At 36.9% G+C, this 72,089-nt stretch overlaps 6 protein-coding genes across 6 annotated transcripts in view; 5 read left to right on the forward strand and 1 right to left on the reverse strand.

The window, feature by feature from the left end:
- The window catches only part of LOC133783702 (putative UPF0481 protein At3g02645), a 5,281-nt gene extending 1,556 nt beyond the window's left edge, over positions 1–3,725 (forward strand). The window contains exon 2 of the mRNA XM_062223349.1: positions 1,808–3,725. Within this exon, the coding sequence (XP_062079333.1) occupies positions 1,818–3,491 (1,674 nt within the window). The 5' untranslated portion in view covers positions 1,808–1,817 and the 3' untranslated portion in view covers positions 3,492–3,725. The remainder of the gene's footprint in view (positions 1–1,807) is intronic.
- A 14,408-nt stretch (positions 3,726–18,133) lies between these two features.
- LOC133783703 (uncharacterized) lies at positions 18,134–18,576 on the forward strand. The gene is made up of 2 exons (XM_062223350.1): positions 18,134–18,233; positions 18,328–18,576. The coding sequence occupies exons 1-2, from the start codon at positions 18,138–18,140 to the stop codon at positions 18,574–18,576; spliced, it is 345 nt and encodes a 114-aa protein (XP_062079334.1). The 5' UTR covers positions 18,134–18,137.
- Positions 18,577–29,657: 11,081 nt separating this feature from the next.
- On the forward strand, positions 29,658–32,583 carry LOC133781452 (ankyrin repeat-containing protein At5g02620-like). Its single transcript, XM_062220435.1, has 4 exons — positions 29,658–29,716; positions 30,104–30,698; positions 30,999–31,579; positions 31,680–32,583. The coding sequence occupies exons 2-4, from the start codon at positions 30,125–30,127 to the stop codon at positions 32,400–32,402; spliced, it is 1,878 nt and encodes a 625-aa protein (XP_062076419.1). The 5' UTR covers positions 29,658–29,716; positions 30,104–30,124; the 3' UTR covers positions 32,403–32,583.
- Positions 32,584–36,678: 4,095 nt separating this feature from the next.
- Positions 36,679–40,298, forward strand: LOC133783662 (protein SIEVE ELEMENT OCCLUSION B-like). The gene is made up of 8 exons (XM_062223310.1): positions 36,679–36,989; positions 37,123–37,221; positions 37,439–37,702; positions 37,744–37,889; positions 37,997–38,094; positions 38,484–38,626; positions 38,863–39,303; positions 39,419–40,298. Exons 1-8 carry the CDS (start codon positions 36,732–36,734, stop codon positions 40,025–40,027), a joined length of 2,058 nt encoding a protein of 685 aa, XP_062079294.1. The 5' UTR covers positions 36,679–36,731; the 3' UTR covers positions 40,028–40,298.
- Positions 40,299–43,476: 3,178 nt separating this feature from the next.
- LOC133783704 (ferredoxin--NADP reductase, embryo isozyme, chloroplastic-like) lies at positions 43,477–44,375 on the reverse strand. The gene is made up of 2 exons (XM_062223351.1): positions 44,240–44,375; positions 43,477–44,161 (listed from the first exon to the last, which is right to left on the reverse strand). The coding sequence occupies exons 1-2, from the start codon at positions 44,246–44,248 to the stop codon at positions 43,496–43,498; spliced, it is 675 nt and encodes a 224-aa protein (XP_062079335.1). The 5' UTR covers positions 44,249–44,375; the 3' UTR covers positions 43,477–43,495.
- A 10,998-nt stretch (positions 44,376–55,373) lies between these two features.
- Positions 55,374–56,877, forward strand: LOC133783663 (ferredoxin--NADP reductase, root isozyme 2, chloroplastic-like). Its single transcript, XM_062223312.1, has 5 exons — positions 55,374–55,394; positions 55,506–55,571; positions 55,665–56,000; positions 56,090–56,267; positions 56,378–56,877. Exons 1-5 carry the CDS (start codon positions 55,374–55,376, stop codon positions 56,875–56,877), a joined length of 1,101 nt encoding a protein of 366 aa, XP_062079296.1.
- Positions 56,878–72,089: the final 15,212 nt, after the last annotated feature.

Raw genomic sequence — 72,089 nt, forward strand, 5'->3', positions numbered from 1 at the left:
GTAAATACCTTTTCAGACCCTATGTTTTGATAAATTACTTTGGACTATGTTAGACCCCTAAACACTATTTTAATCAAAGTGTTTTGGACTAAAATTGCAAATTATTCGCAAAAGTAACAAATATGTTGTCATATTCATTTTTTTCTTTATCGAAATTAGCTTGAGGGGTCTATTAGAAACATTTTACAAAACAAAAGGTCCAAAAAGTAATTTATATTGATTTAGTAAATCAATTTTCATTAAGGGTATATATCTTTTTACACCCTATATTTTAACAAATTACATTTTGGACTATGTATTTTTTTAAAATTTGTTCAAATAAATCTCTAAACCCAATTTTAATCAAATTTTTTTGAACTAAAATCACAAATAATTCATCAAACTAATAATTCAAAATAAAAGTACAATCATTCTGCATACATGAAAACTTATTTTATATATTTATTAATTTTATGTAAATTTGAAATTGTGTTGAAGATTCTCCCAAAAATTAAAATCTAAGGGTGTTAAAAAAATATGACTTTAGAGTGTTAGATATAATGAAAAAAACATAAATTTCTTGTTAAATGCATCCTTATTATATATAAAGATATATATATATATATACTAAATACAAACTACGTGCAATATGCACGTTTGCTTAGTTTTATTTATAGAATTTATTAATTTTTTTATTAAATTTATATCAATGTCATATAAATTTCAAATAAATATCCTATTTTAATTAAATAATTTATTTATTTTTGTTCAAGTTTATATTTGTTCTAGTTTTTTAATTTGGGAGTGATAATAAGAGATTGTATATTATATGTTTAATTGAATATTAAATATTACATGTACATTTTAAATTTAAGTTTCTTGCTAGTTTTTTAAAAAAAGAAATTTGTTATTAATTGACAGTAGATTATATTATATGTTTAATATGATATTATTCTTATAAATGAGTTTAAGTTTAATTAAATTTTATGTAAGTTATAAAACGTATGATTTTATTATTTTTAAATAATTATCATTGTAAAATATCTAAAAATTATCATATTTTAATTTGTTTAATTATTTATTATTTTTAAATAATTATCATTGTAAAATATCACAAAAATATTCTATTTTAATTTGTTTAATTATTTATTATATTTAAATAGCCATCATTGTAAAATATCTTATTTTAATTTTTTTAATTATTTATTTTATTTTATTTACCGTTAAATATAAGAATATTCCTTTAAAGTTAACGTTAAAAAATAAAAAAACTTTTAAAACAAAAAATTTCCGCTATCAACACAGTTATTATATAGAAGAGAAGAGATATATATAGCACATTATGGTAGATTTTGAAAAACTTTTACTTCCCTGGTAGACAAGGTGTTTGTCATCGATCGTTTAAATTTAAAAGTTGACATAATGCTCTTATATTTTTTATTTTTGTTTCTGTAGAGAAGGTTATGTGTGAAAATATTACGTTATTTGTTAGACATTACTAATTTTCTATCGAAATACAATTAAAAGATGGAATAGTTACTTTCTTTTCCCAAAAGATACTCGTTCTACTCAGTGTTGTGTTTGAATATTTGTAGAATACGACATTGTCTGTATTAGTAGTTAAATATATGTCATGTAAACTCTAGCATACATGCCTAAAATATAGGATTTTATTTATTTATTTATTGTGGTTTTTGGCTATAACGACTTGTATTACAAAGAAAATATAGTGTCAGCATTTTTATTACAAAGCATTGCAAAAGAATGTTATAATTTGCAGTATATATAAGTGCTAATTAACAATTAATGTTTTTGATTTCTTGCAAAGAAATTTAAAGATGACTGAAAAGAATGGGGAAATTCATCAAGCTTATGATCCTGAAAAATTACAAACAGCATCCGAAAGCCGAGAGGAAGATGAAGAGAAGCTAGATCAACTGATAAAGCAGGGAAGTACCATGACCAGTACTCGGCATAAAAATGAATCAGATATTACAAAGATACAAATTGTTGTCGATGTTATGAGGAAACGTGAAGAGTTCAAGGACTGGCATAAGCCAAAAGTATTGTCAATTGGTCCAACTCATGCCTCAGACTCCGGTTTGTCAAAATACAAAGATCTCAAGATGACACTGGCAGCTAAATTCCTCAAAGAAAGCGGCAGCCCATGGCGACGTTCATTTAAACTAGTCAAAAAGAAGATCATTATCTTAAAGAATTTCTTTGACCAGGATATAATTTCAAAGTACGATGATGATTCTTTGGCTTGGCTATTGTTCATGGATGGGTGTGCAGTACTAGAATTCATACACATCTACTGTACATCGGAGTTAGAAGATTTGAAGATTAGTAGCGGTGATGCGGCTTTGATCCAGGAGGATTTGTTTTTGTTGGAGAACCAAATTCCCTACAAACTACTTGAGCTGTTGATGAAGACGATAAAGGAGGATGATGATGATGATGATGATGATGATAAGAAGGTCGGGTATTCAGCAGCCATCTTTTCCATAGTTCTTAACAACAATGTTATGGGGCCAATAGACTACTTCCATCCTCAGTTTTTTGAGATGTTTGAACGTTTAGTAAAAAAATCAGAAAAAAATCCGAAACATCTTCTTCATCTTCTCCGATCCACATTACTTGATGATGATAAAAGTGATGATGATGAAAGAGATGATGATGAAAATTATCACAATGATAGTAATGGTGATGATGAAAAGGATGATGATGATGAAAATGACAATGATGATGATGATGACGATGATAATGATGATGATGATGACGATGATGCAGATGAAGGCCTGAAGTCTGTTTACGAAGGGCTGCTCAAAATGTTAAAAGACGAGCAGGAATACGACACAACGAACGAAATGTTAGAACACATGCAGCAAGACAACAAAATGTCTTTTCGAAATGTCCAAGAAATTAAATCAGCAGGGATAAAGATAAGACCCAGTGGAAGGGAAAACATGAAATTCGTATCGTTCAGTACTCGTTGGTTTGGCATTTCTGCTTACCTTAACCTACCTCCAATAAATGTGGATAACACAACTGCATGCAAGCTGTTGAACCTAGTTGCTTATGAAATGTGCCTCACGGATGAGAAAGCTTCTCCTTTGGTTACTTCTTATGTCCACTTAATGGATTTGCTTATCGACAATGAAAAAGATGTGAAAGTATTAAGGAAAGCTGGCATACTTCGTCACCGTCTAAGTAGCGATAGCGAAGTAGCTCGTTTGTTCAATAACTTAGGCTCAAACTTGGTGCTCGGCAATGAGGAAGACGTCTTCATAGAAGTCAAGAAACAAATAGACAAACACTGCGTAAGAAGGACGCCAAAATGGGCAGCTGAATTCCGTCGTAACCACTGCAAAAGCCCCTGGGCTTTAATGTCATTCATCCTTGTTTTAATAGCGGCTTTCTTGACACTAAAACAGTTCTCTTCTACCATCTTTCCCGCGGGCCGGAGATCTTCTTTCAATGGCATAGCTGATTTGAAAAAATCCTACTAGCTAAGTTGCATTATATTCCAGCTTGTTTCTACGTGTCATTATAGATCCACTATGTTATTAGTTGAAGTTTATTATCAGCATATTATACCTTATCTTCTCTGTATTTCTAGGTGTGTAAGTGATTTTCATCATGTTTGTACTATATATCAATATGATGTTTCCATGTAATGTGTCTTTGATATAATCGTTGGTTCTTCTTAATTATGTTAGAACAATTGATATCTACACCTTCTTTGTGTATTATTCTTTTTTAATTTATGCAAATTTGTTAAAAGGGTTAATAAACTGGGGAGCTATATTTTCTCAAAATAATAATAATAAATAAATAAAACCTTTGAGAGCAATATTTAATCCCAAAAATTTATATATTCACCCTAAACAAAATTTTTGCTGTCTTATTTATCAAAATATTATTATTTCATAAGTACACCCTTTTCTATTTCCAAAAAGGTCTTAGTTGTTATAAAAAAAAAAAAAAAGAGGGAAATTTGATTTTTGATGCATAAAAAGAGTCCTATGTCAAAATAATACCAAGCTAAAAGAAATCACAGATTTATCTTAGTATTCGCTTTCATTCTCAAAATGTCTCTCACATAAGTTTCCCTCTTTTTTCTCCTATTATCTTCTCTTTCTCTCTCTCTATCTTTCACGTTTTCCCTCTTTATCTCTCTAAGCTCTCATACACAAAGGTAGCCACCATTATCTTAATCTATACTAATTTTCAAGCTCAATTTGGATTTCGGATCTAGGAGCAAGTTGTGAATCCTTTCAAGCCAATGCCTCTTAAACTGCTCTATAAGGATATTCAAGTAAGCACTACCCCTACAATTACATAACTTAAATAATTTCAGTAATGCAATTGAAACTATTGGAAAACAAACATTGTTGAGAAAAGTCATATACTGATTGAAAAGTATTGAAATTAAAACATACACATTAAACATACAAATATGAATATGCATAAGAAAATATTATTCCTCATCAATGTCGATTCCTACTAAATCATCTTCACTAATTTCGTCATCACCATCGTCATTGATAAAATCATCATTCACATCTGAAATAGATCGAGGCCCCAATTATGCTGGTGTGACCAGGTTGATCCAAATGCATAATCTCCAACTTTCATAATTCCACAGCGAGTACAAAATTTGATGAAGTGCTATCATGCACGACATCTACTGTTAGGAACGAGTTTATATCTACTAGCACCCTCTTTTATCTCTCCTGATCATTTTTAATTAACTAATTATTACAAAATATTATTTTGGTATCAATTGAGTTAATAAATTGCTCAACAAATATTAAGAAATAATAAAGATGTATTTTTTTAAACATATTATTTAGCTTATATTTTTTAGTGAAAACTTTTTTGGTACTTTAATTTTTAGAAGCATAAATTTGAAATTTTAATTCTAATGATACATTTTTAAATATTTATATTTTGTTCTTATATTGAGTTAAATGTTAAAATTAAAAATTATTATTATTAAGTGTTTTATTCTTAAAAAAGAATATATCTAGAAGGTGTGTGAAGATAAATTTTGATACTCGTACTGTTATCGATGTTTAATTAAGAGAGTATAGTTAATATATAATAAACCTATAAATATGGAGATGATAATTATAAAACTGTTTCTCATGCGCATTTTTATTTTACCATTCTTAATTAATAATAACAATAAAGTTTTGTAATTATTCTTTTATCCTTTCTTAATTTGTTGGAGTAGAGGTTTGTCCTTTCAAAATTTAATAGATACAACCAACACATATATGGTAGGTGAAAATTATAGTCCGTGACGTAAGTTGTAAGTTGTACGGGTGACGTAAGTTTGTAATAAATGATATATACTAGTGGCACTACAAAAAAAGGAGCTCTTTGCCGGCGCAATTCGCAATTGCGCCAGCAAAAACGACTTTCACCGGCGCAAATGGTGAATTGCGCCGGCAAAAATGAACACTTTTGCCGGCGCAAAATTGCGCTGGGACAGGTGACTTTTGCCGGCGCATTTAGGGGTTGCGCCGGCAAAGGTAGTGGGTTTTAAAAATTGCATAACTTTTGCCGGCGCAACTACGATTTGCGCCGGCAAAAGTACCATCGGATTTTGAAAAACCCACAAACTTTTGCCGGCGCCTTTCACCTAACACGCCGGCAAAAGTCAATGTGTTTTTTAAATTTACACACGTTTCAAAGAAGGTAGGTGGGTATACTTTTGCCGGCGCGTTTCGTTGCGCCGGAAAAAGTCATAATAACTAAAACGATGCCGTTTTGCAGTAGGGTTTAGTGAACACTTTTGCCAGCGCAAAAGTCGTAACGATATATCACAGCCGCAGCCTCCTTCTTCCCCATTTCAGTTCTGTGTTTGTTAAAGCAAAGCTCTCTCTCTCCTCTGTGATAGTCTTCGACCACCGGTGTCCCATAATCCCACGCCGTGGCTCAAGTTATATATTGAAGCATCTCTCAAGGTTAGTAAAATGAGAAATTTTTTAACATTTTTGGATTTTTTTCTCAATATTATGTTTTGTAATTGTATTTTTTTTTTTTGTTATTCTCTCCCTATGAACAGGTGTGTTGTAACTCTCTCGGTAAAACAAGTGCAAATGTTAGTTTATATATATATATATTTATATATGTTTATATATATTTCGGTTTATATATATATATTTATATCTGATTATATATATATATTATTTTATATATATATGTATATATTTATATATATTAGTTATATCCGAATATATATGTATGTATTTATATATATTAGTTTATATATATATGTATATATTTATATAAATTAGTTATATCCGAATATATATATGTATATATTTATATATATTAGTTATATCCGAATGTCTTTTTTTTTTTTTATATATTTGTATATATGTTTGTGTATGGATATATGTTTATGTATTTTTGTAAATGGGTGTGTATATATGTTTATTTAATGTTAAAATTTTTTAGAAAATTGATTAATATAAATGTATGTGTGTGATATTTGTTATTATAATTATATTTTTCTGTTTAAAAAATAAATAAATGTGTAGTTTTAAAAAAATGATATTAATAATGAAAAAGAAAATATAATTTTAGTATTTATTAAAAAAAATTTGATTTGAGAATGTATATTTTTTTAATTTTAATGCTTAATATGTATATTAAAAAATAGATTAGATTATGTATATTAAAAATATATATATATTATATTTTTTATATTAAATATTATTTGTTTATAAATGTTATACCCAGATTTCGAGCCGTAGAAAATATGACCTCGAAAGCTGAGTTCGCATTAAATGGTCTCGTGAGGGTTAGGGTATGCTCTACGATTGTAAATCGGAGCCTGCAAAGTATGGTACAGACCTCGAATATGGTGACCTCGAAATGATCTCGATCTCGAAGGATAGCTCTGTGAGCCCCTCATCTTCAGAAACAACTTCGGAGCAGGGATCTCGAGCTCGATATGCCATCTCGAAAGAAATGTCAGCTCGGGAAGTGTCAGTGGCTCGCACAATGACGTGAAGCCTTGGAGATACGCAATGACTACCTTGAATATCTACAAGTGTTGTAGATATGGGATATGATCCTCATTTATTGATGTAAATCCCCAAAAATCGTGGGATATTATTTAGTCAGTTATGCGTTTCCTGATCTTTGGGGAACGTTTCCTTCTATATCTGATTATTGGCATTTAAGGCCATTTATTTTTATTCGCAAAAGAGTAACTACCCAAAATATGTGGGATAGTATTCTGCATCCTTCTCTATAAATAGAGAAGTGATGCATCATTGTAAAGGACCGAATTTCTGATTCTTGAGAGAAAACTCTGGAGAATTCATGCTAAAGGATTGTTCAGAGATAATCTTGAGATTAATAACAGAGACTCGTGGACTAGGCAGATTTAACTGCTGAACCACGTAAAAACCGTGTGTCTGATTCGTTTGTTTGTTTTAGCCATTGTCTTTAATTGTTTACGTGCTCTCTTCTTTTATCTGTTGACGAAAAACGGCGTCAACAGTTTGGTGCTTTCATTGAGAGCCTCAAGCATCCATCCCAGAAAGATTCATGGCTACAAACAATCAGAACACTCATGAAGAAAATTACCCAAGGCGTCCTGGAAAACAACCAATGGAGAACCCGGACGCTGAAGAAAGGAGTGGATCCTCTGATTCCCGGGGACCACCTCCACAACCAAGGGATGAGGACATGTATTATAACCCTAAGCGTTATGTCCCTATTGTAGAATTGGAGAATCGGCAGCTGAAACAACTGCTGGCAGATGCCAACAAACGTAACGAGGAGTTGACTAGGATAGCCGCGGAGGCGCAGGTGGCTCAGCCCCCACCTCCGCGCGAAGACCGAGCCCCTCCTCCAAGGGACGTGCACGTTCCTCCCCGGAGGCCCCGTGGGCATCCACGAAAAAATGCTAACACAAGGAGGCCAGCTCAGCCTCCAGCACCAACAGAGCCATCTGCTCCTTCTAGGCCTCAGAGGAGTACCCGAGCTCGGGTCCCGCCTAATCCACCTGTGGAAGTGCCTGCAGGAACTGAGAACAACCAAGCTCCTGTCGAGGCTCGGACTCAGGTTCCTGGTAGCGCACCAAACGCAACCGGCCCATCTCGGGCAAATTCTGGACCTTCCAGGCCGAGGCAAGGACGGCAACCACCGTCACCTATACGGTTTCCTCCGTCTCCCATAAGATATCCTTCACCTCCCCGCAGGAACGCTCAACCTGGTCGAGATCAGGATCAAGGGCGTACAGGGGAGAGACAAGGAGACGGGGAGACGTTCCAGGGGCGGAAAGGCGCGCCATCCGAGAGAAGTCAGACGTCCCGATCTCGCACTGCAGTGACGAGGCGACGTAGAAAGGATCCACCACGAAATGACCGATCGATGAGTTTCACTAGCGATGAGTCCGGAGAAACAAGGTCTGTCAGTAAACACGACCGGGGTCGTAAAAATACTGGGAATCACAAGAGCCATCCCGACCTGCGCAATCACCTGAATCAGAGCAGGGGAAAGGGAGATCAGACAAACCCGGATCTTAGGAATCATCTGAATGGGCGTAGAGATCCCTCACGGAGACGCGAGCCTGGGATCGCGATTAATGACTATCAATTCCAAACACCGCCTAAGGACCCAGTACAAGAAAGGATCGATCAGCTCGAAAAAGCCTTTAGGCTTTTGAAGAATGAGCGAGGAAACGGTCGATATGAGGACTCCGATGAGGAGCTCGATCCGTTTGCTCCCAATATTTCTAACACTCAGTTCCCCCAAGGGTTCCGGATTCCTCACGTCCCAGCGTTTGAAGGAAAAACCGACCCATGCAGCCATCTGAGTACATTCAACACTATCATGAGAGCTAGTAACGTGGGTTACGAGCTCAGATGTATGTTGTTTCCAACATCATTGGCCGGGCCTGCCAAGAGTTGGTTCGAGAAGTACAAGAGACATTCTATAACTTCGTGGGATCAATTGTCTAGAGACTTCAAGAAGCAGTTTCGGGCTATGGTGGGAGTCAGACCCGAAGCATCCACTTTGACTAACGTCCGACAACAACCAGGCGAAACACTAAAGAGCTACCTGACAAGATTTAATCTAGAGGTCGCTCGAGCTTGTGACGTGGATGACAGCGGGCACTTGATGGCCATCCGAGCTGGTGTTTTACCCGGGAGTGCACTTTGGGATGACATACAAGGGAAACTGGTGAGGTCGATAACCGAGTTTAACAGACGGGCGCAGAAATTCGTCAATGTAGAGGAAGCGAGGTCAACACTCAAAGCGACCTCGCAGACCGAAACTACAACGATAAACATTAACTCTGCCTCAACCTCGGTTGACCCTCTAGTTACACAGCCTACCTCGGAGAATCCTTCCAAGAGAAAAAAAAGCGAGGGAAATAATCCCGAGGCTGATGGACGAAAGAAGAAAAAAGGAGAAAGATATTTCTCCGTATATAAAGTGCATACCGAGCTCAACGAGTCTCGGGAAAACATATACCTGGCTAATGAAAACCAGGTCCCCTTCAGGCGTCCGGATCCAATGAGGAATCAAAAGTCCAAGAGGGACTCCAGCAAGTATTGTCGATTTCATAGGGACACCGGCCACACAACTGATGAGTGCCGACAGCTGAAGGACGAGATCGAAGGATTGATCTCGAGAGGTTATTTCCGGCAGTATGTCAAAAACCAGAATACTGGACAGGCTACTGCCAGCCAGAGAGTAGCCGCGCTTCCGTCAACACAGAATAATAACTCCCGATCTCGGGATGAGGATAGGCCTCCGCCGATAGATGGAGAGGACGTAATAACCATCTCGGGAGGTCCTCATCTCGCAGGAGGGGGCAGAAATGCTCAAAAACGATATGTGAATGAGCTGAAGACTGGGGACGGGTCTCCATATGAACCCGAACCAAGGGCACCAAAAAGCCAAAGGGTTGAGACTCAGCCTATAACCTTCACCGAGGAGGATGCCTCTCACGTCCAGTTCCCTCATCATGATCCGCTCGTCATCACCCTACAGCTTGCCAACAAAAGAGTGCGCCGAGTTCTCATAGACAATGGGAGCTCAGTTAACATTCTTTATAAAGCAACCCTAGAAAAAATGGGACTCTCCCTTCGCGACCTGAGGGCTTGTGCAACCACTTTGTACGGCTTTTCTGGAGAAGGAACCGCCTGTATGGGGTCCATTGAACTCCCTGTGACCTTGGGAGATTATCCAGTCTCGGTGACCAAGATGATGGAGTTCGTGGTAGTAGAGTTACCATCTGCCTACAATGTATTGCTCGGGAGACCCGCCCTGGTCGTGCTGGGGGCAGTCTCATCTGTAAGGCATCTAGCCCTTAAGTTCCCAACTCCAAGCGGGGTCGGAACATTGAAAGGAGATCAATTGGCAGGAAGGGAGTGCTACAGCATTTCCTTAAGGGGAAAGAAACAGACAAGCGCGCAAGCACTTGTTGTCAGACAGTATAAAGATGGGACAGTTTTAGAAATTGATGAGGAGATCGATCCAAGGATTGAAGAGAAGTTGACCTCCAACCTTTGGAGGAGCTCGAAGAGGTTCAGCTCGATGAATCTGATCCCTCGAAAAAGGTGAAGGTCGGGAAACACCTCCTAGACGAATCAAAATAGCAATTAATTTGCTTTCTGAAGAAAAACCAGGATGTCTTCGCGTGGTCCCACTCTGACATGGTGGGAATAAGCCCTAATGTAGTGAGCCACGCATTGAATATAGACAAAAGCTTTCCTCCGAAGCAGCAAAAGCGAAGGCAGCTGGATGAAGACAGAAAGAAAGCACTAAAGGAGGAGGTGGACAGGCTGAAAGCAAATAATTTTATAAGGGACGCTTTTTACCCTGATTGGGTGGCCAATCCAGTGTTGGTCCCGAAACCCAATGGGACATGGAGGACGTGCATTGACTACTCAGACCTCAACAAGGCCTGCCCGAAAGACTGTTTTCCCCTACCGAGAATTGATCAGCTCGTGGATGCCACGGCGGGGCATGGTCTGATGTCGTTCATGGATGCCTATTCTGGATATAACCAGATTCCCATGCATGCCCCCGACCAAGAGCATACGAGTTTCATTACGGATAAAGGGCTCTACTGCTACAATGTCATGCCATTCGGACTCAAGAATGCCGGAGCCACGTACCAGCGGCTCGTAAACATGATGTTCTCAGAGCAAATAGGGAACAACATGGAAGTTTATGTTGACGACATGCTTGTAAAGTCTCAACTTAACAAGAACCATGTTGATGACCTCGAAGAGTGCTTTGGCGTGCTCAGAAAGTACAACATGAAGTTGAATCCTCAGAAGTGCACTTTTGGGGTGTCTTCAGGGAAATTTCTGGGTTTCATTGTCAACTCTCGTGGAATCGAGGCTAATCCCGATAAAATAAAGGCCCTGATCGATATGCCTTCACCTCGGAAGCATAAAGATGTTCAAAGCTTGACTGGCAGGATGGCAGCTCTGGGCAGGTTCATTTCGAAGTCAACGGACCGCGGTCTCCCGTTCTTCAACTTATTGAAAGGAAGTAAAAAGTTCGAATGGACAGACGAGTGCGAGCTAGCCTTTCAAGAGCTAAAAAGGCACTTAGCCGAACCACCTATCCTATCGAAACCTGAGACGGGAGAAGTACTGTTCTTATATCTCTCAACAACTGAACACGCGATAAGCGCGGTGCTCGTCCGAGAGGAAGAGAGAATACAGAAACCCGTCTACTACATCAGTAAAAGATTACTGGGGGCAGAGTCAAGGTATCCACTGATGGAGAAACTCGCCCTCAGTCTGATCCACTCTTCCCGAAAGCTCCGCCCTTACTTTCAGGCACATCCTATCCATGTACTGACAGATCAACCATTAAGGCAAGTCTTGTCCAAACCAGAGGCATCTGGTCGACTCCTTAAGTGGGCTGTTGAGCTCGGACAATTCGAGATCACCTACCATCCGAGAACAACCATTAAGGCACAAGCGTTGGCAGATTTTATAGTAGAGTGCACCGGTACAGCCGACGACGAGGTAACAACCACGGCCCACGAGCTGTGGAAACTTTACGTCGACGGGTCGTCAAATGAAAATGGAGCGGGGGCAGGAGTTATTCTGATCACCCCTGCAGGGAGCAAATTTCACTCTGCATTAAGGTTCAGCTTTAAAGCATCTAATAATGAAGCTGAGTACGAGGCTTTACTGGCGGGACTACGAATAGCAAAGGAACTCAAGGCCAGAGCTATACATTGCTACAGCGACTCTCAGCTCGTAGTTAATCAAATCTTGGGAGAGTATCAGGCTCGTGGCACAAAAATGGCAGCTTATCTGGAGAAGGCAAAGTACGCATTGGAGTTTTTTGAGTTTTATGCAATCGAACAAGTTCCCCGAGAACAAAACTCAAATGCAGATGCCTTAGCTCGGCTCGCCACTTCCACTGAAAATGAGGAGCTGAATGTTGTACCCATAGAACATTTGTCAGCACCCAGCATTACTGAGTCAGACAAGGAAGATGTGTGCATGATCGAGACAGAACCGACCTGGATGAGCCCGATCGTTGAATACCTCGAAAATGGAATTCTTCCAAAAGATCGAAGTCAGGCTCGGAAACTAATGTATCAACTTCCTCGTTACACCATCCTGGATGGAAGGCTATACAGAAGAGGGTATTCCATGCCATTGCTCAGATGCGTGACTCCCCCCGAGGCAAAGAAGATTATTAGAGAAGTTCATTAAGGGTTTTGCGGAGATCATACCGGGGGGCATAGCCTATCCAAGAAAACTATACGCCAAGGATATTTCTAGCCAACCATTAAAACGGATTCTTTCGAGTTCGTGAAAAAATGCGACAAGTGCCAGAGATTCGCCACGATACCCCGAGCTCCACCTTCCGAACTAACCATGTTGATGTCCCCATGGCCTTTTGCGGTATGGGGCATCGACCTCATAGGCTCACTCCCAACTGGCAAAGGAGGAGTAAAGTATGCTGTGGTCGCGGTTGATTACTTCACAAAATGGACGGAGGCTGAACCATTGGCGACCATAACTTCGAAGAAGATCCTGGATTTCGTGGTAAAGAACATCGTATGCCGATATGGAGTGCCAAGAAAGATTGTGTCTGACAACGGAACCCAGTTTGATTGCGACTTATTTACCAACTTTTGTAACAAGAACAGTATAATCAAGAGCTTTTCGTCAGTGGCTCACCCTCAGGCGAACGGTCAGGTCGAAGCCGTTAATAAAACTCTCAAGAATTCCTTGAAGAAAAAGTTGGAAGAAGCGAAGGGACGGTGGCCTGAGGAATTACCCCAAGTTCTTTGGGGATATAGAACTACAGCTCGGACATCAACTGGACATACCCCATTTTCTCTAGCATACGGCTGTGAGGCAATGTTGCCCATTGAGGTTGAGATTCCAACGATTCGAACTCAGATTTACGACCAAAGTACCAATCATACTCAGCTCGAAGAAACCTTAGACTTGATCGAAGAAAAAAGAGAAGAGGCTCAGCTGAAAAATGCTGCTTACCAGCAACGGACCACGAGATATTTCAATAAGAGGGTTCGAGACCGAAAGTTCGGAGTGGGAGACCTGATTTTGAGACGAGTATTCTTAGCAACCCGAGATCCAGCAGCAGGAGTACTCGGACCAAACTGGGAAGGACCATACCAGATAGAATCAGTCATCCGCCCTGGCGTATACAAACTTGCAAGATTAGATGGGAGCCTCATACCACGAGCATGGAATGGCGAACACCTTAGATCTTATTATCAATAGTATAGGAAAAGTGTTGCCTGTAACCATGATTTTCTATCCACTTTAGTTTGCTTATTGAATTTCATCAAATAAAATGTCTACTTTGTTTCGCATGTAGTTTATTTTTATTTTTGCAATCTCTCTTAATTTAATAACCTATGGTCACACTCATAGGATATTAAGGGGGCATCATTGGTATACATACCTCCAGCTCAAAAAATAAAAAGTATTTGGATATAACCAAATACGCGAGCTTAGATAGTTCGGACTTAACCGAGTTATCAAAAACAAAAAAGTATTTGGATATAACCAAATACGCGAGCTTAGATAGTTCGGACTTAACCGAGCGAGCTTAGATAGTTCCGACTCAACCGACCTATCAAAAAAAAAAAAAAAACATTAAGTATTTGGAAATAACCAAGTACGCGGGCTTAGATAGTTCGGACATTACCGAACTACCAAAAACGTTTGGAGTTAACCAGATGTGCAAGCATGACAGGTTTGGAACAAACCAGCCAAATTATCGATCGATGAAAAATGGGAGCCTGAACCCATCACAAAATATGCCAAGATCGAGGCTGGAACATCTTAAAGAAAAATAGTTTCGAACTCATAACCTCGGAGCTAAGACACTAAGGATGAGGAAAAGTGACTAAAAAGATAACCAAATCATTCATATTACATACCATATAAGTACTTTCGAGTTCATGGTTAAAGTAATATCCGACCTTGATAAGTGACGAGGTCGGAAGCGGATAATTCGAATAAACTATGCATGAATGCATCGAATTTCGAGCCTAAATCCAAACTATGTTTGTATGCATAAATAAACATAACCGGTCCATCAATTATAAAAATATGCAAAATATTTCGAGCCAAAAAATGTAAGCATATAAAAGAATAATAAAGGGAATTGTGTCAACCCTGTGGGCATAAGTTAAAATAATTACAGAAATAATGGGACGCAGCCCCGAAAACTGATCTCCCCGAGGTCAGATTCAAAGGAGAGGAGTCTCCTTGGCCTTCTCAGCATCAGTGGCACCGGACCCCTCAGGACGAATAGCATGACTATCCTCCTGAGCTCCCTCCGAAACGGTACTCGGAGCAGCTTTATCCTTCTCAAGCTGCTCAGCTTCTTCCTTCTCGAGCCGAGCATTCCATCGTTCGAGGAAGGACGCCTCGAGGGGACCCAAAAAACTGGTGTCCAGTTCTTCGTTATAGGCCCACATCCGGTACATGGCTGAATCGACCGCCGTTTCCTTCTTTTCTTTGAACTCGGCAGTAAGGCGGGTTTTGATATCCTCCATGAGGTCGAGGGTGACGGCCTTGTCTTCCTCGAGCTTCTTATTGGTCTCCCGAAGCTGGATGTTATCTCTCTTTTGCTCCTCGAGTTCATTTTTCAGCTTCCCAAGCTCCTTGGCCATTTCTTCACGTTCCTTAACCACTGCCTCGAGCTTATTGTTCGCCGCCTTCAGGTCATCATTCGCTCTAAGGTGGAGGCCCCTCTCCTCTTGGGCAAGGGTCCTGCTCGAATGGACCTCGTTATTCAGCTTGTAATTGAGCTGGGCAGTGAAAGCAAGAGCCTGAAAAAAGGAAGAAACCATCATTAGCCTCGAGACAGTATGAATGTAAGCAAAGGGAATATAGGATACTTACCGCGGCAGTGTGCTTGATACTCTTCTCGTACAGGACAGTGCGGTCCCGAGTGCCAGTTAGACACTGCCACTGAGGAGCCTCGAAATTGCCGTAGCTCTGGCCAAACCTTTCGAAGAATGTCAATGTCAATGATGGCAAGATAACTGGGTTGAAATCACACGATTGCCACGTGTTGTTTCAGGAGTTGTTGCCCGCCGCAATTAGGTCGTTTTTGGTTCCGGAAGTTCGGAAGCCAATTATTGAGTTGTGCGGTTTTTTCAAAAAACTTTGTGCACGGACTTTGAGTGTGAAAGAACTTGAGAAGATGGAGACATAAATTATCACCATTTTATGCAAGTTGGAAATGATATTTCCTCCAGCATTTTTCGACATTATGGTGCATTTGGTTTTGCACCTTCCGAAAGAGGCAATTCTTGGCGGTCCCGTGCACTTTAGGTGGATGTATCCCATTGAACGTTCGATGGGAGTTTATAAACAGTATGTAAGAAATCGTGCACGTCCAGAAGGTTCAATCGCAGAAGCTTACATGGTGAACGAGGCTTTAACCTTTTGCTCAATGTACCTGCGGGGGGTTGAGACTCGATTCAATCGACCTGAGAGGAATGACGATCGCGTTGAATCCCAACCAAATCGGGAATATTCTATTTATAAGGCTGTTGGTCATCCATTTGGTAAGAAATCAAGTATGCTCCTCAATCCCCAGTTAAAGCAAAAGGCTGAGTGGTATATCTTGAACAATTGTGCCGAAATTAAGGAGTACCTTAGGTGTGTTTTCTAGTATTTTTTCAATAATGATGTTTGGTTTATATACCGAGTAAATGCCAAAATCATAGTTATTTTTGTTCATTTGTAGTGAGCATATGGATGAATTAAGAAGACGAGGGGGGGGGGGGGGGATCGAATCTTGAAGTTCAACAAGAAACTAATTTTCCTCAGTGGTTCAAAGAAAGAATATGTATATTAGTCAATTCTTTTCTGAAACCCCACTTAGTCAATCCAAAACTAACTTTCAATGTTAATGTTGATAGGTGAACGGTTTGCATGAGTCAACACCTACTGCTGTGAATAATGAATTGTATGCTCTCGCAAAAAAATCAAGCGGCACCGTGTATTCATATCCAGGGATGATAGTGAATGGTGTGAAATTTGTGACTCGTGGTCGTGATATGAAGCTTAAAACACAAAATTGCGGTGTAATGGTGCCAAGTGAGGAAGGAGTGAACTACTATGGAGTTTTGGAAGAAGTAATTGAATTGTCCTACTTGATGGGTTACAGTGTTGTCCTATTCAAGTGTAGATGGTTCAATACAAGTAGAATTAAAGTGGAATCCAATTTTACGAGCGTATATGTGAAAGAAGAATGTTATAAAGATGATCCTTTCGTTCTCGCATCTCAAGCGAAGTTGGTGTATTATCTTCGAGATGTGAAAAATGGGGATGATTGGAGGCTCGTTAATGAATACATTCCGAGGAATGTATGGGATTTCTCAAATTCCGATGTTGATGATACTGAGACCACAAATGATATACCAATATTGCAAGAAGTTAATTCTTCTTCATTTTAGTTGTGGGTAGAACTTCCAATTTTTGATAATCTTCAGTATGATCGGGTTGATGTCAATGCCACTGAAGTGCACAACGTTGATGATTTGGTTGGCGAAGGTTCAGATGAATTTTTTGTCGATGATGAAGTTGAATTTGAAGACGACACGCTGGCCGAGTATGAAGACGATGAGGATGACGATAATGTTCTAGTTGATAGTGACAGTGATAGTGATGTTCGTAATGATGTTGTAGTTAGTGATGATGAGGACAGTGATATGTAATTTAAACAAGTGTATGTAACTTTTTATTTAATTCAATGAAAACTTTATTTATTATCATTAATTAATGATAGTATCAGATATAGGTACACACGCACCTAGTGGATGCTTTGGGGATAGTCAATGTATTCATGTACCGGTACTCATTTTTTCAATATATTTGATGAAATATGTTGAAAAAATGGGTAGTCGCACATGTCTGCTTACTATCTCCAAGGGATCTATTAGGTCGGAATAGGGTAGGTTAGGAAAGACAATGAGTAATAAAATGTTAATTCAATAACAAAAAACAATGGTGATGCACCTAGTGGATGCCTTGGGGATAGTCAATGTATTCATGTACTGGTACTCATTTTTTCAATATATTTGATGAAATATATTGAAAAAATGGGTAGTCGCACATGTCTGCTTACTATCTCCAAGGGATCTAGTAGGTCGGAATAGGGTAGGTTGGGAAAGACAATAAGTAATAAAATGTTAATTCAATAAGAAAAACACAATAGTGATGCACCTAGTGGATGCCTTGGGGATAGAGAATGTATTCATGTACTGCTCTTCATTTTTTTAAAATGTTTGAGAAACATTTTAAAAAACTGAGGAGAAGTACATGACTCCTTACTATCTCCAAGGGATCCACTAGGTCGGAATAGGGTAGGTTTGGAAATACCATAATGAATAAATGTTAATTTTATAACAAAAAACAACAGACATACATAATTTGAATTAGTTAATTAATGAATATTTTAATGTAGAATGGCCGAAACAAGTAATGACACAGGTGGTGGCTCCAAGAGAGGCAGGGGAGCTTATTACGGTGCCAATATCGAGAAGGAGCTGGCCATCAAAAAAGTTACTCATTTGAAAGTAGAGTTTGATAAAGAAACTGGAAAAAGCTATTCAAAAGTACGACAAGTGGTTCAACAATTCCATGGCTCGTTATTTGCGTAGCACCGTACCCCCAACTACACTAGCTTGGGAACAAGTAAAACCAGCTGATATCGAAGTTATTCGAAAGAGACTATCTGTAAGCATTATTTAAACCTTTAATAACTCATTATTAAATATTTTGTCTATCTTCATAATATTTTAACAAATTCCAATTTTAATTGTGATTTTAGGAAAAATTCATTTATCTAGAAGACAATCCAGTAATCAACGATGCCATGGTAAGACAAATGCAAAAACATCTGACTGATTGGCGCCACACGATGAAGAAACACTGGGTAGATGTTGGAGGAGAGGTGGACAATGAGAGAGCGAAGTCAAAACCTTTTGTGTCGATCACTTCTTCTGATTGGGCAATTCTGTGTGATTTTTGGGCTTCTGATTCTCACCAGGTATGTCGTACATTTTACATTAATTTTTAATTATAAAATTACAATTTAGATTAATGAGTACTGCTTTCTTTTTGAAGTGTATATCGAAGAAAAATAAAGAAACTCGAGCTAAAATGACCATACCAGGAGGACACGGTTCCAAATCCATCGTTGCCCATGTTTATGATCACGTAAATTATAATAACTTATATCCTTACATTTACGAAAATATTATAAATGTCACAATGTTTAAATAATTTTCTTTTTTAGATGGACCCATCTACTGGCCAGCTCCCGAGCATGATCGACACATTCGAGCACATGCACAAGAAGAAGGATAAGTGGATTAGTGATGCAGCGGAGACAAAACATGTAAGTTGCATAACCTTAACTAATTTATGATCATTTAAAATTAAAAAAGTTTAGTAAATAATTAATAAATATTAATTATTAATTGGTTGTTGTCAATTAGTAATTATTTATTAATTATTAATTAAATTTTTAACAATGAAATCTTTATAATCTATGTGCCAATATTTTTATGATTAATGATTGTGGACTAAGATAAAAAAAGAATGTAACTAAAGTTGTCCCCGTATCAGGGAGCTTGCGGGCTAAAGTAAATTTGGTCATGAAAATCCATATCTGAATGAGAGACATGCAAATGTAGTTGATATATATGTTTGGAGACGTAAATTCCCCATTAATGGAATTAACTGCACTTACTGTATATATCAACAACATCTTCATGACTGTCATTCAGATATGGATTTTCATGACCAAATTTACTTTAGCCCACTTGCTCCCTGATACGGGAACAAAATTAATTACATTCTTTTTCAATCACTGGTCTGCAGTCATTAATGATAGGATGTTGGCAGATAGATAATAAAGTTATATTTTATATGTTGTTATATTAAAAATTTATAAGTTAGGTTTTCAAATAATGTTATAATGGAATTCGAAATACGTGCTTTTTATTGTGCAGAATGAGATGACCGAACGTCGAGCATCACAGAGTACGGCCCCTGCATCATCTGCTGCTTCTTGTGTCGGAGATAATGTCGACGGTCATTTCCCGCCTGATATGGATATTGTCACGGATGTCCTTGGACCCCGCTCGCGTTATAAGAAAGGGTTTGGGGGGTTGCCTAGGTTGAAGGCAATTGGCGCAAAGAGGGCAGCATCTTCGTCAACTTCTCAAATGTCTGGGCAATTGCCACCTGAAGTGGACACCATTTTGCAGCAAAATCGGGACATTATGCTAGAAAATCAGAACCTAAAGATGCATACGACTAAACTTGAGAGTCGTCAATGGCGTCAAGATCTCCTGTTCAGTGCTTTGTTGAAGCAGGTTGGTCAATTGGCTCCTGGTTTTACTGTTGACTTACCAGACCAGGATTCGGACGAGGACGATGATGCTGACGGGGGCGGGAATGATGAGGCGGCCAGTACTCATTTGTAGAACTTTTTTTCTATTTATTTAAAATTTAATTTATGAGACATTTATTTTACTAAATTACTTTTATATTTTCATGTTTGGTGGAGACAATAAATATTAATAGTTGTAATTTTTTATTTATTTATTTATAAAATTTTAATTTTAATTTTATTTCTAATTAAATAATATTACTAAAAAATTAAATAATTATTAATATATTAAAATTGAAAATTATTAATTAATATTAATATATTGAAAATAATATTAATAATTTAATAAAAATTATTATTTTAAAAATACTTTTACCGGCGCAAAATTACGTCGGCAAAAAGTTTCAATCTTACCTTCACATATACACTTTTACCGGCGCAAAAATGCGCCACTAAAAAATTAAACTATTGCCGGCGCATTATTGCGCCGCTAAAAGTGTTTTCCACAATATCGTGACAGATTTTTTTACCGGCGCATCCATATTTTCACTGGAGTAATTTTTCGTCGCCAAAAAAGGCCATTGCCGGCGCATTATATTTGCGTCGGAAAAGTGAAACTAGCGACGGAGATACGACGCGATTCTTTGCCGGCGCAAAATTGCGTCGGCAAAAACTCCATGGTTTTTGCCGGCGCAAATTTTCCTTTTTTGTAGTGTGGGTGTAATTCAATATTAGTTTTTATATATTTTAATTTAATAATTATTATGAGATATTATTAATTAACGTGTCCCTTCATGTTATGATGAGTAACTTAAGATACCAAATATCAAAATTCTACTAAAAAAATCCAAAATATAGTAAAATAAACTAAATTAGAAGTTGATTAGAAATCTTTAATTCTCAAATATAACTTAACAAGCCAAATGAATTTAGCACAAAAGATATCTTATCGGTTAACGTAAAGCTTCACTGAAACGACGCTACGCACTTGAGTCATTAACTACAAACATCATACAAAATTAAAAATACCCAGAAAAAATGAAGTAATAACGAAAGCTCAAAAACAAAAAATATGCCAATACAACTAAAATACTCCTATAGAGTATTGAAATTTTCTCAGCAAACACTACTAGAACTATAGGATTTTACTTCGGTTTTTATACTGAGCATACAAAAAAACTGAAGTAAAAACTTTTTCAAACTCTTTTACTTCGCTTTTGAAATTGGCGCTTTGAAAAAAATTACATACTACTTCGTTTTTTTAAAAAAACAAAGTTAAAAATTCAAAGTGAAGAGGGTCATGTTTGGTTGCACATGCCCATGACTTATGTTTAGAGATAATAAAAATGTGAAAAAATAGTCAAGCCAAACGCGGCCCTTGTGCACTTTTTACTTTGTTTTTTAGATAAAAACCGAACTAGAAAGTGCACTTTCCATTTCGGTTTTTACGTAAATACCGAGGTGAAAGGTGCACAACCTAGATTTTCCTCAACCTCTTTTACTTCTGATTTTAAGTAAAAACCGAAGTAAAATGGTTATATAACCTTCTCCCCCAATCCGAACGGTCATATCCCTCTTCTCCTCTGTACAAAAAAAACTCTAAAACCTCCATTAACAACCGTGAGCCAACACTCATTTTCATTTTCCAAACTTTTCTTTTTGTTTTTTCTTTATTTTTTGCTACTTTTCTTCATTATAAATCGAAATTTAGTCCAAAAATATTTTTTTGTTTGTCTTTTAGAGAAAAAAAATAAATTTGGCAGTGGGTTTTTTCTCTCATGGTTTCTTGGTGTTTCTTGCCGGATTTTGACCGGAATCTTGTCATTGCAAGGTGTTTTTGACCTTCAAAAAAGGTATGGATTACTTAAATATGGTTTTGATGATAATTTTTTATTTTTCTATGTTTTTTTTTTTATTATTCCGAATTTTATAATTAATATTATTAATATTTTGTTGACTTTTCTAATTATTTATTTATTTTGTTAGGTTAAATAATGTGATAAAAATTTAGTTTATTATAAATGTATATATATATGTATATTAGTGAATTATAGAAATTGTGACAATAAATAAATTTACTTTTTAAATATTTGAAAAAAATAAATAGCTTGAAGATGATCAAAGTGTTGTTCATTAGTTTCTTTAACTAGTTTGATTTTTTTATTTATTGGTTTGATAATTAATTATGTAGTTTACTAATTATGTAAGTAATGTTTTAGTAGGATCGTTGATTGAGTGGTGAATTTTGTTGTTCATTTCGGGTGAATTGAACAGTAATATTGAATGTTAGTTATTTTTTATTTTTATTTATGTTACTACAAGATTTATGTATAAAGATAAGGCTAATTAAATTATGCATATTGGATTTAGTGAAAGTTATGTTTGAAAATTAGTGAAGTAGGCTCTGGGAAATTTGCGTGCTGTGGTGATATAAGGATGGATTCATTTATGCTTGATTATTGTGTTTGTTTGTGTTATTTTTATATGAAATTTTGAAATTGCGGTATGCTATAGAAATAGAGGATACTCTGCCGAATTTTTTAAAAAATTTATAAGACTAGAACCTAATAATCATGGATTCATTTATGCTTGATTATTGTGTTTGTTTGTATTGGTTTTATAGGTAATTATGAAATTATGGTATGTTATAGAAACAATGGATACTCTGCCAAATTTTTTTAAAATTTTATAAGACTAGAACCTAATAATGATGGATTCATCTATGCTTGATTATTGTGTTTGTTTGTATTGGTTTTATAGGTAATTATGTGTTATCCAAAAAATGGGCATAGATGACGTGGCAAGTGATTCCTGGACATGTGGCTGACACTTGGAGGAACTCTGCTAGGATATCGACCAGAAAGCACAGTATAAGCAGTAGGCGGCCTAGTCTTACCTGCGACCAGTCTGGTCGATGGTTCCGCTTGCAACATGATGTTCCGATAAAGATCTTTGTAAATCCCGAAATTGACTCCCACAATCTCCTGAGTATCCGATTATTTAGGAAAGAATATCTGTAACTAATTCATGTAATCCCCCTTGAGCCTATAAATAGAGAAAGATAGCTCAAGGAAGGGATTTTTGGCTTTTGAATTATTTGAGACTAGAGTCATTCCATCTGAGATATTGTATTGTTCTTCAGAGGTTAGTGAAACTCATTGAACCCTAGTTCTTTGATCACTCCTTTGATTCTCACATCAATAACAATCTAAGTGGACGTAGGTTATTACCAGATCCTGGGGCCGAACCACTATAAAACATCGTGTCCTTATTTTTTTCGCTATTACGTTCTTTTCAATTCATTCATCCACATCAAGCATATTTTGACTCCATGTCAGTTGACCAAAATCAAGGTCAACATTCTAGTGCTTTCATTGAGAGCTTGATATATCATCATTGAAAAAACCAATGGCGAAAACTACAAGGAAAACTGGACAGGCTGCCGCCGCTGCACCATCAAACCCGCCTCCTCCCTCTCCTCCTGCAAGCGTGGCTGAAGATGAGCCGTATTTGGACTTTGAGGAAGAAGAAAGTGATGACGCGACGCTAAAAGGTACTCTGGAGGCGTTGCATGAAGAGCTGGCCAATCTGAGGAGGCGTTGCATATTGTGTCTATTGGTTTGTTGATTTTGTGTTTGTAGATGAAGCTGGTGTGAGGAAGGTGAATTCCCTAACAGTGGTATCAGAGCCAGGTTGATTGGCAAAGTTCAGCTTCAAGATCAAAGGTGATAAAGAAGGGAAGAACTGGCTGAATCAAGTTCTTCATCAGAAAGTGACATTGAAAAAGTTTCAGTCAAGAAAGAAGTCCAAGAATCGAGTTCGAAAGTTCAAGAATCTGTTCAAAGTCTCTTGGATTGGAGTTATTGCAACAATATGAGTAATATGAAGCTTGAAATAGAGAGGTTTGATGGTAATGGAGATTTTAGAATTTGGAGAAGGAAGATTAAAGGAATGTTGGCTTCTCAAAAGTTATTGCGTGTTCTTGAAGATCCCATTTCATGGAATGAAGGTACTACAAAAGATAAAAAAGAAGAAATGCTCGAATCATCCATTGGGATTATGAATTTTCATTTGTCGGACTCCATCATTCGAATGGTTGATAAAGAAGACACTCCATCCAAGATTTGGAAGAAACTAGATGAGTTATTTCAGCAAAAGACTCTCACCAACAAAATCTTTCTTAAGGAAAGAATCTTTGGATTTAAGATGAGTAGTAGTAAGAGTTTGGAGCAGAATTTGGATGAGTTCCTAAGGATGAACATTGATTTGGCTAACTCAGGAGAAGGAGAAGCTTTAAGTGATGAAAACCAAACAATTATCATTTTAAATTCTTTGCCTGAATCGTTTAAGGAGGTCAAAAGTGCTATCAAGTATGGGCGTACATCAATTACTTTAGAAGAAGTAATTTCAGCATTGCAATCAAAGGATTTAGAGTTAAAAACAGAAAAATCTTCTTCACCAAACCTTGGAGAAAGCAACTACGCAAGGGGTCGATCACCACACAAAAACTCAAATGGCTATCATGGTAAAAGGCACATCAAGAGCAGAAGTAGATCTGGTTCCAGAGGTCCAAACAATTCAAGGGCGTGTTTTCATTGTGGCAAGCTTGGTCACATGAAGAGAGACTGTTATCTTTGGCTTAGAAAACAAAAGGGCAGGAGTTCCGTCTATGAAAACGCTATATCCATCAACGAGGGAAAATCTGAACATACAGATTCAGCAAATATTGGAAAAGCTTGCAATGATGTTGAAGCTTTAATTGCAGCAACAGGAGAACATGAAAAAGATTGGATCTTGGACGACCAAGACTCTGAAAAACAGAGAGAAAAGAAAACCAAAAACCATTTTTTCGCTGGTTTAAAGAAACTCTAAGGAGATCCAAGTGAAATCAAAGCCAAAGAAGTGGATTAAGCTTAGTTTTGGTCTTTTTATGGTAAGTTCTTGTACTTGGAAGTTAAACAACATTTTTTAATTTGCTAGGAATCAGGCTGCACCTGCCTCGCAGCCTGATCAACCAGCAAATGAGCCACCCCATAGGGGTCCCAATCCAAGTCCGCCTATCCAACCCTCGAGCCCGCAAAGGCTGTTGCTCGTGACACTAGGTCATTTTTACCATTTCCTTGTCTACTTCATTGTCTGGCTCTGTCTATTTCTCCTGAGTTTACTGCTCAAGAAGTCTTTTTATCTGTTCCTAACATTGACAAAAATCTTCGTAGTCTTAAATTCCTCAGGTTTTACCTTCACCTGACCCAGCCTCTGAAAATGTGCTTCCTGGTTTTCCAACCTCTGGATGGCGATTTATGCTATTTGATTATCTGCATCAGTTTCGTGCAAGTTTTAATGATTTTGTGGCTACTTACAAAAAGGATAGGCAGCGCTCGTTGCAATTTGAGAGGAGGGTTTTGGCTCAGTTGGCTCAAATTCGTGCTTCGCCTTAGGAGGAGTGTCTTGCTCCTGGCTCATCTGTGCAGGGGGAGTCTCCAGATAGGCCTTTGTCTCAGTGACAGTAGCTGCAATTATGATCACTGAGGGGGAGATGTCTAATGTTTTTATGTTTAGTTTTTATGGTTAGACTTTTGGGTACTGTTGGTTGTAAGATTTTGAAAGTTATGGTTGTGTTTGAAATGTTGGTCGTGTAATCTTTGTTTTGGCTACTTTTCTTGTGTTTGATTTACTGACTCAGTTTCTGCACTGATCATAATTTTTGTCAAATGGGGGGAATGTTAATGTTAGTTTTTAGTTCTTGCTTTTTGTTGTCAAAAATTATGCATCTTGTTATGTCTAGGTTACGATTTGTCTTATCTCAATATTATGAAGGGCTAACATTGTTCTGATAGGTTAGTTGTTAGTTAAAATAACAATGATCTTTTCCAACCAGCAGTCCACACGTGACAGGCTGTTGTCACTTGGTTTTGTCCTTTCTATTTATAAAACATTGTGCAAAAAAGAATGAACTAACTCTGTGAGAAAAACCCTAGATCTTGTTTCTTGAACTTATCTTTGTGATGCAGGGACTAACAAGAGGTTGAAGAAGAAGATGGTGATCTATTTGGGGTTTTTGAAGAGGAGAAGCAAAAGCTTGGTACAGACATCAACTGAAGGGATTTCAGTCAAGTCTTTGAAGGGAGTTCAAAGAATGTACTCCGTCGAAGTTTTGCCCTAGATTTTGTTTGATTACTGATTGATGTATGTAGATTGATTGGATTGTGCATTCAATCAATATTCTGTACTTTTGTTTGTAGGGAGATTTTGTAAACTTTGTTTGAATAATTTCAGATCTATAATAAATCTTCTAGAAGCATTATAATTTATTCATGTTCGTTTAATGCTTATGTTCATTGTGTGTAAGGTTCTTTGATTTCAATAAGAAATTTGAAATAGTCATTACAGTAGCAAATCCACTTTCAAATTGGTATCAGAGCAATGTTAACCCTTCATAATATTGAGATAAGACAGATCGTAACCTAGACATAACAAGATGCATAATTTTTTACAACAAAAAGCAAGAACTAAAAACTAACATTAACAGGTTCCAAATCAAATACATAAATAAGGTTCAAATGATAGGACTATGACACTAAACAAAATTAGGCTAAATCACATTGGCTCCATCACTAATTCACATTCCACATTCGCATCACAGGGTTCCTGGAATGGGAGAGATATAGGGGATGAGCTTATAAAGCCCAGTAGGAAAACAACTAATACCATATGACCCAAGAAGTTTAATAAAACCCCTGCATGGCTAGTTTTGAAAACAAAACATACATCATCATGTATAAACCAAAAATAGAAAGAACTCAAATAATCATAAGAGCCTAGCTACAAGTGCACATCACACCATCCACTAGATCCCTAGTTCCCGTTACCCACCATAGAAAAACTGACATCCTAAACCGGGTAGCCGGACCTGATAACCACTACAAGGGGGGAGGCTCAGAACACTTCATGTATACAGATACTAGGTCTTTACACCTACAGATGAGTGGACACCTGATCTACCTATGATGACACAAAGACTAGGTCGTGAAACTACAAAATGCACATATTATGATCATTAAGGTTCTCATCAGTATAACCACATGCAGGTAACTAGAATAACAAAAGAACATATTCCATTTATTTTAGAAAATTGGACAGCATAACGGCTACATGTGAATAAAACCAAAAAATCATAACCTGTATAGATAAGTATACAAAAATATATTTGGCACTCAATGCCCTCAGAACAGATCAGAAATCATGCAGATTAAGTTTTCAATTATTCAAACATTTTATAAATCAAACATTTGGAATATGTCTAATGTTATTCTATTACATATAAAACAAGTCCAAGAACCAAGTTGAGTCCCTACCTCTTTAAAATTGTCATCCTCTGTCCAAAGAGACGCTCTTGAGTTTAACGATGATCCTAGTGTGATTAATCCAATTAAAATATCACGTTTTTCTATGTGCATCAAATGAGAAAACGATTATTATCATTGCATTCCTTATTCAAAATCGTGTCCAACGACATATAATATGACTATATTTAAAATTTCAAGTTTCGTAACCTCACCCAAGCGGTGTAAAGTTGTAGTTGTGGTGGCAGTGAGCGGTGTATCGGAAATGTCAACGAATATATGCATAACATATATCGAATGATCCTCTCGATGAGTACATACAGCTCCTTCGCCCAAATGATCTCCAGTGTCGCCGAAAAATGCTTCCAAATAGGCGGAGATACTCAAAATCTTGCTGGAGAAAAACGGCGAGTTGACCGAAATGACTTAGTGGACGATGTTCCTCTCGCGACGCTGATTCCAACGGTGCGAACCACTCGTCAAGTGGTAGTCGGAGTTGGCTTGAAAATACGTTCAAAGTTTCGATAGCAAAACTTCGGAGCTTCCCTCCAGGTGCGTCTTAACTCCGATGACCACCAAATTTTGGGGTTGTTGTCGTCGCTGGTCAGGGGAGCTGCAGAGGTGTCGCATGTCAGAAAATGGTGGCCAGCGGTGGTTGGTCTAGTGCTCTTGCCGTGGCTCACCGAGAGAAGAAAAAGAAAGAAAAAAAAAAGAAGGAAATGAGAAGAAAGAGAAGAGAACGCCGGGGAGAGAGAGAAGAGAAAAAAAATAGGGTCTTTTGACCCTTTACTCGGCGGGTCCCACCTTATTTTTAAAAAAAATACTATTTTATTAATAAAAAAAATATGAGTCTTTACAGATATAGTTCAAGTTTTATTTTTTTTGGGTACCTATATTCCTAGGTCTCGGTATGTAACTATTTTTGTTAATTTTTGTCGCCCAACTTTTGTTAGTTGTATGATTTTACCCTAACTTTTGACAGTATTATTTTGCCCCCCTAAATGACTAAGTAGGTATTATTTTCCCCTAATTTTTTATACAATATTTTTTTTGGCCCCTAAATGGAAAAATAAGTGTTCCTTGATGTAATGACCCACTAATCTAGACTCTTGGACCATTATCGAACTATACATACATATTCTTACTAAAACATATATTTGCGAAAATACCATAATTTATTATAAACTTGTAGAAACAAATGTTACTTTCACAAAATAAGTAGGATATGGGTACCCATTGTCTTTAAAACAAAAACAACTTAAAGTAAAAAGAGTTACATAGAAAATGCGGAAAATACATTTAAAACCATAAAAAAACATAAACAAGACTACATCATCGAATCGAATAACGCTCAGCCCCTTGTCTCCATTCACCATCGATACACATCCTCTAAGCGTCTACGAATCTTACCGCCTCTTAAAGCTATTTTCCTGCACATAAAACAGAAAGGAATGAGCCTAATGCCCAGCAAGGAAAATCTAACACATAGTCATACACATAAATTTCATAATAACGTAAAGACATATCATAACACATAATACACTTATTATAATGGCCATTATTACTTGGGGTCCCATAGACTAAAATTCAAATGTTATAAAATATTATTATTATAATACTATACAATATAAGAGAAAATATTTAATAATTATATTAATATAAATTGAAATGTTATAAAATATTATTATTATAATAATATTTAATACAAAACTAAATATTTAATACTTATATTAATATAAATTTAAATATTATAAAATATCATTATAATAATATATAGTACATAATATTAATTTTAAAAAAATTATCATTTTAAATCATATTATATATATTTTTAAAATAACTATAAACAATGTTTTTCTTTAATTTTTATTAATTCAAAATTTCAGGATTTTTTTAGACAAATAGATTTCTACTTCGGTTTCTACTGAACTTACTTGGAACGATTTCAGTTGTCGGCCATAACCAAAGTCTTTCCATCTTAATATAAACCGAAGTAGATGGCGTTTTCATAGTGAAGGTTCTTGGTACGCCATTCTGGTCTAGTTTCATGTATCTTAAAAACAAGAAGTGATGGAATGGAGTAAACTGGTCATGACGCAGTTTTTATTATACGATAATAATGAGCCACTATGTAATAATGTGATTGGGTTGAGTAGGATGTAATACCAATTTAAAATAAATATTTGACAGTGTAATAAATGTATGAGTTGATTTTTCTAATCAATGTGGTAGCTAGCAGTGATCGGTAGCCAGCTAACTTGAAAATGAGTGCTCAAATAAGGTCCCTCAAAAAAAAAAAAAAAAAGAGTACACTTTAGTAAAAACTTATGAGATATTTTTGGTCACCACAAAAAAGAACTTGTTATTAAAAAATAATATTTAGTAATTGATATATATATATATATCTCACTTTGCAGATGTGTACTCACTCTCCATCGATCTTCTCTTCGATAACTTTGGAGTGTTTTCATATAAAGGTTAGGGAGTTGGCTTATCTGCTTACCTTATCATTTATTCATTATTCAATAATATTATTTCATGAGCAGATGACTTTTGATTTCTTTTGACTATCCTATATTATGTAGTTTGTAATGACTGTTTTACACTATATATTTTCAATTGCACACATTGATATCTAAGTTGTTTTTAGCTTACCTAAACCAATTTGTTGTCTTTGTTCATGAGAAGGCCAAAGAGGAAATTGTAAATGAATTTGCTGGTTATGAACAGAATTGTTTTATCAACCATTTTAATTGTCGTCCCGTTGGATTTATACATATATATATATATATATTTATATAGATAACTGTTATGCTTGCTTTTTTGTTGAAGATTAATTATGGGTAATTCTTTTGCTAATGAAGATTTAAATAAAAGAACACTACATGGCGTCCATTTCTACAGAAGTTAATAAATGTAGTCTTGATCATGAGCTGTGCATCTTTAAGCTTCACGATGCGGTAAAGTCCGGACATAAAGGCAACATAGTCAAGCTCTTAAAAGAAAATGAATGTTTAAATGCGGTTGAGAGCAACAAAAATGGTGATACGCCCCTGCATGTTGCTGCAAGGTTAGGGCATTTAGAGGTGGTTAAATTCCTTCTTAATGAGGTGGTTGATTTTGAAGCAGGAAACAGTTCCGATCTACTAGCAAAGACAAATAAGAAGGAAAGTACGGCGTTACATGAAGCTGTGACGATGAATAAGTTGGAAATTGTTAAGCTTTTAATTGACAAAGATTCAAATTTAGTTTATTCGAATAATAAAGATGGAGAATCGCCATTGTTCTTGGCTATCGATAGAGAACTTGATGATATTGCTATTTTCATTTTAAGTAAAGTTCATTATGTCCATGGAGAAGGATTATCTCAGAATAGAAGTTGGTCAGGAAGGAATGGTTTGAATGTTATGCATGCAGTTGTAATCCGTAACAATGGTCGAATAACACAGAAAATCAAAGGTACATCTTGTTTGTTTTTCAGTTGTTTAAGTTTATATATATATAGTTGTTCTGTTGTATGATATCTAATTGTTATTTAGTTTTTGTTAAATATATTTTGATTTTTTTTTAAAAAAACTTGTTATTATGCAATTAGTTGACTTCTACGAAAATCTTTTTTTTGAATACATCAGGTATTATTTTTGAAAAAAAAAATCAATGACAGTAAAAAAGTTAAAAACATAAAAAAAATATATATATATATATTTTTGAATACATCAGGTATTATGTTTTAAACATATATAAATATTTTATTTTCAGGAAAGCCAGATATAGATATAGATACGGATGTGATGGAGGCGGTTTTTCAAAAATATGGTGATGATATTTTACAAGAAAAAGATAAGCATGGATGGACTCCTCTTCACTATGCGGTACACTTGAACGAGATAAGTTTGGTGTATAGATTTATGTCGCCAGGCGGCTCACCCCTTTGTTGTATCCAAGACAATGAAGGCATGTCCCCTCTTCACATTTCGGCCAGGAACGGTTCTTTTCGAGCAGCATGTGCATTAACCACAAATCGTTTAGGAATACATAGTCGCAAGATGTTCCAATTATTGGACAACAACGACCGAACTGTTCTACATGTTACGGCGGAGAGTAAAAACACTTTATTTTTTGCATCGAATATATTATTTTGGGATGAATGTCAGGATGTTATAAATTGGAAAGACAAAGATGGAAATACTTGCTTACATCTTGCCATCTTAAGTCGAAATTATGCGATGGTAACAATACTTTTATACTTTGATAAGGTTTACGGTGGAGTACTAGACAAATACGCTGTTAATAATAAGGGGATGACGGCCAATGATATTTTGTATGATAACTACGACCCCGTAAGATTTATATCTTCTACTTATTATCCAACGATTACATATCCTTCCTTTTCAAAGTATAAGAGACTAAGTATAGTTTAATATATATACATTCTTGCAGATCTTGGGTCAGTCTATATTATTGTTAATGAAAGTGTTCAGTTTCTGTTCACGGAGCTTGGAAAGTGTACATCCAAAAGAATCATCCAACGAGACACTTACACGCGAGCTTAAACAAGACAATGGTGAGAACAAATTACTCCCCAGCAAGGACATAGCACAAGAATCATCCAACGAGACACTTACACGCGAGCTTAAACAAGACAATGGTGAGAACAAATTACTCCCCAAGGACATAGCACAAGAATCATCCACACAGATACTTGCGTTTGAGCTTAAACTAGGCAATGACATAGCGAACGTCAACTTACTTGTGGCGACAATCGTGGCAAGCATCACATTCGCTGCCGGTGTCCAAATTCCAGGTGGATACAACGATGCTGGCATGGCCATCTTAAAAGACAATGCGTCGTTCAAACTTTTCATGGTCTTTAACTCACTGGCTTTCGGTTTCTCAGCTGCCTCAATCTTCTTCAACTTTAAATTGGCACTCTATCAAAAGCGGTTCTGTCGACCAACCTTCTCGGTCATGGCCATTAATCTAAATGTCGCGTCTATTGCTTCAACGGTATTGGCTTATGCGATGTCTACAAAATCCACATTGTTGGATACCAAGACTTCTCCCTGGGTAATTGCGTCCTCTGCCTTCGTGATACCTGTGGCCTACTTTATTATACATTTGTATTTTTACTTTTTACGTCTTCTAATAACGGGAAGGAAGTAAGAGGTAGACTAGGGCGTCCGTGTAGTACCATTATACCTATTACCACATATTAAGCAGTACTACTATCAAGATTAAAAGCTTTGATCTTATTATATATATATATATATATGATATATAAAAATAAAATATTGTAATAAACTAGATGTAAAACCCACCATTTTACCACTATTTTTTTGGATTATATTATTTTGCACCTATTTATGTTTCGTAAAATAGTTCAAATAGACACTTAAATTTAATTTTGATCAACAAAAAATTAAATATAACAATATAGTTGTCAGAGGAGATGATTATACTTTTGTTTTGAGTTGTTATAGTTTTGTGAATTTATTTGTGATTTTACTTCAGAAAAACATTGATCAAAATCAGATTCTAAAAAGAAAGAAAACTTACATCTGCATTTTTCGCACTATATCTGGGTTTAAAATCCATGATTTAAAAGAATTTTGGGTCCAAAGTTTATCTAATATCATCTAAACTACATTGCTAAGGCAACAAGCTATTGAATACACTCATACTGCAGAAAAAGCATGTAAAAACACGTAAATAACAGAGCAAGGGTGAAAATGAGAACTTACACACAAACGTCTGCGGGTACAGTGAGATCGATGACTGAAGGAGTGGTGTCAGTGAAGCTCTCACAGAAATGAAGATGCCAAGGATATTTCGCCTCCGTGGTTTGGAAAGCATGCCAGAACAGAACAGACTGTTAGTTCTGGTTTTCCTTCTTTTTTCTTTGAAAATTCAAGACGTGAAAATGGGATGAAGAAGATGATACAAGCATATTTATAAGCCCCAGGGAATGTCAAATGTCGAATTGATCTAGGCCATTTGTCAGATTCGGTATCTGATTAGACGGTTGGGTACAAACGTGGCGATGGCGACATAAAGTTGGCAGGCAAATAGACGTGGGTGTGGTAAAAAAGCACTCGAATACTCTGATTGAGCAACCCATGATTGACGCGTGTCCACACTTGAGTATATTAAGCGGCTCGGTTTTCGAAATAGGCAGTTCAAAAGTTTCATTCGCATGGGATTCGAACTGATATTATTGAGGGGGCAAAATATTACATCTAGATTTCGAGAATGAGAATCTTAATCTCGAAATTCAGGCTCGTAAGGCGTAAGCTCAAAATAAGCATAGTCATGTGATTCACAAGTCAGAGACAGTTTCGCTATATGTGACCAACTCTTGAGCTCTAGTATTATGTAACCTCGAAGGTGCTCCGAGCTAACGAGTTAGGCTCGCAACTCACAGTAGCAATGGTTCAACACTTATATAAACTTTTTGATTCATTTCCTGCCCTCAGGCAAGATGGTTTGAGCTCGAGAGATGTATGCTCGAAGGGGATGGCTTTGTCAATGGTTGCTTGTTGGGAGCATAGGCGAATAAAGATCACGAGCTCGTAATAGGAAAATGGTCTTGAAGGCACATGGATCTAGTGTCGAAGCTCATCAGCTGTGTGTGAATGTATTAATTGTTATAAATTCCTTATGTTTAAGGGATCTGATGTAATTTGTTATTAAATCCCACATTTTATGGGATATTACCGCTACATAGTAACTAATGCATTTAGTGGCATTATTTTATTTGAGTTATAGAATATCTTCCGGAAATATGTGGGAAGCAATTTAGAAAACCCCTCTATAAATAGAGTGGGATAATTCATTTGTAAATGACCGAAATATTGAGATTTGGAGAGAAAACTCTGGACAATTGCTTCTTGAAAGCTTCCAGGGGATTCCAAATAGTTAATAATATAGACTCGTAGACTAGGCAGATTTTAACTGCTGAACCACGTAAAAGATTCTGTCTACATCTTTCATTTTTTTCTAGTATATTTTTATTTAATTGCTCTTCTTTTCTAAGTTGACGAAAAACGGCGTCAACAATGAAATTTTATGATATTTATATAACAATAATAATGTGTCCAAACAAATAAATTACACAAATATACTACGTGACAAATTACTTTTACTTAGTGAGACTCTTCATAAATAAAGATGATTAGTTGAAGTCATTTATCACATAAATATGTGTAATATTTGTGTGTAATTTGTATGTAATTTGTGTGCACGTATCATTACTCTTTGTATAAACAGTAATAGCCAAGTATAATCAATTAATTATATAAAATTGTTACTTTGGTTTATTATATTATACATGCTTAGAACACCACGATCAGAAATTTAGAGGAGTTATTAATTCTTATATATTTAATGGGGTTTTGTCTCCTAGTGAATATGTGTTTTGCATGGGATAGGTACGTGTCAACTTAACTGGATAATGAAGAAAGATGTCATTTTAATTTTAAATAACTTCTCATAATATTATCATAAATGTTGATGTTACTACAGTCTTCGTCTCTCCTGATTTTTTTCTTGTAGCAGGCCCTGCTAGCATGGAAATTAAATAAGTCTATGACCTATCTATTTATCTTATTAAAATAAAATTATGTGTATATTTATATGTTGGTGCATATATGGATAAGAGATTTGTGATCCAACGTCACAACCCAACGTCATTAATAAACTACAATGAAGAATGTGTATCATGCAAGATCTAAATAATTTATTATTAAAAATAATTATAATCATTTGTAAAATAACGATAGAATTGTATATATATAAAGCATTTTATATTTAAGTAAAATAAAACTCATTAATTTATTATTAGATAAATTCTGAATAAAATAGTAATGTTGTGTGGCCTACAAATATTATGACTCCTTGGTCCCTCATTATTAGATAAATATTTAGATGCATGTACGTTGCATAGGTGGAATCAAGGCAACAATTTCTTGTGGGCATGCATGCATGCATGTAACACGTTTATACATTTTCCTTCAATTTGTTCACACCATATATACATACATACGCACCATGAGCTCACGTTGCTTACGTACCCAACTAGCTTTAACTTTAATTAAACCATTATAATTATTGCCATTATTGTTTTGTAATATTTCATATATCTAATAAGGTTAAATTCATTATAAAATTAAGGTAATGGACATTAAAACTGCTACATCTACGCATATGTATATATATAGTGAATTAATATGTCGAGTATAGTAACCTTACCATTTCTCCATAATTTTAACCAAGGTAATGGACTCATTTATATTCATGCTAGCTGGCAGATCAAGGTGTGTCATTGAAAAGTTATTTAAACATTGAAAGGACAACTTTCTCCATCATCCAATCACATTGTGACACCTCAGTACGTGTCAATGGAGCCATTAATGCCAAATGGGAACTTAACCCACATGCATTGGGGTAAATTGGACTACGTTTCCCATCTTGGAATTAAAGCATTAATTACATCATTTAATCAGCCCAAACATAATTAACATTCAATTTCTTCTTGCTCCAACAAAATACGATAAAGACAAAATTGTAATTATATCATTAGTAGGGATGCCAATTGTACGGATCAAGGATGATTATTATTATTATTATTATTATTGCCATTCTTATATTTTGTAGATATTAGGTTGGGATGTTGGTGCACACTTCACATGGCGTGGGTCTCTTCTTCGCAACTAAAAAAAATTATAATTCAATTATTTTTATATGTTGTTGTACATAATAATTACTTAAGAACTCTCACTATTTTTTGGAATATACTAAATAATTTACGTTACCACAAATAAACTTCAAAATAATTTATTTCATTATAAAATATCTTCAAAACAATTTGTTTCTTATTTTTGTTATTGTAAATTACATAGAATTTTTCAAAAATTTGTGGAAGGTATTCTAAATAAGTACTCTGTACATCATTATATAAAACACGAAAACAGATTATTTTGAAGTCTGGTTTATACATTCGTGAAACATATTATTTTGATGTCCTTTTTTGCATCGTAAATTATTCGAAATAACCTAAAAATTTGTGAGATGCCTAGCTATAACTATAATATACACCATTATAACGCCCTTACGGGTAAGTTCGAGCTATTTCATCCAAGCGAAAAAATTCAAGGGACAAGAGTCTATAGGTGTCACAATTCAAGGGAATACTATATTTGTCCTAAATATAACAATGAGCATGCATCATTGTATATATATAACTTAAATATATATAATTATCCACATTATTCATTTCAAATATATAATTGCATAATTCTTTGATAGAGGCATGACTTTTGTCCTTATGAAAACTGCAATATAATTAACATGTGGGTCCAAACACAAAGGGTAGTGAGAGATCAAGAGTGGCTATAAATAGGTCTATATATTTGTGTGGTTTGCCAACATCCAACACATTCGGTGAAGCCTTTTCTTATAATATAATCTTAAGCAAATATCAACTCCATCACCAAGATGAGCAATATTTCCTTTGGTGTCCTTCACTCCAAAGTGGAGCAGATGGTCTATTCCAATACTCTTTTGCATGAGCAGCATCTGGCGACCGAGGAGGGTGAGCCCATTGATCTCTTCAACATGTCCGACAAGAAGATCACTGACCTCGTCTACTCCACTCATGTCCACACTCCAAAAACTTTCGACGAGGACTCTCTTTTCGTCATCGTCAAAAACATTCTTGATCATGCTATCCGAACCAGTGATGATGTTCTACAGGTATAAACTATTCTTCAATAATCCAATTTGCTGTAATTAAATCACAATCAATTTCATATAAATATATATATATATATATATATTTATATAGTCACGTAATAAAAATATTGCTTGTGATGTCGATTGCGTACAGGGACGAAGCCAAGTTACCCCGGAAAACAAAGAGGCTATAATAGTTATAGATCCTAACTTGAGTATTCCCTTGTGCAAGCTCAAGGAAATTGGCAGCGAGGTATAATAGTTATAACTAAGTATTGCTATATAGTTATTGATTAATATTTTAATAATAATATTTACAAATAGATATATATTTTTTTAATGTATTTAGAAGAGTATAGTTTTGTTGATAGAATATTGAGTATATAAAGATTTTACAAAATGATATAAAAAAAAGTATTATCTTACAAATATATGTAAGTTATATGTGTATGTATATATGTATGTATCAGCTTTCATGCAAGGCTCCAGGAGAGAAAATAGCACACAAAACAACTCTCTCTATCCTGAATAAGCTGTCAGAGTATACATGGGAAACAAAAGCAGTGCTAACCCTAACAGCTTTCGCCATGGAGATAGGAGAGTTTTGGCTATTGGCGAAGCTTTACCAGTCGAACCAAGCATTGGCAAGTCAATTGGCCATCCTTAGAAGAGTGCCAGTCCTCATCAAGCAGCCCCTAGAACTCAAAAAGCAACAGCGGGCCATAAAAAACTCAACTCCATGATCAGGATCATCATGGATGTTATTGCCATCTTCGACGAGTTTGAGACGCTCTCCAAGCATTACGGCTTTGATATTCCAAAGTTGGAAAATTTCTTCAATATCATGCCTGCTTATGTCTACTGGACTATTATGACTATTGCAGCCTGTGCTACCAAGTTCAGTATTCTCATCAGTGATGAGTAAGTCCTCGATCGTCATATATATAGCGAATAATTGACCAAGAAGATAAGATTATTGGTTTAATAATAATATTATTTTTGTCAGTAATTGTTGCATATGTTTGCAGGCCGGAGAAGCGTCATGATTTAAGGCCATATGACCAAAAGATTTATTCCGTTCTTGCGGCCGTCGAACGATGGCGCCTTGAGTGCGAAAAACAAAAAAGTTCAGATCCCTAATACATTTCTAAGAATATAATATTACCCACTTTTCTTTAAGAGTAATTTACTAGGACACAACACAAGGCACACAAAATATCTCACTATATATTTTTATGTATAAATTGAGTATATCCCTAACACTAATCTATCACAATCAGTGTTCAACTGTGAGTGAGTTACATCATAAATTATTCTAATTTTCAAAAAATTGATGTGATGATTGTTATAGATGCAATGTAATAAAAATATAGAATTATAATTTTTTCACGAGAGACACATTTACTAGCTAGTAAAGGGAAAGGTAGCACTCCACTATAAAATTCCCTTAGATTATATCACTATTAACTTATATCATTGTTTAGCTATAAGACTTTTTTTACTTTACAACTGCAGATGAGTTGACGGCGTACAATTGGATCGCGAAAATCTTTAGTACTCCAACAGAAATCATGGAGATTTTCAAGGCCATTATATTCTTTCAAATCGAGGATTATACAAAATACCAGCCACTTATGGTTGGATCTACAAATGAATTGGTATGTTACATGAAAACGTGTGACTATAATGCTAATATGTTATTGTCAATAAACTCTATCATTAAATATATACTAGATTGCTAAAATTATAGTAATAACAATTAATTTGTACTGAATATTTAGTATTTTTAGGGAAAACAAAAATAAAAAAAATGACATTGAATATAATTACTAAAATAGATATGTGTTTAGTTTACCTAATATATACTAACCTAGCTATGTTATTTTTAAAACAGGTGAATCTTGATGTGTTGAAGGAGAAGTTTGTGTACCTTTTCATTTCAGGCGTCGACGTCTCTTATGAAGATATTGTATTCCTCAAACATGTTCATGAAGAACTAAAGAAACACACCCGATACACAATAGTGTGGATTCCCATTGTAGAGTCATGGAATGAGAAACAAAAGAAAAATTTTGAGTGTCAAAGGTCAAAGATGCCATGGTACATCTTGAATTTCTTTAAACCGATTGCAGGGCTAAAATACATCAGGGAACATTGGGAATTTACTGGCGAGGGGTTGGTTGTGGCGTTAAACGATGGGAAGTTGATAAAACGCAAAAAACTCGATTTGATCCGCGGTGATCCAAAATTCTTTGAAGTTGATATTCCCATAATAAGAGAATTTAGATGGATTGATAGATTGTTCGGAAATTTGGACGCTTCTATTTGCACCTGGGTAATATATAACTTTTCTTACACTGCATGATCAAATTTACTTATAATGTTTCAAAAAAAAAATTGGTGATAAGATATTAGATTGTTAATGATATTTACTGACTTCACTGGTACAGCTCAAGGGGAACAAGTATATTTTCTTCTACGGAGGAAAAGAGGAATGGACCAAACAGTTCAAAGAGAAATCAGAGGCCATCATTAAAGATCAGAAGATTAATATCGAGTTGTTTTGTGTGGAGAAGAAGACAATCGAAAGCAGGGAAGATCTCACCATGCTTACGAAATTCTGGTCTAATGTAGAGAGTTTGCTCGGCTCAAGAACTTCCGTGGAAGTTGATCAAAAGGCTCCCGAAAAAGATGACTACTTTGGGGCTAAAGATATCGCAAAATTGTTGTCGTTCAACTACAAAGATGGCTGGGCGTTGTTTAGCAAAGGACCCTCGTTGGTGACCATTGGCTATATTCCGACGATGTGTAAAGTGTTGGAAGAGTTTGGAAAGTGGAAGGAGAATATTCAGAAGAATGGGTTCGAGAAGAGTTTGAAGGGCTATTATGAGACACTTTCGGGGACTACTGAACCCACTTGCTGCCACTTTTATATCCCCACTCACGGGGGAAAGAACCTTGAAATCCAATGCCCAGACCCAGGCTGCTCTCGCACCTTGGAGATGTTCACCAGTTACAAGTGCTGCCATGTGGATCCTCCTTTGAATGCATTTCACTAATATGTTATGTATGTTTGTACTATTATATCTAATGTACGTACTTCTGAGTCGTAATAAGATTAAATAAAGGGCTAGCTTATGTATAAAGATTGCTTACGTATATGGTAAGTAATCTGCTAGCTCATGTCCTCAGAATTAGTACGTATTTCGGTCGTGGAAGCGTGTGTGTTTTGTGTATGTCCAATAAGGGCATTTTTATTACGTTAGTAATAATTTGATGCCTCAGCTACTCGTAAATCTTTGTGTTATGAATGATGTATTTTTGGTACAATCAGATTTGCGGTGAATACTGTGTTAAAGTTAAGCAAATGTTACTAAAAGTATGTCTTTGGAAAGCCACCTCCTCTCGGATGGAATTTGATGTAATTCAGAGTAATTCCTCAATATATGGTAATTATGTAATTTAAGGTAATTGAGGGCTCTCATTTGGACTCTCCAATTCTTATAGCCCCATAAGAATTGAGTGTAATTAAACTGTGTAATTGCTAATTATAACTATCAATTTTAAATAATATTTATTACATAATATTAATTTTATGTGTAATTTCTAAATGTTTTGCTAAACATGCCAATAGAATTTTATAAGTAATTACCATTTGACATCCGAACACACATTGTATTTCAAAATAGAGTGTATTACTCAAATATGTATATACTACCATAGTAATTACACAGTTGTTTCCAAATATGCCCTAATTAAAAACACCATACCAAAAGCTAAGATGATTTCTTTTTTCTGGAAAAATAACTAGGATGATTTTAAACGAAAAAGGAATAATATAATAAATATTCATACAAACATATATCTTACCTATTAAATAAATGCATGAATTTTATTTTTGTAAAATTATGTTTCGAGTAATTCATAATATTGAATCTCTAAAACAAAAGTCACTAGTTTCATTATGTCAAGAGACCTTAACAAATGAATCAAAATATCCAATGAACAAAAAAATGAGTTCATAATTACTTAGGATTTAGATCGATCTACAAATGATCATCTATTATGATATGAATGAAATCTTTACAGCATGATAATTAAATTGCATCGGTCTTGCCATATATAAACACACTATTATATACAACACATTACCAAGATGTCTATCCATATCAGTCATCCGAATCTAGATTACGCGCTTCTCATATGCTTAGTAAATCGTACTAACAACAATTTATTAAAGTTGTTGACAAATTTAGTCATTATATATGATTTTAATTCTCTCGTACTTATACATGATCATTTTCTCATCAATGAATATGAGATTTTATGATATTTATACAAACTATCCAAACAATAATTATAACATTCAAATATAATAAAATTGTGCTTTTATTTAAATAATTAAAATGTCTTTTCACATGCTTTTAGGGAATAAATCCTAACACACTTGAAAACCTTAAAAACATGCACTACAAGAAATTCGACATTTACCTACTAATTTTTTACCTACATATATTTATTGGTAACTAAAGAATTCTTTTACCTACGATTATATTTTTGTAGCGACTATTGGTAGGAGATTCCTTAAAAAAACAGGTGGGGCCATAAAATTTATTATTACCTACCATTAGTATTGGTAGGTATTAGATTTACCTACAATTAATTTTGGAGGAAAATTTGTTAATGATTCCTGCTTATTTGTCCCTCCCTTTTTCACATAATTAAAAAAAAGAAAGTGATATGGCTGAAATAAAAGGTGATGTGGCTGCTGACATGTGTTGAATATGGTGACATGTCAAGTGACAGAAACAGGTGGGCGTATCATTACGTGACACGTGTCACTGATAATATGTTTTAAAAAATAAATTATAAAATTTAATTAATGTTATTTTTAATTTACTATATTTTTTGTATAAACCTAATAAAATCTATCTATCCCTAATATCTAACCCTAAAATAACTCTCATTCTCTCTTTCACTCATCTGCCGCCTCCCTCACTCACGATCTCCTCTCCATTTCGACTTCCTCCATTTTTGACTCCCTCTCACCAGATCTCTCATCTGCCACAATTTTTACTCTCTCATTCGATCTCTCATCTCCCTCTCACGACCTCTTCTCCATTTTGGGACTCTCTCTCAACATCTCTCTCCCATTTTCGGACCTCTCTCCGTGGTCGACTGGCATTTTCGGTCCTCTGTTCATGGTCATCAACGCTTGCTTCAATCCTTGAGCCACTGCAATTTTTCTTCAAATCTCCAAGCCACCACCATCATCCTTCGAACCCCTCAGCCGCCACCATTGTTGTTCACTTCTCTGAGTCGCTGCCATTGTTGTTGAATTATCTGAGCTGCCTCCATCGTTGTTGAGTTCTCTGAGCCGCCTCCATCTTTGTTGAGTTCTCTATGCCACCACCATTGTTGGTCAGTACTCTTGGGTAATTTTTCATTTTTAGATTTGTGTAATTCCTTTGGGTAATGTCTTCGATTTTTCGTTTAAGGTTTGATTTTGGTTTCTTTAGAGGCTTTGATTATTTCGAATTGGGTGGATTGGCCTGGCTTTGAGATTTTTCTGGTGGGGAAATTTTAGTTTAAGTAGGTTTAATACTTAGAAATTTATAACACAAGAGTACATATATTAACTTTGATATCTGAATTACTTTGATAGTTTTGATCACAAATGTTAACTCTAGATAAATGTTTTAAAAAATTTATACTGTTGTTTTTTTGTTTCTGCTGCTATTTTTCTATTTCTCGTGCTGGTTTTTTTTTTATCAAAATAGGCCAGGGAAATTGGCATACACATTTGCGATTTCCCTCGTTAATACTTTATGTGACAGTGTCCAATTGATGCAAAAAGTACTCATTTTTAACATTTGTGGTAGTGTCCCACTGACACAAACCAGAGTGTCATTTGCATCAGTGGGGCACTGTCATTTTCTTTCCACGCTGTAATTTTACAAGTGAATAAAAGACCTTAATAGGTATATAATTGAAAAGAAAAGACTAAACTGGCCTTGGTGCACTAAGTGTCATAACAGAGATTTTAACTGTTTTAACAACTCTAACTGTCGATTTGTTGAGAGCTGATTTCTAAGGATTATATTCCACAGTCCTCTCTAAGGTGCTCTTTTACTATACCTATTTGGTGAGACCCAAACTTTTCTTTGGTGTATCCATCTTTATAGATGATGACTATATGTATTTTTTATTCAAGATTGTAATCTTGATGTTGTTGTGAGCCTCTAGTAATATTAGAGAAGAATATTGTAATCTCATTATTGGGCTTTGGTGATAGTAGATGATTTAAGCAGATTACGGTTCCTGTACTTTTTCGCACATTGGGTTTCCACGTAAAAATTGTGGTGTCTCACTTTTACCATGGTTTATGATTAATGTTGCTTGTTGTGCATTAATTTACGTATTCATATTGATAATTGTGGTGTTTGAGTATATTATAGTTATTTAGAGTATGTTACAAATTTTCATAAAATTATGAATAATTTTCATATGCATAAATTATGTAAATGTCAATAATAATATACATGTAGGCGCCACTGGTTCTTCCTTACTAGTTCATCTTTTATTCCGGTCCATTTATCCTCGTCTTCAGAATCGAAAAAACCTCTGAATACGGAATCAACCTCATCCATCATGCCCTGAGGCCCAACAAGATATATATAAGCTCCATCATGGACAACCTTTTGAAACACATATGTAAAATCAGCTTTTCCATCCAAAAGGTCGTTGAAGTATTTGTAGGCGAAATTGCGTGGGTAATCCTCCTTGTATTGCTTGAATTCGTCGTAATATTGTCGACAATTGGGATCGTTCTTGGCCCCATAGAACAGCAACACATTGCCAGAAAATTTGAATGAAGAAATATCTTCTTTAAAAAAACGACGAAGATGGGCTCTGAAGGGAGCAATGGCAGCCCCAGATTTAGCCACAAATATGTGAGTGGCAGTAGGACTATAATCTCCCAAAAGTGTGGCCTCGAAGGTGGGACCAACAAGTTGAAGATGGTCTCCAGGACTTGCTTCCAGGCATAAATACTTCAAGGTCTTGTCAATTATGTCAAGAGGCACGACTATGGTAGCTGTTTTGCCATTAAAGTTATCTCCATACCTAGAGGAAGCAACAAAGATATTCCTAAGCTCTTTGACACACCCTGGTACAGACGGATCATCGGGATTCTGCATGCACAAATAATAATAATAATTATGTCATATAGTTAATATTTCTTGAATTAGTATATATAATAAGATACGTACGGGGCGCATAACACCGAAGGCTTGTCCCTCCCAGTAAGACAGTTTGCCACAATGAGCAAATACGATTTCGTAAATCGTATCATCACATTGAAGACATGAATAAATCTTCCTAATAGAAAGTATGGTGGCAGTATAAGGTTTCTCACACGTGTATAAATTTGTGGGACAGATGGCATCTTCCGAGGCGAAGGCATATCGATCAGGGCCTTTATTTTGTCGGGATTAGCCTCGATCCCACGAGAATTGACAATGAAACCCAGAAATTTTCCTGAAGACACCCCAAAAGTGCACTTCTGAGGATTCAACTTCATGTTGTATTTTCTGAGCACGCCAAAGCACTCTTCGAGGTCATCAACATGGTTCTTGTTAAGTTGAGACTTTACAAGCATGTCGTCAACATAAACTTCCATGTTGTTCCCTATTTGCTCTGAGAACATCATGTTTACGAGCCGCTGGTACGTGGCTCCGGCATTCTTGAGTCCGAATGGCATGACATTGTAGCAGTAGAGCCCTTTATCTGTGATGAAGCTCGTATGCTCTTGGTCGGGGGCATGCATGGGAATCTGGTTATATCCAGAATAGGCATCCATGAACGACATCAGACCATGCCCCGCCGTGGCATCTACGAGCTGGTCAATTCTCGGCAGGGGAAAACAATCTTTCGGGCAGGCCTTGTTGAGGTCCGAGTAGTCAATGCACGTTCTCCACGTCCCATTGGGCTTCGGGACCAACACTGGATTGGCCACCCAGTCCGGGTAAAAAGCGTCCCTTATGAAATTATTTGCTTTCAGCCTGTCCACCTCCTCCTTTAGTGCTTTCTTTCTGTCTTCATCCAGCTGCCTTCGCTTTTGCTGCTTCGAGGGAAAGCTTTTGTCTATATTCAATGCGTGGCTCGCTACATTAGGGCTTATTCCCACCATGTCAGAGTGTAACCACGCGAAGACATCCTGGTTTTTCTTCAGAAAGCAAATTAATTGCTATTTTGATTCGTCTTGGAGGTGTTTCCCGACCTTCACCTTCTTTGAGGGATCAGCTTCCTCGAGCTGAACCTCTTCGAGCTCTTCCAAAGGATGGAGGTCAACCTTCTCCTCAATCCTCGGATCGATCTCCTCATCAATTTCTAAAACTGTCCCATCTTTATTCTGTATGACAACGAGTGCTTGAGCGCTCGTTTGTTTCTTTCCCCTCAAGGAAATGCTGTAGCACTCCCTTCCTGCCAATTGATCTCCTTTCAATGTTCCGACTCCGCTTGGAGTTGGGAACTTAAGGGCTAGATGCCTTACAGATGAAACTGCCCCCAGCCCGACCAGGGCGGGTCTCCCGAGCAATACATTGTAGGCAGATGGTAACTCTACTACCACGAACTCCATCATCTTGGTCACCGAGACTGGATAGTCTCCCAAGGTCACAGGGAGTTCGATGGACCCCATACAGGCGGTTCCTTCTCCAGAAAAGTCATACAACGTGGTTGCACAAAGCGTTCAGGTCGCGAAGGGAGAGTCCCATTTTTTCTAGTGTTGCTTTATAAAGAATGTTAACTGAGCTCCCATTGTCTATGAGAACTCGGCGCACTCTTTTGTTGGCAAGCTGTAGGGTGATGACAAGTGGATCATGATGAGGGAACTGGACATGGGAGGCATCCTCCTCGGTGAAGGTTATAGGCTGAGTTTCAACCCTTTGGCTTTTTGGTGCCCTTGGTTCGGGTTCATAAGGAGACCCGTCCCCTGTCTTCAGCTCATTCACATATCGCTTTTGAGCATTTCTACCCCCTCCTGCGAGATGAGGACCTCCCGAGATGGTTATTACGTCCTCTCCATCTATCGGCGGAGGCCTGTCTTCTTCCCGAGATCGGGAGTTATTATTCTGTGGTGCCGGAAGCGCAGCTACTCTCTGGCTGGTAGTAGCCTGTCCAGTATTCTGGTTTTTGACATACTGCCGGAAATAACCTCTCGAGATCAACCCTTCGATCTCGTCCTTCAGCTGTCGGCACTCATCAGTTGTGTGTCCGTTGTCCCTATGAAACCGACAATATTTGCTGGAATCCCTCTTGGACTTTTGATTCCTCATAGGGTCCGGACGCCTGAAGGGGACCTGGTTTTCATTAGCCAGGTATATGTTTTCCCGAGACTCGTTGAGCTCGGTGTGCACTTTATATACGGAGAAATACCTTTCTCCTTTTTTCTTCTTTCCTCCATCAGCCTCGGGGTTATTTCCCTCGCTCTTTTTCCTCTTGGAGGGATTCTCCGAGGTAGGCTGTGGAGCTGCTGGGTCAGCCGAGGTTGAGGCGGAGTTAATGTTTATCGTTGTAGTTTCGGTCTGCGAGGTCACCTTGAGCGTTGACCTCGCCTCCTCTACATTGACAAATCTCTGCGCCCGTCTGTTAAACTCGGTTATCGACCTCACCGGTTTCCCTTGCATGTCATCCCAAAGGGCACTCCCGGGTAAAACACCAGCTCGAATAGCCATTAGGTGCCCACTGTCATCCACATCTCGAGCTCGGGCGACCTCAAGATTAAATCTTGTTAGATAGCTTTTCAGTGTTTCGCCCAGCTGTTGTCGGACGTTGGTCAAAGTGGATGCCTCTGGTCTGACTCCCATCATAGCCCGGAACTGCTTCTTGAAGTCCCTAGACAACTGATCCCATGAGGTTATCGAGTGTCTCTTGTACTTCTCGAACCAACTTTTGGCAGGTCCGGCTAACGACATTGGAAAAAACATGCATCTGAGCTCGTAGCCCACGTTACTAGCTCTCATGATAGTGTTGAATGTACTCAGGTGGCTACATGGGTCGGTTTTTCCTTCAAACGTTGGGACGTGAGGAATCCGGAACCCTTGGGGAAACTGAGTGTTAGAAATATTGGGAGCAAACGGCTCGAGCTCCTCATCAGAGTCCTCATATCGACCGTTCCCTCGTTCATTCTTCAAAAGCCTAAAGGCTTTTTCGAGCTGATCAATCCTTTCTTGGACTGGGTCCTTAGGGGGTGTCTGGAATTGATAGTCATTAATCGCGATCCCAGGCTCGCGTCTCCGTGGGGGATCTCTACGCCCATTCAGATGATTCCTTAGATCCGGATTTGTCTGATCTCCTTTCCCCCTGCTCTGATTCAAATGATTTCGCAAGTCAGGATGGCTCTTGTGATTTCCAGTATTTTTACGACCCCGGTCGTGTTTACTGACGGACCTAGTTTCTCCGGACTCATCACTGGTGAAACTTATTGATCGGTCATTTCGTGGTGTATCCTTTCTACGTCGCCTTGTCTTCGCAGTGCGGGATCGGGACGTCTGACTTCTCTCAGATGGCGCGCCTCTCCGCCCCTGGAACGTCTCTCTGTTTCCTTGTCTTTCCCCTGTACGCCCTTGATCTTGATCTCGACCAGGTTGAGCGTTTCTGCGGGGAGGTGAAGGATATCTTATGGGAGACGGAGGGAACCGTATAGGTGACGGTGGTTGTCGTCCTTGCCTCGGCCTGGAGGGACCAGAATTTGCACAAGATGGACCAGTTGCGTTCGGTGCACTACCAGGAACCTGAGTCCGAGCCTCGGCAGGAGCTCGGTTGTTCTCAGTTCCTGCAGGCACTTCCACAGGTGGATTAGGCGGGACCCGAGCTCGTGTACTCCTCTGAGGCCTAGAAGGAGCAGATGGCTCTGTTGGTGCTGGAGGTTGTGCTGGCCTCCTTATGGCAGCATTTTTTCGTGGACGTCCACGGGGCCTCCGGGGAGGAACGTGCACGTCCCTTGGAGGAGGGACTTGGTCTTCGCGCGGAGGCGGGGGCTGAGCCACCTGCGCCTCTGCGGCTATCCTAGTCAACTCCTCGTTACGTTTGTTGGCTTCTGCCAACCACTGTTTCAGCTGCCGATTCTCCAATTCCACAATAGGGACATAACGTTCAGGGTTATAGTACATGTCCTCATCCCTTGGTTGCGGAGGTGGTCCCCGGGAATCAGAGGACCCACTCCTTTCATCAGCGTCCGGGTTCTCCATTGGCTGTTTTCCAGGACGCCTTGGGTAATTTTCTTCAGGAGTGTTCTGATTGTTTGCAGCCATGAATCTCTCAGGGATGAATGCTTAAGGCTCTCAATGAAAGCACCAAACTGTTGACGCCGTTTTTCGTCAACAGATAAAAGAAGAGAGCACGTAAACAATTAAAGACAATGGCCAAAAGAAACAAACGAATCAAACACACGGTTTTTTACGTGGTTCAGTAGTTAAATCTGCCTATTCCACGAGTCACTGTTATTAACCTCAAGATTATCTCTCAACAATTCTTTAGCATGAATTCTACAGAGTTTTCTCTCAAGGATCAGAACTTCGGTCCCTTACAATGGTGCATGACCTCTCTATTTATAGAGAAGGTTGCCGAATACTATCCCACATATATTGGGTAGTTACTCTTTTGTGAATAAAAATAAATGGCTTTAAATGCCTTTAATTAGATAAAAAAGGAAACGTCCCTGATGACCAGGGAACGCATAACTGACTAAATAATATCCCACGATTCTTGGGGATTTACATCAATAAATGAGGATTACATCTCATGCTTACAATACTTGTAGATATTCAAGGTGGTTACACTGTTGACGCCATTTTTCGTCAACAAATAAAAGAAGAGAGCACGTAAACAATTAAAGACAATGGCCAAAAGAAACAAACGAATCAAACACACGGTTTTTTACGTGGTTCAGCAGTTAAATCTGCCTAGTCCACGAGTCACTGTTATTAACCTCAAGATTATCTCTGAACAATTCTTTAGCATGAATTCTACAGAGTTTTCTCTCAAGGATCAGAACTTCGGTCCCTTACAATGGTGCATGACCTCTCTATTTATAGAGAAGGTTGCCGAATACTATCCCACATATATTGGGTAGTTACTCTTTTGTGAATAAAAATAAATGACTTTAAATGCCTTTAATTAGATAAAAAAGGAAACGTCCCTGATGACCAGGGAACGCATAACTGACTAAATAATATCCCACGATTCTTGGGGATTTACATCAATAAATGAGGATTACATCTCATGCTTACAATACTTGTAGATATTCAAGGTGGCTATAACGTATCTCCAAGACTTTAACATTTCAAGTTTCGTGTCATTATGCGAGCCATTGACATCTCCCGAGCTAACGTTGCTTTCGAGATGGGATATCGAGCTCAATAACCATGCTCCGAAGTTCCTGAAGATGAAGGTGTTCTCGGAGCTACCTTTCGAGATCGAGGTCATTTCGAGATCACCGCATTTGAGATCATGCATCATACTTTGCAGGCTCGACTTACAATCCTAGATCACTCTAATCCTCACGAGACCATTTGTTGCGAACTCAGCTTTCGAGGTCATATTTACTATGGCTCGAAATCTGGGTATAACAAAAAGAAAAAGACTTTTTTTTGAGGTGATGTTGACAATAAGAGTTAATTTGTCCAAGGAGTAATGTCTTTACATGACAATAAGAGTTAATTTTTACCTACTATTTTTAATTTTTATTTTAGCACCTAAATATTCAATTGATGTACCCATTATACTCCTTCAATTACATACTTTTTTTTTCTCTTTAAACACACTACAATTAGAATGTATTTCCAATTTAACTATAATATGACACATATAATATTCATTACAACAACACTTAGAATTATGTGTTCAAATAAGGGTAATTTGGAAAATCTCATAATAATAATGGGTAAAGTTCAACTAAATATATTTAGTGTATAATTTTAGTTAACTACTCCTAAAAATGAGTAGTTATCAACTTTTCCCTTAAATAAATTATCTGAAATTTTTAGTTTAAAAATTGTAAGGAGTGTATCAATATAAATAAAGCCATTTTTATTTTAAAATTAAAATACGATTAATATTTCAAATTGAGGTACTTGTATGATTTTTGCATATATAATTGATTGAATTTGCCGAGTCACTGAGTTTGATAATGTGAGATTAGGTGACCTAATTAAGATGTCATTTCAACTAATCCATATTTCAGATAACTTTCTATACATACATATGCATAAATGAGCATGTAAAGACATTACTCCTTGGACAAATTAACTCTTCATGTCAACATCACCTAAAAAACGAAAAAGTCTTTTTCTTATCTATCTGTATTTTATTCCAACGTGCTAATTTATTAATAATATAATAATATAATGTCTATTTTTTTTGGTATATATAATAATGTAGGATATATTTTTTTTGTGTAATTTTTAGTATTGTGATTGAATGGGGAAAAAAATATGATATCTAAATTCTCTCGTATACTATTTTGGTGTTATCCTAAAAATATATGAGAGCCAATTATATTGAAATTAATCAATGGCTCACAATTTGAAAAGGCTTTGTTTTTCAACAGTGGAGTTATTGCCTTACAATTTTTTGTAGGCTTACCCATATATTTATTCTTACTAGGTTAGGCACATGCCAATAGCACATTGGCATGTGTTTAATTAGAAAAATTAAAAATACATCAAAATATAAAGTCACATAATTATTTAAAATAAAAAAACAAAATAATGTTATATTTTATATTTTATATATTTAGGAGAGCTTTAAAGAAATTAAATAATATTAAGAAGTCAACAAGCCAAAAAATCACAAAAGATAATGACATACAGAACATGACAAATTTCCCACAGGCCCAAACAACCAAACTTTGTGGTTCACTGAGGATTAACTACTCCAAATTCATGATTTAAAACACTTAGATTTAACACAAAAGAAGTAGCATGAAAGCATAAATGAAAAATAACAGAGAAATTAAGAGAAGAAACACAACTAAAATTACTTGGTTCCAGTCACACAAAGCAATAGTACATACTCAAAAATTACAAGAGATTCTAATAATATACAGGAGACATGCTAAGTTGTTGTAAGATACATTTCTGCACAGATTTGGTCAATTCAAATTTGTATAAAAGAGTTCGTGTGAGTTTTTCTATCATGAAGACTACATTATAGGAAATGAAAGAAACAAAAATTTGTGAGTAGTGAACTTACATTACAGTAAGGCTAAGATAGTTGAGCAATGACACCTGATATATTATTGTGTTCTAATCTCCTGTGAAAATAACAGTCAATTACTAGAGAAGAAATACCTATATGAATTTTTTTTAGCAAAAACTGATAAACTTGAGGATGAATGCTTGACACAAACATAAATAATGGTTTGTGCCATTCAATGTTGAGATATCAACGGAAAAAAAAACTTACAATGTTGAGGTATTGAACCAGCAAGGTTGTTTGAAAGATCTCTACAATCCAAAACACATGAAATAAGGATTACATCAAAACAAAGAAACTTCCAAAATTTCCAAATACCAAACTCTAAATAACTCATATTTTTAGGGAAAAATAAAAAGAAATCATTACTAGTTACTTTTTTACTGCTGTAAGATTTAAAATAAAAAAAAAAATTATAAGAAAATAAGATATGCCACCTTATAAGAAAGGAACCAAAATCAAGAAAATCATATCAAAACTAATAACAAATTAAGATATATGGAATTTCTAGTTCATATAATTGCCTTCTCGAATGATAACACAGTAAATTGAGCAATATGATTTCATAGCTCAAACAAAATAGCAATTGTTTTTCCATAATTAAGTGTCTCAACAGTTCAATTAAGCAATATTGCACTCTAGCAAAAGAATTTCCATGAAAGAATTATAGAAATCAAGAAAATCCTAACAAAATCAAGAAAATCCTATCAAAACTAATAAGAAGTTAAGATATATGGCAATTATAGAAAAGGCCCATCAAAAAAGAAAAGACCAAGAAGCAGTGATTTTTCCACAAACAAATAGATAAATTCTGAAGTAAAAGAGAAAAAAACACTAGAATACAATCTACAATAGACATGAATTTTCAGCATAAATATTGCACAAGCATATGCAATTAAAAAGTATTTAGTTAGAAGGGAATGTTAATTTTTTACATAGATGGCACAAGCATATGCAATTAAAAAGTACATGTGGCTATAAATATTGCAATTATAAAGTACGGTTTATAAAAAAATATTACAATTCAATGATTTTAAAGTCAATTTGTGCTCCTTGCAAAATCAACAATTACAGCAAAATGTTTTCCTACTTTTTATAAACAAGGTCTTATCATTTTCCTCGATTTGTAGTTTCTATTTTTCATAAATTTTTATAGTGATTTTTATTCAAATTGAAAATAGAGAATTGAAGACCTCAAACAATAAGAGTATAAATTACAATATGCACCCAAATATACAAATATGCCATCAACAGGCCAAATTACCATAATGCTCTTATAATTATAAATACACCATTATGCATGCATTTATCATCATATAATAATATAATTCACATTAACATGCATATAATCATTTTATATCATAATAAATCAATTATGGCCCACCCGACCTCCTAATTAAGGTCCTAACCCTTATTAGGAAATTCGGGGCATTACAGTTCAGGACCAATATAGCTGTGGGCTCTGATACCACCTGTAACGCCCTAATTTCTTATTGATTACCGAGAACACAACGTTGGATCATAATTCATAAATATTTCTCCTTTATTGAATAAAAACTTGAAAATAAATATATGGATCCATGGCTTTACAAAAATAAAATAATTGTCTTTAACATAAAAATGAGCAACATTTAAATAAAACTTTAAAAGAAAACATTCTTTGATACAAATAAATAAATAGGCCCGCTTGATCTTCCTCGACCATATGGTCTCCACGAGTACATCACGAAGCTCTTAGGTCCCACTCGTCACTCGCCTTTCTATCATTAATTTCTTGAAAATACAACAACATAAGGAATGAGCTTCTAAGCTCAGTAAGGAAAATACAAACAAGAGTTAGTCATATAATCAAACATAACATAAATTCACAAGAGTCATACAAACGCAAACCTCTAGGTCATACCAAAGCTTAAGTCATAACTCTAAATCATAATATAAGTCATAAATCTAAAATCATACGTCATAGATCATAAATCATAGGTCATAGGTTATAGGTCATAAGTCATAATTATAACTATAGGTTATATATCATAATCATAACTATAATAACAAATCGGATATAATAAAAAGATAAGTGTTTATACAGGGGTGGCAATTAAGCCCCATACAAAAGTCCATCATACACCGGACATCACTTAGGTCTGTCATACAGTTTTGGCAACCGAGCCTACCGGGCATAGTCCGTCATACATCATTGGAAACCTTAGGTCCAGATACACTTACCCATTTATTGTACCTGAAATGTTAGGTCCTACAAACATAAACTATAGCATAAACTACATAAACTAAGTCATAATACTAAACTACCTAATTTTCCTTACCAAAAACTGGAATATTACAGACAAGAGCGGGATTGAAAACTCCTAAAACCAAACATAAAGAAACCATAAGTTTCTAAAGAAAAATAAGATGAAGAGAATATCTAAACCATCGGGATAAGAACTTACCAAAAACTTTATGTTTCAAAGAAATTGAACACCTAACCAAAAGTCACTATCAGAAGTTAGGATTTGAAGAAAAATGAAAGAATAATAGAAACTATAGTGAACTAAACCTGAAGATATTGAGTACCTTGGATAGCTTAGAACCTCGATCTACACCTCGAACACCGAAATTACACAAAAACTTACTTCCTAGGTGTTTATAAAAGCTTTAAATTTGAAAGCTTTAACCCCAAAACCCTAGTGTTTCCCTCTAGAACGAACTTAGCAACTTGGAGGCTTTGAAGTGTACTTGAATGATGAATAGAATGGCTGAGTGAATGGTCCTTTTTATTCTCTTTTGCAATAATGCCCAAATGCTTTGTTTTACCTAAAACAAAATTAATTAAATCTAGAGTAAATATTTTCAAATTCATAATATATCAAATTAATTCTACGAAGATATTAGTTAAAACTTAATTGATCTTGTCATTATTATAGATTTTTTTTCCTAGAAACATTGATGTTTTACAAAAATAAAAAATAAAACTAAAATCAGGCACCATGTGATGTTTGGCTTAAAACTCAGAGATAAAAAAAAGTATAAAGAATGTTATGAATAAATTGTATACACTAATTTGAAAATAGCTGCCTAAATTAATAATTTATCATACCACTTAACTAACATTCATTTTGGTCGAAAAGATTTGAAAATTACTCTAGTAGTTAAACCACACGTTCTTGACTAAAACATCATTTTCACATTATTTGGGGTTTTTATAATAATGTGATAAACGATAAGATTATATGTGATCTATATATACTTTATACAGTACTATTATTTTCATTTTCTCTATGCCCTTTACAGATGTACCCCTCATTAGAATAATGTCAACACCACTGACCCCTCATAATTTTTTTATATTACTTTTCACGCAATCTAAAAAAAAATTAGTATAAAATTCTCATTAATAAATATATATAATTTAAAAAAATTAATTGTTTTACTATATAACTTATTATTTAAAACTCAAACATCTTTCTCAATAAAACATTTCTAGAAAAAAAAAGTAATAATAATAATTAAAAAAAATTAAATTATAATTACTTGTGGGTTAAAAAAAAAAATTTAATTTCTCTTGGCACTTTTTGAGAAAAATTCTTCAATACAAAATTACTTATTAGAGTTGTCCCAATTTAAGGGCGTCTAATTGAATGAATTGTCTTAAGTCTCTCATTAGTGAGCTAGTTTGATAATTTAAATTAGGTAAATTATAAAACAAAAATTCATCTGAAAAAAATAATAATAAAAAAAAGTAGAGAAACTCTCTGCTGGGTAGTAACATGTAAAATCTACAGTACAACTGCTCAAAAGCGTATCTTTGACTGATCACTTCTTTCTAGTAGCCAGCTAGTTTTCCATGGCCCGTCAAAAAAAATTAACTACTATTACCATAAAATACATAAAGATAAAAAAATATATACCAGTACGATCTGTCTAGCCAATGATTGAGCATGTACAACTCAATGAAAATATTGTTTGTTTGACTGAATTAGGTAGGGTTTGAACTTTGAAGAAGAAAATGGGCATGGAGTGAGAGGGAGAGAGAGAGAGAGAGAGAGAGAGAGAGAGATACAGTGCTATATAAACCCCTTTGGATGATCACTCTTTCTCATCAATCAACTCACTCAACAACCCTTTTCTTTCTTTCTTTTCATCTCAGCCATGGCTCTCCTCCTTACTCAGGTTTATCTATTCATTCCTCCTTATGTTTGGTTCAAAGTTTCGGTCTTCTTCAATAGCTTCATTATTAGTATATTGTGTTAATTTAACGTGCCTCATTTTGCATGCATACAGGCTGCTGCAACATCTTCGCTCGTGAGTGATCGCTCCCTCAAACTCAGAACCTCTTTGCTCCTTAAGGTTACTTAATTTGTTAGGATTTCTTATACTTCATTTTCTTCCAAATTACTTTATGGAGAACTCATTTTTGCTTTTGATATCTTTTAATTGCAGACTACTAACTTGAGCTCGTTTGAGAAGAGGGCACCTTCGGCGATGGCATTCAGCATTGGAGTACTGCAGAGGCTCCCAACAAGAGTTGCTACTCCTGGCAGAATAGTGTGTGCCGTACCACAAGGTGGTAAGGTTCCTGTGGCTCCTTCAGAGCTGGAACATGCAATGAGGCCTCCCACAAATCTATACACGGTTGATTCGCCTCACACAGCCACTGTTCTCTCTGTTAAGAAGATTTCTGGTTCAAATGCTCCTGCTGAGACATACCATATCGTACTTGTTCATGATGGCTCTTTTCCTCACTGGGAGGGACAAGTTTTCGGTGTAATGCCCGCGGTAATAATATGTTATATATATACAGCATCTCGTGATCATATTATTTTTCCTAATATTCATGATTGCTAATCTCTCATTTGCTTTTGAAGCCTGAAAATCCTTTCGAACCAGGAGATACCGAAATGCTTAGATACTTTTCTGGTGCTTCTTCAAGGTATGGAGATTATTTTAATGGCAGAACAGTTAGTTTATGTGTGCGTCTTGTCCCTGGTACTACTAGCGAGATTTTGTGCAACTCAAAGCCTGGAGATAAAATTCAACTTACTGGTACGTAAACTAAACTAGCTACATTATACATATACATATATATATATATATGCTAATGTTTATGTATATGTATATGTGTGTGATATATCGCATTGTATATGAAACAACAGGTCCAACTCGTGAAGCAATGATTTTGGGAGACAATAACCCCAACGCAACTCACATATTTGTGGCCACTGGGACTGGTATTGCTCCATTTAGAGCCCATCTCGGTCGTTTCTTCAAAGAAAATATTCCAACATTCACATTCTCTGGACATGCTTGGCTATTCCATGGGGTGTCTAATGAGGACAGTAAACTCTATAATCACGAATTTATTCAATATAGAAAGGAGTACCCTGAAAACTTCCGATATGACATAGCATTGAGCAGAGAACAGAAGAACAGCAGTGGTGGAAAGATGTATGTTCAAGACCTTTTCCGAAGGCATGCTACTGAGGTGTTGGTGATGTTGCTTAAGGGAGCCTATATATACTTAGCTGGGCGCAAGGACATGGTGACTCCAATTGAAGATGCCTTAGGGGATGCTGCCACTGAAATCGACAAAGATTGGGATGGAATACTGGCCACATTGAAGAAAAACAACCAATGGCGTGTTGAAGTCTACTAAAGAATGCCTTGCCATGTGTGTTTGTGTGTGTGCGTGCGTGTCTTCTCTCTTTTATGAGGGAATTAATAAGCTAAAAATTATTATCTATTATATGTCTACATATATGTGTGTCCGTGTGTGTTGTTTCTTATCCTTTCCCATGCAGACTTGTAAGCTGGGAATATAATTAAGTTACGTACTTGAGTTGTTGTGTAGTAGTTTCTTATATAAGCTATGATGTTTGTCGTTGAGCAATATATTAATATGTTATGAGACTGGTATGCCGAACGTGATATAATATTCCAAATACCACAAATCTTTATATTACAAGAATGAAAACTATGCAAGAAAACGATTGAAAAAGAAAATGAGAAAACAGAGAATAACGCAAAGGCTCTATTATGTATAGAACTTGAAATTAACTGTTACATGATCAATAACTAAAAACTAACATCTTTAACTACTATAACAGTAAGCCTCTAACTACTCATCAACTGACTCCATGCCTATATCTTTTGTATGAATTCAACTTGGGCCAAAGCAGATAGGTTTAATTGTAATGAGAGAAGTGCTGAAATGAGAAAATGAATAGCTCAACCTTGAAACGTTGAGACTGACATATTATATACTGGTAGTGAGAATACAAGCTCAATGAGCTGTTACAACATAATCATGCTACAATGTCATGCCATTCGGACTCAAGAATGCCGGAGCCACGTACCAGCGGCTCGTAAATATGATGTTCTCAGAGCAAATAGGGAACAACATGGAAGTTTATGTTGATGACATGCTTGTAAAGTCTCAACTTAACAAGAACCATGTTGAAGACCTGGAAGAGTGCTTTGGCGTGCTCAGAAAGTACAACATGAAGTTGAATCCTCAGAAGTGCACTTTTGGGGTGTCTTCAAGAAAATTTCTGGGTTTCATTGTCAATTCTCGTGGGATCGAGGCTAATCCCGACAAAATAAAGGCCCTGATCGATATGCCTTCGCCTCGGAAACATAAAGATGTTCAAAGCTTGACTGGTAGGATGGCAGCTTTGAGCAGGTTCATCTCGAAGTCAACGGACCGCGGTCTCCCATTCTTCAACTTATTAAAAGGAAGTAAGAAGTTCGAATGGACAGATGAGTGCGAGCTAGCCTTTCAGGAGCTCAAAAAGCACTTAGCCGAACCGCCCATCCTATCGAAGCCTGAGACGGGGGAAGTACTGTTCCTATACCTCTCAACTACCGAACACGCGATAAGCGCGGTGCTCGTACGAGAAGAAGAGAAATTACAGAAACCCGTCTACTATATCAGTAAAAGATTACTGGGGGCAGAATCAAGATATCCACTGATGGAGAAGCTCGCCCTCAGTCTAATCCACTCATCTCGCAAGCTCCGCCCTTACTTTCAGGCACATCCTATCCATGTACTGACAGATCAACCATTAAGGCAAGTCTTGTCTAAACCAGAGGCGTCTGGTCGACTCCTAAAGTGGGCTGTTGAGCTCGGACAGTTCGAGAGCACCTACCATCCGAGAACGACCATTAAGGCACAAGCGTTGGAGGATTTCATAGTGGAGTGCACCGGTATAGCCGACGACGAGGTAACAACCACGACCCACGTGCTGTGGAAACTTTACGTCGACGGGTCATCAAATGAAAATGGAGCGGGGGCAGGAGTTATTCTGATCACCCCTGCAGGGAGCAAATTTCACTCTGCGTTAAGGTTCGGCTTTAAAGCATCTAATAATGAAGCTGAGTACGAGGCTTTACTTGCGGGACTACGAATAGCAAAAGAGCTCAAGGCCAAAGCTATACATTGCTACAACGACTCCCAGCTCGTGGTTAATCAAATCTTGGGAGAATACCAGGCTCGTGGCACAAAAATGGCAGCTTATCTGGAGAAGGCAAAGTCCGCATTAGAGTTTTTTGAGTTTTATGCAATCGAACAGGTTCCCCGAGAACAAAACTCAAATGCAGATGCCTTAGCTCGGCTCGCCACCTCCGCCGAAAATGAGGAGCTGAATGTTGTACCCGTAGAACACCTGTCAGCACCCAGCATTACTGAGCCTGACGAGGAAGATGTGTGTATGATCGAGACAGAGCCGACCTGGATGAGCCCGATAGTTGAGTACCTCGAAAATGGAATTCTTCCAAAAGATCGAAATCAGGCTCGGAAACTAATGTATCAACTTCCTCGTTACACCATCCTGGACGGAAGGCTATACAGAAGAGGGGGCATCATTGATATACATACCTCCAGCTTAAAAAATAAAAAATATATAAAGTATTTGGATATAACCAAGTACGCGATCTTAGGTAGTTCGGACACAACCGAATTATCAAACATGAAGTATTTGGAGATGACCAAATACGCGAGCTCAGGTAGTTCGGACACAACCGAATTATCAAACATGAAGTATTTGGAGATGACCAAATACGCGAGCTCAGGTAGTTCGGACACAACCGAATTATTAAAGATGAAGTATTTGGATATAACCAAGTACGCGATCTTAGATAGTTCGGACTTAACCGAGTTATCAAAAACATACGAAGTATTTGGATATAACCAAATACGCGGGCTTAGATAGTTCGGACTTAACCGAGTTATCAAAAACATACGAAGTATTTGGATATAACCAAATACGCGGGCTTAGATAGTTCGGATATAACCGAACTACCAAAAACCTAAAACGTTTGGAGTTAACCAGATGTGCAAGCTTAACAGGTTTGGAACAAACCAGCCAAATTATCGATCGATGATAAATGGAAGCCTAAACCCATCACGAAATATGTCGAGATCGAGGCTGGAATATCTTAGAAATATAGTTTCGAACTCTTAACCTCGGAGTCAAAATACTGAGGATGAGGAAAAGTAACTAAAAAAGATTAACCAAATCATTCATATTACATACCATATAAGTACTTTCGAGTTCATGGTTAAAGTAATATCCGACCTTGATAAGTAACGAGGTCGGAAACGGATAATTCGAATAAACTATGCATGAATGCATCGAATTTCGAGCCTAAATCCAAACTATGTTTGTATGCACAAATAAACATAACCGGTTCATCAATTATAAAAATGTGCAAAATATTTCGAGCCAAGAAATGTAAAGCATGTAAAAGAATTAGTTAAAAGAAATTGTATCAGCCCCATGGGAATAAATTACAATAATTACATAAGGGGACGCAGCCCCGATAACTGATCTCCCCGAGGTCAGATTCAGTGAAGAGGAGTCTCCTTGGCCTTCTCAGCATCAGTGGCACCGGACCCCTCAGGACGAATAGCATGACTATCCTCCTGAGCTTCCTCCGAAACGGTACCCGGAGCAGCCTTTTCCTTCTCGAGCTCCTCAGCCTTCTCCTTCTCAAGCCGTTCAGCCTCTTCCTTCTCGAGCCGAGCATTCCATCGTTCAAGGAACGACGCCTCGAGGGGACCCAAAAAGCTGGTGTCCAGCTCTTCGTTATAAGCCCATCCGGTACATGGCTGAGTCGACCGCCGTCTCCTTCTTTTCTTTGTACTCGGCAGTAAGGCGAGCTTTGACATCCTCTATAAGGTCGAAGGTGGCGGTCTTGTCTTCCTCGAGCTTCTTATTGGTCTCCCGAAGCTAGATGTTATCTTTCTTTTTCTCCTCGAGTTCAGTTTACAGCTTTCCGAGTTCCTTGGCCATTTCCTCACGCTCCTTAACCACTGCCTCGAGCTTAGTATTCGCCGCCTTCAGATCATCATTCGCTGTAAGGTGGAGGTCCTTCTCCTCTTGGGCGAGAGTCCTGCTCGAATGGATTTCGTTGTTCAGCTCGTAATTGAGCTGGGCAGTGAAAGCAAGAGCCTGAAAAAAGGAAGAAACCACCATTAGCTGCAGAACAATATGTCCTAGTAATTAGGCTTTTAAAAGATTTTCCTTCAGCAATTTTAACTTTAGAAGAGATATGGGAGAATATAAATAATGATGATGACTTACAAGCAGCCCTAAGATATTATTCTCTCATACTTAAGTTCACCTATGATTTAGAGTTTCAATTCACTAATGAGCAACAACATAGGATCTTCTTGAATCTTCCCCGAGGAAATTTTGAGGCTCAAGACAACGATGATTATAAGGAGATAGATGATAATATGCTAGATGAAGGATCGGATGTAGAAGATCCCGATTTTTAGAATAGCTAGTTTTTCATTGTTTGTTTTGTTTAAATCTTTATTTTATGATTGTAATAAGTGAAAATTATTTTTCCAAATTAATTTCATGTTATTTTATCTTCATGTATGAGTTTGATTTTATTTTCGCAATCATAATAAGTAATAAATAAAATGAATAATGACTAAGTTCAGTGAGGGTGGATACAAATCAATGAACCAAGTTTCTTTATTGAGAGATAGGGGGCCTTAGTAGTGGGAACGATTTTACTGATCCCAGCCCTCCCTCAATATGGTTAACTTTGGAACAAAGATAAGTTTCGAGCCTGAGAATTAAGTCATATAGGATGATTAGAAACACCCTTAGAAAATAAAGATGACTTATTTTTCTAAGTATAGAAACCCACTCTAATAATAAATAAAGACCTATATATTTTTTCATAAGAAGTCATAATAAATAGGTCCGAGATATGTTTGTTTTAGAATAAGTTTTTGCCTTAGAGCCTATTAGGGTAAGTTCTAACAAGTTCTCGACTGTTAGAACTTTTGGTGAAGATGTCGCTCCGAAGATCTGCACGCACCAACGGAAACGCCTCCAACGTTGTTCCAGCGACCAATGATGCCCTCCAGTTCGCAGAAGAGGAGTGCGTGCTACTACTAGCCGCAACGCGCCGACATCGTCAGTTGACAACATCGCGGAAATCGCTAGACGGCGATAACAAGTCGAGGAACTCTTGCAGCAACAACGTCAACAGGCGCAGACTCAGCCTCAGCCTCCGCCGTAACCGCAGCCGTAGCTACAACAAATGGCCCTAGCACCCCAACAAGTTGGTCCATATGGGGGATGGCCAGTGAAGAACTACGCGCCACATCCAGTACCGAATATGGAGTCAGTGTATGAAAGGTTCCGCAAGCAGCACGCTCCAAACTTTGAAGGGACTATAGACCCCTTTGAGGCAGAAGAGTGGCTAAGGAATGTGAAGCCAATTCTTACGCACATGAATCTTAGTAATGCAAACCGCATATTCTGCGTCTCGTCATTACCCAAGAAGGATGCCAAAATATGGTGGGACTTAGTTCACCAGACTAACGATGTCACCACCATGATATGGACAAGATTTGTGGAGTCGTTCCACAAGAAGTATTACACCTCAGCAGTCATCGCTAATGGTAGAAGAATATGCTCATCAGTTCAACAGATTGGTCAAGTTTGCACCAGAGTTGGTCCCAACCGACTTTACGAGGTTGACCAAGTTCATCAGAGGACTTAAACCAAAGATGGAATTAGGGGTTAAGTTAGCAAACCTGGGAACCACTACCTATGCCAATGTTCTAGAAACGACAATCGAAGTAGAAAGGATTCTGATGAATGTTAGTGAGGAGAAGAAGGATTAAACGATGGTTCCATACCAAAGTCTTTGCATTGACCCAAGGAGGAACCCATGCTAGTAACAAGGATTTACAGGTCAGATCCTATCCTCGATAGTATATGTTCTAGTATCACTTGATTTGGGAGCAATATACTCGTATATCTCGTTAGGAATGATAGAAAAATTAGACAAACCTAGTGAAAGATTTAGAACTAGGTTTGTAACCGAGTTGCCTTCGGGCAAAGTAGTTCTATCATCACGAATAGTACGAGGCATACCGATCAAGATTGAGGACATAGAACTAGAAGGAGACCTGATAGAGCTAGTGATCAAGGACTTCGACGTAATACTAGGCATGGATCGGCTAGCACGGCATGGCGCAACGATCGACAGCAAACGCAAGAAGGTGATGTTCGAGACTCCTGATGGCCAGAGACGATGCTTCATGGGACAAGCTTCAGGACTACGCACACCGTTAGTGTCACCTCTCAAAGCTCAGAGAATGATGGAGAAAGGATGCCAAGCGTTCTTAGCCAGCATCACGAATGTGGAGAAGGAGACGTCTCTTAAAGTTAGAGACGTTCGGGTTATACAAGATTTTCCAGAAGTTTTCCCCAATGACTTGCCAGGGTTGCCGCCAAATCGAGAAATAGACTTCATGATAGAATTAGTACCAGGCACCGAGCCAATCTCTAAGGCACCATACCGGATGGCACCTACGGAACTCAAGGAGTTAAAGACGCAGCTACAAGAACTCCTAGACTTGGGTTTCATTAGGCCAAGCCATTCACCATGGGGAGCTCCGGTACTATTCGTGAAGAAGAAGGACGGGAGTATGCGCATGTGCATAGACTACCGTGAGCTGAATAAAGTAACAATTAAGAACAAATACCCGCTACCTCGGATTGATGATTTTTTTGATCAACTCTGAGGCGCGACTGTATTTTCTAAGATCGATTTACGGTCCGGGTATCATCAGCTCAAGGTAAAGGGAGAAGATATCCCTAAGACAGCCTTTAGGACTCGTTATGGACATTACGAGTTCTTGGTTATGTCTTTTGGTCTTACTAACGCGCCAGCCGCGTTTATGGACTTAATGAATAGGGTCTTCAAAGACTACTTGGATAAATTCGTCGTTGTGTTCATCGACGACATTTTAATTTACTCCAAGGATGAATTGGAGCACGAGGAACACTTGAGGATGATTTTGACGCGATTGAAGGAGTACCAACTCTACGCGAAGTTCAAGAAATGCGAGTTTTGGCTCTCACAAGTGGCGTTCCTCGGGCACATCATATCGAAAGATGGAGTTGCAGTAGATCCATCGAAGGTAGAGGCCGTGAAAGATTGGCCTAGACCAAAGAACGCGTCGGAAGTAAGAAGCTTCTTAGGGCTAGCAGGTTACTATAGAAAGTTTGTAGAGGGCTTTTCTAAGATAGCCACTCCACTCACCAACCTGACCCGGAAGCAACAAAAGTTAACTGGAATGATAAGTGTGAGGAAAGCTTCCAGTTGCTTAAGGATAAGCTTTGCTCAACACCAGTACTTAGTGTCCCAACACCCAACGACAAGTTCGTTGTCTACTGTGATGCATCAAAGTTAGGATTGGGATGCGTACTGATGCAAAATGACAAGGTGATAGCCTACGCCTCACGCCAGTTAAAGGAGTATGAACAACGCTATCCAACTCACGATATGGAGTTGGCAGTGGTGGTCTTTGCGTTAAAAATCTGGCGCCATTTTCTTTACGGAGAACGGTGGGAGATTTATAGAATTTAAAATACTTCTTTACACAAAAGGAGCTTAACATGAGGCAGCGCCGGTGGTTGGAGTTAGTAAAGGATTACAACTGCGAAATCCTATACCACCCAGGGAAGGCGAACGTAGTTGCCGATGCACTTAGTAGGAATGGCTATGGGAACTTAGCAGTCTTATCCGGAATAGAAAAGTCGCTACAGTAGGAGCTTATCAGTGCCGGAATAGAAGTGGTTGTAGGGAAGCTGGCTAACTTGTCTATCCTATCAAATCTGCTAGAGGACATACGGATTGGTCAGAGACATGAGGAATCGCTAGCACCACACATGGATGTAGTCAGAGAAGGCAAGACTACAGATTTCTCAATATCCAGTCAAGGTTTATTGAGATATAAGGATCGGTTATGCGTGTCAGACGATCAAAGTATTAGTAGACGATACTAGAAGAAGCGCACAATACCCCATACTCAGTTTATCCAGGGTCTACCAAGATGACTCATGGCATCAAGGCAGTCTATTGGTGGCTAGGGATGAAGAAGGACATAGCAGAGTATGTATCTAAGTGTCTTGTATGCCAGCAAGTGAAGGCGGAGCATCAGCGGCCTGCAAGATTATTGCAACCGCTTAGCATACCGGAATGGAAGTGGGACGATATAGCCATGGACTTCGTGACGGGTCTGCCAAAGACGAATAAGCAGCATGATTTCGCTTGGATAGTCATAGATAGACTGACCAAGTCGGCTCATTTCCTGCCTGTTAAGACTTCATATATGGCAGACCAATACACAAACATCTACATCCAAGAGATTGTACGATTGCATGGAATCCCCAAGACGATAGTGTCAGATAGAGGATCAGTATTTACGTCAAGATTTTGGAGAAGCTTACAGCAAGCTATGGGTACTAAATTAAGCCTTAGTACAGCTTCCCATCCTCAGACAGATGGGCAGTCCGAGCGTACGATTCATATTTTAGAGGATATGCTACGCGCATGTGTACTTGATTTTGGAGGATCGTGGAACAAGTACTTACCACTGATCTAGTTCTCGTACAACAACAGCTACCAGTCAACGATCGGAATGGCACCTTATGAGTTGCTATATGGATGAAGGTACCAATCACCGTTGCACTAGGACGCAGCTTCTAAGGCCCGAAGCTGTTAGACAAGCTCAAGAAGCAGTAACGCTTATTAGATAGCGTATGCTGGCTGCTCAAAGCCGTCATAAAAGCTATGCGGATACCAAGCAACGCGATGTGGAATTCCAAGTTGGAGATCAAGTCTTCATGAAGATATCTCCTATGAAAGGTTTCAAGCGGTTCGGGAAGAAAGGCAAGCTTAGTCCCCGATTCATAGGTCCTTTTAGATATTGGACAAAGTGGGGACAGTTGCGTGTAGACAAGCCCTACCGCCAGCGCTAGCCGATAGTCACAACGTCTTCCACATCTCGATGCTACGCAAATATGTGTCAGACCCATCTCACGTCCTCAAGTACGATACAATAGCGCTCCAGAAAGACTTAAGTTACGAGGAACGACCGGTTAGCATCCTAGATAGAGGGATGAAGTAGTTACGGTCTAAGAGTCTTCCTATAGTCAAAGTCCTATGGAGCAATAGTTCTAAACGCGAGGCAACGTGGGAGTTAGAGGAGGACATGCAAGGCTGGTATCCGGAGTTATGTGATAAGTAAATTTCGAGGACGAAATTCTTTTTAGTAGGGGAGAATTGTAGAGTCCAAGAACTTTACTTAGCTAAGATAGATAATAGTATGATAGTATTTATAGCATTATCTTTGTTACTATGGATTTTTGGTCCAGACCGGGAATTATTTGGACACTCATAGTAGTACTTATAGATTTTCTAAGTTTAATCTATAGTTTAAGAATATTAAGTATAACCTAAGATTTGATTAAGTGACTGATATTAAGGATTATATTTATTATACTATAAGGTTTAGATATCAACCAATAGGATTTTAAGCACATGTTATGAATGGTAATTAAGGATTAAGTATTTTTGAGGATTAAATTTAGTAAGGAGTAAAGTTTGAATGTTATAGGGTCAGTCAGCAGCTTTGAATACGTTGAGGGCTTAGTCAAGGCTGTTTACTCCATTCAAACTTAGCTAAAAATGTGTAATTTCGTGTTTAAATATTCAGCGAGTGCCGATATATCACAGCTATAGGGGGCGATATGTCGCAGCACGTAGATACGGAAAACACGAAACGATGCACGGTCGCCTCGGGCATACTGGCCCAGGCGATATATCGCCTACAGGGGGCGATATATCGCCTCCTTCAGCATGGATTCAAACTCTTTTGAATTCATTTCCTTTCAGCCATTCAAACTCCTTCAACAGTCCAGCATCTTTTGAACGAGTCTTCAGCCTCTGCTGAACGATTATTCAAATGATTTTCACCTAAAAAGCCATTATTTTTATTCAAGTAAAATCAATATACTTTCATTCCCAAACTCTATAAATAGGACCTAGTACCCAGACATTATTCACCATTTGCTCTAAGTTCAGAAGCTGCTAGTGTTAAGTGAGTGTGAGAGTGTAAACACTTGGTTTGGGAAAAACTATAAGCTTAAACATCATAAGCTTATCAAACACTTTGGGAAGGGAGTTCTATAGTATTTTGGTGGAGGTTAGATTGATCTTGCAAATCTTTGAGGTAAACCCGAAACTTTGTTTCATTTATTTCATGTTATTTCCTTTCTCAAAACCTTCTACTCAGTCCCCTAACCTCGTTCTTATTTTGGTTAGGGAATCCAAGTTCTTAAGCATAGAAGTTGGTAAGTATGTTTTTTATGGTTTAGTCTTTCCATCTCTTTCATTTCATCTCCTTTCTTTAGACTCACTATTTCTTATGGTTTTAGGAGTGTTCCAAAAAGTCCCAACTCAATCCATTATATCCCGGTAACTTTGGTAAGGAAAATAGGCTAGAATTAATATGTTATGTGCTTATGTTATCTATATGTTTTATGTTATTAAATGTGTTATGATATGTATGTATGTTTGTAGGCTTGGGCATATGACCCATATGGCTAACAAGACCCCAAATGGGTTATGGGCATATGACCTACTTAGCTAGTAGGACCCCACTAACTCCATGGGCATATGATTGTTTAGTCTATGGGACCCCAAGAATAATGGCCATTATAATAAGTGAATTATGTGTTATGATATGTCTTTACGTTATTATGAAATTATGTTTATGTTTATGACTATGTGTTAGATTTTTCCTTGCTGGGCATTAGGCTCATTCCTTTCTGTTTATGTGCAGGAAATAAGCTTTAGAGGTGGAAAGATTCGTGACGCTTGGAGGATGTGTATCGATGATGAATGGAGTCAAGGGGCCGAGCGTTAATCGATTCGAGGATGTAGTTTCGGTTTTATATCTTTTTATATGTATTTTCCGCACTAATTATGTAATGTTTTATTATTTTAAATTATGTTTTTGTTTTAAAGACAATGGGATCCCATATCCGTTTTAGTATTTACTTTGTAAATAACTCTTATTTTGCAAGTTACTCAATAAATTATGGTATTTTCATAAAAATGTAAGATTTATGTATAGTTTCGTTAATGGTCCAAATAGTCTAGATTAGTGGGTCGTTACATAAGGAAAGCTGGCATACTTCGTCACCGTCTAAGTAGCGATAGGGAAGTAGCTCGGTTGTTCAATTGCTTAGGCTCCAATTGCTTGGTGCTCGGCAATGAGGAAGACGCCTTCATAAAAGTCAAGAAACAAATAGACAAACACTGCGAGAAAAAGATGGCAAAATGGGCAGCTGAATTCCGTCGTAAACATTGCAAGAGCCCCTGGGCTTTAATGTCATTCATCCTTGTTTTAGTAACGGCTTTCTTGACAATAAAACAGTTCTCTTCCACCATCTTTCCCGCGGGCCGGAGAGCTTCTTTCAATGGCATAGCTGATTTGAAAAAATCCTACTAGCTAAGTTGCATATATTCCAGCTTGTTTCTACGTGTCATGTATACCCACTATGTTAGTTGAAGTTTATTATGAGCATATTATATCTTATCTTCTCTGTATTTCTAGTTGTGTGAGTGATTTTCGTCATGTTTGTTCCTATTAGAACTATATATCTATATACGATGTTTCTATGTAATGTGTCTTTGATATGTGCTTTGGTTCTTCTTTATGCATTCTTTTTGTTGTTTCATTAAATTATGCAAATTTGTTAAAATAAGGGTTAATAAACTTTGGGAAGCTATATTTTCCCAAATAATAATAATAAATAATAATAAATAAATTAATAAATTGTGGGTAAAATACATATTTTCAAAATATTACACTTTTATACTCAATATTTTATTTTTGCTGTAATTATATTAAATTTTGGTTTTTACCAAATAATAGAAGTCTATTCTCTCGTTTGAATTTTAATTTTTTTATAGTTTTAACTTCTCATGGATTGACTTCGGTTCTCATTTATGCGAGAACCAAAGTCTATTAGACAAAATAATCGAAGTAAAAGCTTTTCTTCGTATGCGGATGCTACATACTTCTATGTTATACAATAATGAAGAGAGAGCTTTCGCATTACTTTTTCTTTGAGATAGATATTATTAATCGAAATTTCTTAATCTATGTACTTGATGAACTGCATTCATCAATTACCACTACAATACAAGAATATCGTATGTATATATGTGTATTTATATAAAGAGAGAAAGAGGAGGAGATTTTATTGTGGCAGTGCTGGACCCTCCATGACACGAATCAAGATCACCTGTCAAATGACCGTGTCCCATAATGTGTCTAACCACTGTAATACTGACACATCACTTCATTTTTCTTTCATTAAAAACCTGTTAACTCCTCTAGTAATATGAGGTTTCAAAATTAAATAATGTGTCAGTATTATATTAATTGGACACATTATGAGATATATAAATTTGACGGAAAATCTTGACAGCCACCTTACTGTAGAATCTTAATAAATTTCCACGTTCAACGAGCGTTTTGTTTTGGGTGAGGGACGAAAGTGGGAGACTATTACATTAGTCCTATTATAAAATTGACGTAACGAGCCCTAATTAATAGGCCATAATTCATACAAAGCATCAATAAGATATCATTAATGAAAACAACTTTAACAAAATTAAATAATTACCATAGTTGAATCTACATCATTATCTTCACTATTTATGATTACTTTAGTCGTTGCTATAAAAAAAGAACACTCAAAATTAATATTGAAATTATACAACAAAATATGACAAAAAAAAATTATGTATATAAAAGATAAGTGTGAAATCTTGCTCGGTGTGACCCCACATGTCTACCACCAGTGAAGTTATTAGATTTTGAAGCAACAGTTAGAGCACAACAAATATATCTTTGTCCAATATTCAACCTGTGATATTTGAGTCTCGTTTACCTTCCAATAATTGTTTATATCAAATAACTCATTAGTTCTAGGTATCTATTTCTCTTCCAAATAACTTCACATTCTCTGGGCGCAGATGCAACTCTAATATATGTGTCAAAATTAGATACAACATCCTGTTTTGAAGAAGATACTAATACATTATCAATTTGCTGACATCTTTCTCTTAGATCATGAAACTTAATTTTGTAAATTTCCAAAAGTTTTAGGAAAATTTGGAAGCCTGGGCGAATGCTATGCCTGCCACAATTGCTGACACAATTAAGCTAACGTTAGCTATGTCATTGAAGAATAACCTGTCATCACCATTCTCTTCTTAAAGTTCAAATGCAAGTGTCTCTTTGGATGATTCTTTTCTTATATGTCATTTAAGAGTAATTTGTTTTCACCATTGTCTTGTTTAAGTTCAAAAGCAAGTGTGTCCCCGTAGATATTATTATGCAAATCATTATCATGTGTCGTTAAAAATTTGAGAAAGGAAAAGAAAAGACAAATATAAGCAGAACTAGTGTAAAAAAAGGACAGCAATGTAGTACATACTAATAACAAATTGCAAATGCTCTTGTATTTACCAAATTGCAAATAAACCTTGATTAAATCCAAACAAAATTTCGTTTCAACATCCCAAATCCAAAATCAAAACACAACAACCAGCCAATAAATGAGAATGCAAATGAACCCATGCTAAATCTAAACAAAAAATTGTTTCAACATCCCAAATCCACAACTAAAACACAACAACAATTAAATTGCCTCTTGCAAAGATCGAGGGTCTCATTCAAAAGTGTGCAACAGACTCATTCAAGAGACAACCTGCCCAAAAAAGTGTACGGGTAGAAGAAGTTGCAAACCCACATTTGGCAATATATATTTTCAACGTACATATGTAACCATTTCTCATTTGGCATTAATTATCATCACTGATCTTGTAGTTATGTGATGTCCTCATGTCGATTTACACAATCAATTTTCCTTTTTGTATAAATGCAAAAACAGTACATTTATATTGACTTGTATGCAATCTCAGGAATGGGTTCACATTCAAATAGAAAAAAAGTTACATTAAAGTAGCATAATTATTAATTAATCTTCCTTTAACATTTACAAAACAAAATTGGTCGATCGATCAAATCGTTATATTGATCAATCTGATAAGATAATTGGATGAACTAATTAAGACGTACATATTTCGATTTTATTGTTTTAAGGTAAGATTTCCTGTCAAATTAGTGTGTCTCATATTATGTTTAACCAATGTAATTGTGACACTTCATATTTAATATTTCATTTATAAAAAAATTGCTAATACACTTTCACAACAAATTAAATTTTAATATGAAGTATCACAATTATATTGTTTAGACACAATATGAGACACACTAATTTACCAGAAAGCGTCAGCCAAAAGTGACCTATGATGGTGTGAACAAATTTAGGAAAAAAGTATAAACGTGTAACATGCATGCATGCATATAAACCCCTTTGTCTTTTGGAGGATCACTGTTAGAGATGATACAGGTCAAGGGTAACAGCTTTTTCTTGTGCTAAGTTAGTTATAACAGCTCTTGAGTCTTTACTATTTTCAGTTACGTGTAATGAGTCTTGGTGTCCATTCACGTGAGTCGTTGTAACAATCTGTAACAACTTTCTCAAGAGCTATCTTAGCTTCTTCTATATATATTAATCTGAGTATCAGTATTCAGACTGAGCTCATCATTTTCATCATCATTCTTCTTCATTTTCTTTTCCACGCATAACTCCTTTATGGTATCAAGAGCCATACGATCATGGCATCCGCTGGAACGAACAACGCCGAAGCCGATGACGCTCGTCAAGCTCCTGCTCCTCCACCAATCGCTGCTGCTCCTCCACAGATCGCTGCTGCTCCGATCGCACTTCCGAACAATCACCTTCTTCCATTGAATCTCCGTCTCGACCGCCATAACTACTCTTACTGGCGCACTCTTGTACTCGCTGCTACTCGTGCGTACAACCTTGACGGATATCTTCTAGGCACCATCACTCAACCATCGCCTACGATTCCAGGTACTCTTGATCCAAATCCTGCTTATCTCCAATGGATGAGATTTGATCATTTCTTGATGCACTGGTTGCTTAACTCTGTTCATGAGGTGATGCTTGGCCATGTCCTCAACTGTCATACCTCTGCTACGATCTGGAGTATGTTTGCGCAATTGTTTGCCACAAAGTCGAAAGCTCGAATACTTCAAATCAAAGGCTTGCTTCAATCCACGAAGAAGGGATCTCAATCAATCGACGAGTATATACTCAAGATGAAGAACTATGCAGAGAACTTATCTGCAGCTGGCGAACCTCTTACAGATGAAAGTCTCTGCCTCTACATACTCGGAGGTCTCGGTGCTGAGTATGAAGCTACAATCGTTAATCTCACTAACAGATCTGAACCTCTCACTGTTCAAGATGTGCAGTTTAGTCTTCACAACCAAGAGATGAGGCTCCAACAGCTCTCCAGCTCCACTCTTGACAATGTTCAAGCGAATTTTGCTGGCCTTTCGGTGCGTGGTACCAACAGATTTTCATCAAGATTTGG

The sequence above is a fragment of the Humulus lupulus genome, chromosome 6, assembly GCF_963169125.1.
Source record: "Humulus lupulus chromosome 6, drHumLupu1.1, whole genome shotgun sequence".
In the NCBI taxonomy this organism is placed as follows: Eukaryota; Viridiplantae; Streptophyta; class Magnoliopsida; order Rosales; family Cannabaceae; genus Humulus; species Humulus lupulus.

What these genes read in the sequence shown, in the direction of transcription:
- LOC133781452 (XM_062220435.1), top strand. Translation starts at nt 30,125, where the DNA reads ATGGCGTCCATTTCTACAGAAGTTAATAAATGTAGTCTTGATCATGAG. An exon ending in AATAACACAGAAAATCAAAG is followed by an intron (nt 30,699 to 30,998) that starts GTACATCTTGTT and finishes TTTTATTTTCAG; the next exon opens with GAAAGCCAGATATAGATATA. An exon ending in TGTATGATAACTACGACCCC is followed by an intron (nt 31,580 to 31,679) that starts GTAAGATTTATA and finishes ACATTCTTGCAG; the next exon opens with ATCTTGGGTCAGTCTATATT.
- LOC133783662 (XM_062223310.1), top strand. Translation starts at nt 36,732, where the DNA reads ATGAGCAATATTTCCTTTGGTGTCCTTCACTCCAAAGTGGAGCAGATG. An exon ending in CCAGTGATGATGTTCTACAG is followed by an intron (nt 36,990 to 37,122) that starts GTATAAACTATT and finishes GATTGCGTACAG; the next exon opens with GGACGAAGCCAAGTTACCCC. An exon ending in TGAGTGCGAAAAACAAAAAA is followed by an intron (nt 38,095 to 38,483) that starts GTTCAGATCCCT and finishes TTACAACTGCAG; the next exon opens with ATGAGTTGACGGCGTACAAT.
- LOC133783703 (XM_062223350.1), top strand. Translation starts at nt 18,138, where the DNA reads ATGGCTCGTTATTTGCGTAGCACCGTACCCCCAACTACACTAGCTTGG. An exon ending in TTATTCGAAAGAGACTATCT is followed by an intron (nt 18,234 to 18,327) that starts GTAAGCATTATT and finishes TTGTGATTTTAG; the next exon opens with GAAAAATTCATTTATCTAGA.
- LOC133783663 (XM_062223312.1), top strand. Translation starts at nt 55,374, where the DNA reads ATGGCTCTCCTCCTTACTCAG. An exon ending in GAACCTCTTTGCTCCTTAAG is followed by an intron (nt 55,572 to 55,664) that starts GTTACTTAATTT and finishes TTTTAATTGCAG; the next exon opens with ACTACTAACTTGAGCTCGTT. An exon ending in TTTTCGGTGTAATGCCCGCG is followed by an intron (nt 56,001 to 56,089) that starts GTAATAATATGT and finishes TTGCTTTTGAAG; the next exon opens with CCTGAAAATCCTTTCGAACC.